General features: G+C 41.3%; 2 protein-coding genes across 3 annotated transcripts; both read right to left on the bottom strand.

Moving 5' to 3' along the window:
• Positions 1–2868: 2868 nt before the first annotated feature.
• Positions 2869–27633, bottom strand: BAALC (BAALC binder of MAP3K1 and KLF4). The gene is made up of 3 exons (XM_051612532.1): positions 27477–27633; positions 8166–8335; positions 2869–5400 (listed from the first exon to the last, which is right to left on the bottom strand). Exons 1-3 carry the CDS (start codon positions 27631–27633, stop codon positions 5296–5298), a joined length of 432 nt encoding a protein of 143 aa, XP_051468492.1. The 3' UTR covers positions 2869–5295.
• A 17843-nt stretch (positions 27634–45476) lies between these two features.
• On the bottom strand, positions 45477–69631 carry ATP6V1C1 (ATPase H+ transporting V1 subunit C1). 2 transcript variants are annotated; one of them, XM_051610677.1, is made up of 13 exons: positions 69551–69631; positions 63319–63501; positions 60673–60740; positions 59454–59539; positions 58385–58479; positions 53325–53416; positions 52198–52296; positions 50789–50857; positions 49342–49434; positions 49164–49257; positions 48576–48673; positions 47261–47387; positions 45477–46076 (listed from the first exon to the last, which is right to left on the bottom strand). In XM_051610677.1, the coding sequence occupies exons 2-13, from the start codon at positions 63448–63450 to the stop codon at positions 45981–45983; spliced, it is 1149 nt and encodes a 382-aa protein (XP_051466637.1). In that variant the 5' UTR covers positions 63451–63501; positions 69551–69631; the 3' UTR covers positions 45477–45980. The 2 variants fall into 2 exon arrangements, with proteins under 2 accessions (XP_051466637.1, XP_051466638.1); XM_051610678.1 differs by lacking the exon at positions 69551–69631 and adding an exon at positions 68928–69020.
• Between the last annotated feature and the right edge of the window lie 2458 nt (positions 69632–72089).

The following is a 72089-nucleotide window of genomic DNA, read 5'->3' as shown; positions in this document are numbered from 1 at the left end:
AAACAGACACTTTTAGAAAGTTCTTTATTTTCATTTTCACACACCAGAGGTCTGTGCTGCCACCCAGCATGACCTGGACAAGGTGGAGAGTTAGGCAAAAAGGAACTTAGTAAGATTTCACAAGAGCAAATGTAAGGTCCTGCACGTGGTGCAGAACAACCCCATGCATCAGGACACGTTAGGGGCTGACTTGCTGGAAAGTAGCTCCAAGAAGGATCTTAAGAGTCCTAGTAGACAATGAGCCAGAACAGTGCCCTTGTGGCCAAGAAGGCCAGTGGTACCTTGGGATGCATCAGGAAGAGTGTGGCTGGTAGGTCAAGGGAGGTTATCCTCCTCTTTATTCTGCCCTAGTGAGGCCACACCTGGAATAATGTGTTCAACTCTGGGCTCCCCAGTTCAATAGAGACAGGGAACTACTGGAGAGAGTCCAGCAGAGTGCAACAGAGATGACTGGGGGATTGGAGCATCTCCCTTACGAGGAAAGGCTGAGAGCTGGGACTCTAGCCTGGCGAAGAGAAGGCTGAGAGGAGACCTTATTAATGTCTGTAAATATCTAAAGGGTGAGCGTAAGAAGGATGGAGTCAGGCTCTATTCAGCAGTGCCCAGCAATAGGACAAGGGACAATGGGCACAAACTGGAACACAGGAAGTTCTATCTGAACATGAGGGAAAACTTTATGGTAGGGTGACAGAGCACTGGAGGGAGGTTGTGGAATCTCCTTCTCTGGAGATATTCAAAACCCAACTGGATGCAGCCCTGTGTAATGTGCTCTAGGGGATCCAGCTTTAGCAGGGGAATTGGGAATAAATGATCTCTAGAGGTCCCTTCCAACACCAATGAATCTGTGATTTCAAAGTTCTATCTTCAATAATGTGCAGATAAAATGAAGAGTACAAAAAAATGCTGCCTTTAGTCTAGTTTGAATTTGGAGAGATTATTCCTTACTTACAAATAAAATCAAACCTACTTTTTCAAACACCAGTTCTGCACACAAATTATATAGCCCATTCTTTTCATAAGGCGTGTAAATCCGATTTCAGTTCAAACATTAAAATATCTCATACTTGGGTGTCATAATTAAAAACACAACTGAAAGGTTCAGAAACCCCATGCCTGTACTGCAGAAGTACTCACTGAAGACAACACACTGTACACACACACAGACATGCGCATATTCATGTTTGTATATGAACATATCAGAGGATAAAAGATACTTGTTTTCTGGTTTCTATGGGACCATAGTCATTTAGCTAACAAGAATACGTTTAACCCAGTATTCATATATTGCATACACAATTATAGTTTCCTATTTTTTCAGTAAAAGATAGTTTCTGTCACACAGTAAAATTATGTTTCTTTCAGTCAAGGTTATACAGTCATGCCAAAGTCATGAAATACATGAAAGAAGCATAAGGGACAAGGTGAAGGAATACTGAAAGATAAAATTGCACTGAGTCATTGAAAAGATGAACTTTCCAAATTATGTCTATTAGTAACTAACCAGCTAAGAAATTCTTTTGTAACAATGTGCTGAGCAGAGGCATCTGATGGCTTGGGCCACTTACCTGAGGAAAGCCTCCAGTGCTGCACAGGGCATTGCAGGGTCTTTATCCAATGTCCACTTTCATGTGAGTGATACCATTTCTCAACATACTGGCAGATAATTTGTCTTATACATACATGCACATCAGAGGAAAATCCTATCTATGTGTTGTGTTGGAATTATGGAGTAAGTAAGTTTGTTTCTGTATAAAACCTGAACTCAGGTAAACCATAAAAACTCACCCAACGGCAGCAAATCATTTCAGCAGAAAGTGTGTTGCTTCAGTGTAGCTTTAGAAATCCTCCTGTGCAGCTAAGGGGTGTGGAACAAATCAGGTGGCATAGTATCTTTTTGGGGAAAATTCTATTTCAAAAATCCCATCATATAAGATGACAGAGATGTCTGCACATCTTTTATCTAAAAGTTTATGTCTTCTAACATGATTATTTTATTCCCTGTGTTTAAGCCATTTATGTTTGAAAGATGCTACACAAAGAACTGACCCTGTAAATAAGACTCTTCACTCCTAGGAAGGCCACCTGGAATGAAGATGTCCAGATGATTCTCTGAGCTTGCTTCTTCCACCAAAAACAGCACAGGAATCTATTTTTAGGACTTCAAATTGTCTTAAGCAGCACAGAGTAGATTCTGTCACCCTTAATTACAGAGAGTGGTATGTTATTTCATAAACAAATTAGTTGTTTCTACTGGTGGTTGTCTCTAGTAGAAGGCAAGTAAATAAAACATAAGTATAACCCTATCTATGCAAATAGGCAGGATCCACATCTCCACAACATGTTCTTAGTTTTATTAACACATCAAGAACTAAGAAGCCACCTACAATACAATGTTTTTTATTTTCAGTTACCATCTGATGAATAAGAACAGTAATGGGTGACATGAGCTTATGCAGTTGCTTGTAACTAGACAGTTTCTACCACAGAATTTGGATCCAGTCCTGAAGTGCCCTAAGGTTAATTTTCAGGATATAAACAGGTTTATGGGATCTTGAAGTAGCTCAGGAAAGTTATCATAAGCAGAGAGAGGAGTCACCCAGGTCAGTCAGCCTTCATGCCTCCACAGATGCCACCCTGACGGGGGATGCAGTCAACATAAGCATGTTCTGTGGTATTGCCCAGATCATCATGTACGAAGGCCATCTCCTGCTGACCAACCTGTCACACCTCACGCTCTGAGTGTGAGACTCAAAGCTGCCTCCCTGCTGACTGCCTGCATGCAGCTGGGGCTATTTCTCACAGCAATGCTCTGGGCAGCACTGCAAGCTTTCCTCTGTTGTGTGACTCAAGCCATCAGATGCATCTGCACACAATTGCAAAATAATTTCTTAGCTAGTAAATAATCTCACTGCCAGGACTCCTTTGTTCTTGCATCTACTCATCCTTATGTGATATCCACCCAAGGCAGCTATCTGTGAAACAGCTTCTTACACAATGAACCTTCCCTTCTGTCTTCCTTGAAGATCATAGAGTCATAGAATGGTTAAGGTCAGATGGGACCTTAAAGACCATCAGGTTCCAACCCCCCTGCTATGAGCAGGGACACCTCACCCTAGACCAAGCTGCACAAAGCCTCATCCAACCTGGCTTTAACCATCTCCAGGGAGGGGGTACAACAACCTCCCTAGGCAACCTATTCCAGCACCTTACTACCCTCACGGTGAAGAATTTCTTCCTGATGTCCAACTTAAATCTACCCTCTTTCAATTTAAAACCAGTACCCCTTGTCCTATCACTATCTTCTCTGATGAAAAGCCCCTCCCCAGCTTTCCTGTAGCCCCTTCAGGTACTGGAAGGTGCTATAAGGTCTCCCCAGAGTCTCCTCTTCTCCAGGCTGAACAGCCCCAACTCTCTCAGCCTGTCTTCATAGCAGAGGTGCTCCAGCCCTTTGATCATCTTCATGGCCCACAAGAGCATCATTAATAGCTTTCTGTAACATGCCTGTATCATATGGGTTTATACTGCACTCTCTGCCAGTAAACCGTTTGAAACAGAAGCAGGTTCATCTTCTGCTCTACAGAAATAATGCAGAATCCTGAATGTGTGCTTTTGATTAGGTCAGTACCCAGCCACCAGAAATGCCTATTTCTGAATTAATATTACTGAGCTGATACAGTTACTGTTTATTGTTAGAGTGAGTCAAGTCCTTTCCTGTACTATAATGTTGCCAGCAAGTTGGCAGAGAGCCACAACTTGGAAGGACATACACAGATTGCCATTGTCTAACCCATACAACATTATTTTTAGTATTTTTTAGTTTTCCAACGTAAACATGCAGCACAAGATCACTTACCAGTTAACACAATGACCTGCAGAAAGCTTAGTATAAGTTCTTTGCCCCTATTTAGGACATCTAAAAATAAGTATTTCTTATAAATATGCCACTGTATGCAAAAATCTCACACTGACTCTGGATTTCAGTTTGCCTTTGTGACAGGATAATTAATAAGCAATTCCCTATTGCATAGAGTTGTTGTGCTCCAAGGGAAGCATTAAGTTATCACACACCTAGCAGCAAGTTATTAAAATTATCCTAATATGGAACAAATTAGGATTCAGTCTCATCATGCTATTTATACTTATTTGCCTACATATAAAAAGGACTTCTTGCAGTTCATCTGTGGAGCTTCTCCCCAACACCACCTGTTTCCTGTGAACAACTCTTGAATAGTTATGGCCTTCTAACATTACTCATGTATCACTGATATGACCACTAAATTTACTTCTTTTATCTTCATAAATGTACAAACTCACAAAGAATATATATTATTATTACTATATTAAGAAGTACTATGCTGAATTAATTCCTGGGCTTTACTACACTGAACATTTCTATTACTTTTAGCTGTATAATTATGGTAAAGATGAAGTACTGTCATACAGGATGCTTACAATGCAATTGAGTAAGTTCTTCACAGCAAATCAATGATATCTGATCAAATAAAGTTAATTTTTGGAGCTGTCATTCAAATATGGTTTTAAGATTTGTGGTTATTTTCATGTAATGTTAATTATCACCTTTTTCCAAGTCAATCTGGGCCTCAACATAATTAAAGGGGCATGTATAAAATAACCAACTAGCCAGAACCTTACCTGCCAGCTAAGACCAGGAATTTTAAGTAAGACTGATCAATATGAAAGTTACTGGTTTTAAGATCTAAATTATGTCAACACAGAAAATAAATTAAAGCTAAGTGATTAAAAGATTGATATAAAAAAAGATTACTATATGACTTAACTTCATATAACCAATATAGGTAGTTCAAAAGAAATTTAGTGGAAGTCACCTATCTGTCTCTGAGACCTCTGGGTTTGAGTTTTATGAAAGGGAGTGCTTTAAAGGAACTCTGTGGGTTTGAATGCACACACTTGAAAGCACTTATAACTAAAAATTCAGATTCCTTTGTTAATTTCCTGTTTTAAATTGCAATGAACTGTACCTCTCATCACTCAGCCTCATCCTAATAGCAATGCAGAGCAGGGCATGCACAAGGAGATAACACACGACTTAGTAAAAACCAAATGGCTTCAATTTTGGCATACGAAAAATGGCATCTGAACATCCTACAGTGTCTGCAGCTGGTTTCTACAAGACATGTCTCTGAAGGCACTCAGCAGCAGCTCCCTGCTGTATTCAACATGGAATATTTGGAGATCTTCATATTTTCAGCAACTGATGGCATTTAAAGTGCAGTGAAGCATTATTAGGTCCATCCTCACTTGTGCTTTGCTTCATTAATTGACACAATTCTTTGTTTTCCTTCTGTCACTTTGTCTGATGCTTTTTGTAACATTAATAGTGACTTCTTTTGCAGACATTTTCTGTGTGTCCCATTTACTCTGTAAGAGTTTTAAACAGTACAGTGAGTTCCACACTGACAGCACAAAGAGTCATTGACAATTACCTCCTAACTTCTGAAAAGTTCTGCTTACTAAACAGAATGCCTCCAGCACTCATCACACAGTACTGCCATGTGGAGCAACTTCCTCATTCTGCATGGCTGCAAGCTTTTATAACCACTAAAAAGGTTCTGGATGTCAGTAGACTTTGGATCAACCCTCCTGGCCATCGTTATCATCTCTGCACGTGTGTGTTCCAAAAACAGAGCAAATAAATTTGGTTTCAGCCCAGAAGTGGAAATTAGATGCTCCTTTTGATGTCACTGGGAGTTGAGTGTGATGTCTGAGACAGAATTTTCTCTACTCTTTTATGTTTCTTACATGAAGATATAATTTCAAAATAACACTTAGTTCTGCCTGCAGTTAGGACGCGAGTTCAATATGTACCTGTCAGAGCTTCATCAGATTGCTTTCAAGTATTTAAAAAAGTCAGTCTGAGGTTTGCAAATACATCGCTCATTTAAATCGATCCTTCTCCATGTCCTAGTCTGTATCTTTGTTGGCATAACCATAGAATCATAGAACGCTAGGTTGGAAGGGACCTCAAGTATCATCTGGTCCAACCTTTCTAGGTAATAATATAGTCTATATGAGATGGCTCAGCACCCTGTCAAGCTCAGTTTTAAAACTGTCCAATGTAGGGGAATCCAACACTTCCCTTGGGGGATTATTCCAATGTCTAACTGTTCTCTTGCTCGTTAATGAAAAGGAATTTCACATAATTGCCAAAATGGAGTGAGAGGAGGCTGGCTTATATGACTGGAGCATTAAACCTGCTGACTACAACCTATGTAGGAACAGGAGTGTGTGCTCAAAAGCAAAGCTGAGTGGGAAGGAGACTCTGACCCATTTAGCTGTTAAATACAGGAATAAGCAACACACTATCCTGTTTAATAATACTAAACTGGCTGAGTCTAGCAAAGGACACTCAGAACTGGGCTGATAGAGACACAGAGCTGAGTTAGGTGGTTTTGATTATTCTATTTCCAGTGTTTCATGAAACAATTTTACAAGAAAAGAATGTCAGGTAAATTAGTCATTAATTACAAGGTAACAATGACAGGTGGAATAATGTCTGCTGAACTTCCCCTGACCTGAATAAAAGGTACATATTAATCAGAGGGCAAAAACTGGGGATCACATTTGCTGGTGTGTATTACTTCAGATTTCTGCAGCCTGAATACACCTGCTGCTCAGCTATCGATTCCCCTGATGCTCCTGTTCACACAAGGACTTTCCAAAGACTACACATATAATGAAAATCAAACCAGGGTATTGTTACTCGGTGACATAATCTGGATACTACCTTTGCTTTTGGGGTGCTTGACCATTATTTTGCCCTCACTGGTATTAGGACTCCTTTCATACTTTGAAGATGTCAGGAATCCACATTTCACTGATTAGTGCCATTACAGTCAACATTCACATTATTAATATGCTGTGGGAATTTTCCCATACTTCTGGGAAATCTAAACACAGAAGTAATTTTTCAATTGCTTACGACATTAGACAAGCAATTTTCTCCAACAATATGTCAGGTACACACTAGACTTCTCAAGTGTGGCCAAATCTCTTGCAAATTGGATTAATAGTTACGTTAGTTCTGTTCAAGCATATCCAACCTGACAAATTCATTCTTCTCTGTGAGCAAATGCTATGACAGGCATTTATTGAATGAACATTCACGCTGTTTTTCATTTACAGGAAAGCCATGGTTCTAGACGTCATGCTGATGTAAAATGTGTCCCTGTGGGTCTGGAGCTACAGTATATTGTGTGAAAATACAGCAGGATCCATGGCACTGGGAAATATTTCTGTGCTACAGAAGTGCCAAAATCAGTGTAGTGAAGGTATAAAATAAACACACATGTACCAACGTTTGTTTGTTAGCAAAGGCAAGGTGAAGTTCCCTTTTTTGTCTGCAATGGGTTTTTCAAAACTCCCTGGGTTTAATTTTGCCTCTCAGGGATGTGACTGCCATGAGGGGACAGCTTCTTATGGGGTAGGTGTAGTGGTTCCACCACATACCATGCTGAGACATCTTCCCATCTGAGAAACTGAGGAAGCAACTGTAGGTTTTGGGTTACTTTCCCCTGCAGCAGCTGCTACATAAACAGGGCAGCAAGTGGGAACCTGTGAAAGATGGGCAGCTAGGACAGAAGGAGTCTGGGCTTTGGTCTAGCCATAAAGCCTTGGGGTTTTGCACATTATTTTTACACTGGATGATCCTTCTGCAATGTAGGTGAGGGTCTGATCCAAAGCCTAGTGAAGTTATTTAAGACTCCCATTGATTTTTTCAGGCTTCGTATCCAGATCCAGCCTTGAATGAACTTGGGTTTGTGCAGTGCACATAATTTAAGCAAAGCAGCAATTAAGAAAAAACACGTTCCCCCTCAAATAATTAAACAGTTTGCACAACACATGCCACAGCTGGACTGAGCTGAAAAAAAATAAGTGTTGGGGTTTTTTGCTGTAACAAGTGTGTGTTACTCCAATCGCCAAATAAACCACTAGTTTTGTGGCCCTTCAGGCATGAGACGTTGTCAGAGGTGCTGGGCTCAAGCATGCTGTGGTTGTGGTGCTGCCGTTTTCTCTTAACTCAAGGCATTAAATACAGTTTGACTGCAGCGAGGAAGACTGTCACAAAAATAAGTCTGACCTGGTTGAAGCTAGGGCTGAGCGTCAGGGAATAATAGTACTCTTACCTCTGCTGCTTTGAAGCCATTCTGCCTCTGTGTTGTAGCTCCTGTGCCATGCACCATGGGGAATGCACACTGAGCACCACTGTTGCTTCTCTTCTCGGTGTTCAGCGATCCAGCTGTGGCTGATGCTGTAGCAACACTTGTCTGAACTGACTTTCCGTCCTCCAGAACACCTAGTAGGGACACATTAAATTGGGTGATTAATACAGAGGAGCAGCGTGTAACCAAAGCTCTGGCTTCCCTCTACTTCACTTTTTTGTGATAGCACAAGTCATGGAAGGTGCTGTACGGTACTACAGGGTGTGCAGTCTACCTCCTTTTGTCACCTTAATCCTCATACTTGCCATCATTTGGCCTTTCTCCTACAGTCCACTGCTCTTTGAAACGCTGGCTCAGAAAATGTGGACAACTGGTTAATAAGTGCAGCATATCAGTAGCCTTTTGGTCACCTGCAGATCTCCTCTGGCTTCTCCACACACACAGATGCTTGTATGACCAAAAGTTTAACTAAGGACCCAGAGGGGCTTCCCTTAAATCTGTCTCAGTTCTGGTAAACAAAGGGGTTAGATGCATGACAGATGACTGTGATATGGATGGAGAGATTGCTCTATTTATGGCTTGCACATTTTTTTTAAATCAGAAGTCAAGGAAAGAAATTCAGGAAAAATATATTTCATACTGTGTCGACTATCAGTAATCAAATACATGCTTCATTTGTTTTCTGCTCTAGCTGTGTGGATAAGGCATGCATTGTACAACATTATACTGGCCAGCCTAAAAAAAAATTCTCATCTTATTGTATTAACAAAAATCACTTGTCATTTATGGAGAGTGCAGAGCACTAACATCTGATTGCAACACTGGGTCTCAAATCCATATACAGAAAGAGCAAGTGGGATGAATGACTGTAGCTTTCAATTTTATTTTTGGCAGAGCTCATTTGTAACAAGTGCTCATGTTCAATTTGAGCTTTACGTTCAAATAGAAAATGGAAGATTTACTAAATGGCAACACAGGTATCGAAACTGGAGGAAGCAGCAAGGAGTCACAGGGAAAACTAAAGATGAGGAAATGACAATTCACTGCTACTCGAAGTGTGCATTGTGACATCCAAACATTCTGCCAGGTATCAGCTGGGAATTCAAGCACAGTTTCAAGTGTATTAAAAAGGAAGACAACTCCTTAATTCTTTCCCAGAAATCTGTAAGAGAGGCTGCTTTATCAGTAGAAAGCAACATCAGTAGAAGCTTGCAAAGGCAATGGCTGAAATCAATAAAGCTTCAACCAAGTATTTAAAGTCTTGGTATTTAAAATATCAAAAGTTGTCTAACACTGAAGTAGTCTAAGCACAAACCAGTCACTGCATTTCCCTGAGCAGTCAGAAGATGGTGGTAGAGTTTTCCCAAGACAGGGTACTTGCAGTGGTGGTCAGGAAGAAGAGTGCTAAATTATCCACTCTTTAGTAGGAAAAGGCTTGAGTTGTAATTTTAAATTATTACACTATGTTTTATTTTTAAAAAATAATAGAATCACAGAATGTCTTGGGTTGGAAGGGACCTCTAAAGGTCATCTAGTCCAAACTCCCTACATTAAGCAGGGACATCTCACACTAGAACAGATTGCTCAGAGCCCCATCAAGCCTGACCTTGAATGTCTCCAGGGATGGGGCCTCCACCAGCTCTCTAGGCAACCTGTTCCAGTGATCCACCACCCTCATATTAAATAACTTTTTCCTAATGTCCAACCTAAATCTATCCTTCTCTAGCTTGAAACCATAACCTCTTGTCCTATCTATGACAAGAGGACCTACCTGGTCTATAAGGGAAAGGCAATGGATGTTGTTTACATGGATTTCCATAAAGCCTTTGACACTGTCTCCCACAGCATTCTCATGAAAAATCTGGCTGCTCATGGCTTCGATGGGCACACGCTCTGCTAGGCAGAACACTGGCTGGATGGCCAGGCCCAGAGGGTGGTGGTGAATGGAGTTAAATCCAGCTGAAGGCTGGTCACAAGTGGGGTTCCTCAGGGCTCAGTATTGGGACCACTTAACATCTTTATCAATTATATTGACGAGGAGATAGAATGCACTTCAGTAAGTTTGCAGATGACATCAAGTTGGGAGGGACTGTTGATCTGCCTGAGAGTAGGGAGGCTCTACAGAGAGACTTGGACAGAACAGATTGATGGGCCAAGGTCAGCTGTATGAAGCTCAACAAGGTCAATTGCCAGGTCCTGCACCTGAGCCACAACACCATGCAATGCTACAGTCTTGGGGAGAGTGGCTGGAAAGCTGTCCAGCAGAAAGGGACCTGGGGCTCCTGAATGTGAGCCAGCTGAATATATAGACAGCTGAACATGAGCCAGCAGCGTGCCCAGGTGGCCAAGAAGGCCAATGGCACCATGGCCTGCATTAGAAATAGTGTGGCCAGCAGGACCAGGGAGGTAATTGTCCCTCTGTACTAGGCATTGGTGAGGTCACACCTCAAGTACTGTGTCCCGTTTTGGGCACCTCAATACAAGAAGGACATCAAGATGCTAGAGTGTGTCCAAAGGGCAACAAAACTGGTAAAGGGCCTTGAGAACAAGTCTTATGGGGAGCAGCTGAGGGAATTGGGGCTATTTAGCCTGAAGAAAAGGATGCTGAGAGGAAACCTCATCACTCTCTACAACTACCTCAAAGGCATTGTAAAGAAGTAGGTGCTGGTTTCTTCTCACAAGTAACTGATGATAGAACAAGAGGGAACGGCCTCAAGCTGCATCAAGGGAGGTTTAGACTCGACATTAGGAAGAACTTTTTCACTGAAAAGGTTGTCAGACATTGGAAAATACTGCCCAGGGAGGTAGTTGAGTCACCATCTCTGGATGTGTTTAGAGGCACATCTGGATGTGGCACTTGGAAATATGGCTTAGTGCTGGACTTGGTAGAGTAGGGTTAACAGTTGGATTCTATGATCTTGACCATCTTTTCCAACCCCAGACTTCTTATATGCCCCTTTCAGATACTGGAAGGTTGCTATAAGGTCCCCCCAGAGTCTCCTCTTCTTCAGAATGAATAACTCCAGCTCCCTCAGCCTGTCTTCATAAGAAAGGTGCTCCAGCCCTCTGATCATGTCCATTGCCCTCCTCTGGACATGCTACAATAGGTCCGTGTCCTTCTTGTGTTGGGGGCACCAGAGCTGGATGCAGTACTCCAGATGAGGTCTCACCAGGGCAGAGTAGAGGGGCAGAATCACCTCTCTCAATCTGCTGGCCACACTTCTTTTGATGCAGCCCAGGATGGAGTTGGCCTTCTGGGCTGCAACTGCACATTGGTGGCTCATGTCCAGCTTCTCATCCACGAGTACCCCCAGGTCTTTTTCTACAGGGCTACTCTCTAGCGTGTCTTCCCCCAGCCTGTACTGATATCATAATTCAGTCCTTGGAAGCTGCTTTGTCTGCTAGATACAAAAGCTAATGTTGTTCTCCCACCTAAATCTGCGGGCAACTTCACATGAGACAAGAGTAAACCTCATCTCTCCTGCATCTCCTCGAAGTTCAGACGTACTTGCGGTTTTGGTCTTCTCTCTTCCTGCCACTCCACAGTGCAAGATGAGAGGCAGAAAAATGACTTGGTGCAGAACAGTAAGTGGCACAGGCTGGTATCACAGACAAAATCAATAGCTAGGCAGGGAGATGGAGAGGCAACTAGCCATGTGTGAGTCAGGAGTCATGCTATAGTCTATTGCTTCACCTTGAAGTGGAGTTGTGAGAACAAGCTTGAGCACAGCCTTGAACATGCAGAGTGCTGGAGGCATTACATACTAATTCCATTAATTGACTCCTGGATGTTTCAAACATATACGAATGACGTGTTTTTCCTTCTGTGGAGTCATCCTACTAAATTACTTTCCACCATGTGTCCCTTTGGCCATCTGGCCTCAAAGCTGTCTGGAGAAGCATCTGTCAGCTGAAAAGCCACTTTGTTCAAGAACAATTGTTCATCTTGCATCTTTTGGCCTCTAACAGAAAAAAAAAATAATTCTTATATCAGTCCATTTCTGGAAGATGATGAGAAAAAACTCAATCCTGAACACAGTGTATTTGGTTCATTTTTTGTCTTCTGTTAGTTTGCAGCCTGAGCATCCTTGTTGCATCCTGCACTGCAGGGTTGAGACATTTTTTGCAACACTTGTCAGAAATGAACCAGGTATCAGCATCTGAGCCTTCACTCAATCACTACTACTACTTTTTTATATGTGTGACCTAGTGGTCACCAATACTAGGCTATCCTAGTAGTGCAAAAAGCTTTTCCACTTTATTCCAAAATATGTTTGCTACTCTTAAGAAACTTCTAGATTTCTTTTTCATTGACAAACAGGTGACTCAGAGAGTAGGCAACAGTTTAAATGCTTCAGAGACTTGCTCTTTTTGTACAAACAACTGAGCAGGAAACACAGTGAGGATGTCTTAGCAGTGGAAGTAAGGGCACAAGATTTGTTGGCAATTCATAAAATGACACCTGTTTTATAGACTCAATATATAACACAAAATTCTTATTTTAAAACACAGATGATGTTAAATAAAAGATTAGGAACATGTTTGCTTCTTAAATAGCAAATATTTTTAATTGTCATTTGGGGCTTGCCATAGTACACAGAAAGGTGAACTTTCTCCTGTTCAATCTAGAATTTGGAAGCTAGAAGGGTAGTAATGCTCAGGGTCTTGCCTCAGTGTCCTTTAAACCAAGCTAACTTTTGAGACATTTATATCATCCTAACAGCTTGGGCTTGGTAAATAACCTCCTCAGCCTTACACTGTAAAGCTTCAGTAGAAATTTACACAAATGGGTCCAGCAATGTTTTTTTCATTCTTACGTTCTTTGCCAGGTCAAACCCTGCCAAAAGTCTGTGGGCCTCCTGAGGCCAGGGAAAACAACAGATCTCCATCACAATGCTCTGTCAAGAGCCATGGATTTTATTTTTAAGTAAACCAGTAAGCCTAGAATATTCTTACAGCTCCATTCCCAAAACCTGAATTTCTGGGGGATCATCAAACCCCCACCAATATGATGATGACCTTTCCCTTGGGAATGGTAGTCAGGGCATGGGGGACTGGCAGGCTGTTCCCATTATGCTGAGGAACGGATGGCAAGAGGCAAGTAGTACATTGCATGTAATCAGGTTTATGTATAAAGAACATACACAACTCCTCTCTCAATGGATTCAAGAATACCCAAGCAGTGCCCCCACTTCTCACAAGTCCAAGTCTATCATTCCAGCAAGAAACGTGCTTAAAAGAATTTGCTCTCCCATGGAACTGCTTACTGTCGTCTTCCTTTTCACTAGCTTGCCAGGCTGCACAGACCAGCTGACTCTTTGAGTTTCTTACCAGCCCAATAGAAATCCTTTAGGCTGCAGTTTGACAAATGCCTTTTTCAGCAGCACCAGGGGAAAAAAAAAAAAAAAAAAGTTATTTTAAAATTAAATCAATGCCTAGACTTCATTCATCTCCCAGTGACACAGGCAGTTGGACTGGTACAGCTTGGGAGGCAGCCCAGGAATCAAAACAAGCAGCAGAAAGCAGCTTAGGTTGGTGTGCTACCCGGTAAAACCAGACCCCGTCCATCCAGCTACAGAATCACAGGATCTCAGGGGTTGGAAGGGACCTTGAAAGATCATCTAGTCCAACCCTCCTGCCAGAGCAAGATCACCTAGAGCACATCACACAGGAACGTGTCCAGGCGGGTTTTGAATGTCTCCAGCGAAGGAGACTCCACAACCTCTCTGGGCAGCCTGTCCCAGTGCTCTGTCACTCTCACAGGAAAGAAGTTCTTCCTGATATTCACATGGAACCTCCTATGCTCCAGTTTGCACCCATTGCCCGTACACTTGTTCTTCTCATTGAGTTTCCTTGCCGAGTGATCTAAATCCTCTGGAGGCAGATGCACATTTCATCCAACCACCCCTGTGTCAGGAGCCATACATTTGTTTCACCCACTTAGCCTGGATTCACTAAGGATTCCTGTTGCATTACAGGAAAAAACAGTATCTCAGAGGCTTCTGAAAATGGTGCTGTCCCAGAGCAAGATGTGATATGACTGACTGATTACAAATAAGCTATACAAAGAAACTTTATTTCTCAAATCTCTTCCACTAAGACATTTGATTATTTAGACCAAATTACGGCAGTGCATATAATCTTTCGTTTTATGCATTTTTAAATTCAAACTTTGAACAGATTTTGAAAAAAACAAATTTGCCCAAGTTTTTTCCCCCTAAAATACTGGCATTAAATTATTGCCCTTATTTTCAAAACTCCCAAATGCGTAAGTTTTGGGAAATCTTAATATGGACAGAAACCAGTTGTAGTTACTGAATTTTACAAATCAAAACTAAAAATCAGTCCCTAGGATACCTGGGCATGTTTCAGCTGTTACCCAATTTAAAAGAAGTGGTTTCAAGAATAGTTTTACAATTATATCAATATGTAAGGAACAGCAAGCTACCTAAAATGAGAGACATCTGAATATGAGGACAGGACAAATCTGTCTCAAATACACCTCCTATGTGGAGAACAACAGGCACATTAAAGGAAATATCAACTCCTAGAAAAGGACAAAGATAATAGAACATGAAAATTGTCACTACTAACAAAAAATAGAGGCACATAAACACAGTATAAATTAAATAAACTCTCCAAGAACTGCTGCTACTCATAACTAATGGTTTATTCTAACGTTGAATATACAGACTGCCAGTAGGACACCAAGTTTTTCCAGTCTTTCTGGGATAACCTCCTACTCTCTCTGCTGTAAATGTAATGAGAAATTCAGCATCTCCAAGCAAATGTCAAAAACAGCTTTTAGAAGGAAGACTCTCAACACATCGATGCTTCTGTTACCTTAATTCTATCCCTGCTTTAAAATTGTCTTAATTTATTAGCCATAGTTATTATCAGCATGATTCTTTGTGTTTCAGACTGTTAAGTCCTGTATTAATCACAGGAAGGACACATGCATTTTGTAAATAACAATTTACTTCATAATAGAATTATAAGCTGTAAATAAAGGCATATTTCAGTTCCCACATGTCACTTGGAAAGCTGATAAGAAATCCACCAATGCATTCAGAGAAATCCATGGCCTTTATTTTCTGCTGGCTGTAACATACTTATACCGTAATTTCTCTCTCTCAGCATCTCCCTCTCTCCAGTCCCATTTCCCACCATGTTCTGTGGGACTTACTTATACGTGCTGGCATGTGTTCTGTTGTCTACAATCCTCATAATTTTTAAATTTTGAATGAGTTTTCAGAAATTCCCAGACAGCATGTCTCAGGTTTTTTGTAATTTAGGAGACATAGACTTAAAATTGTACTCTGAAAAGTTGCTCACAGATTTGCAAGCTTATGTTAATTCAAAATAAAGCATGTCTAAATAATATTTCATGAATCTTAAAAAAAACCCCAACATTTAAATGAAGAGGGAGAAAGATTTTAGCTGTTGATTAGGATGCTAAATTTGTACCTTTGGAATTGACTATGAGCAAACCAGTAAGGTTCAATTTTCTTGTTCAGCAACACCCTTTTTTATTTATTGTGGCTGTTATCTCATGAATAACACATTAGATGCTGTTTTAGAAACTGCCTGCATAATAAGACACTGCACTAAAATGGACTCAGTGAGTCTTCTCAGTAAAGACAAATGAACAATTTCATCACAACATGCAGTTGCTTCCATACAAAATGTGCATTTGTTACCATCACTTTAATGCTTTTAAAGCTACAGAGTGATAATTAGTATAGAGAGCACTGAAATACCTGTTTTCTCTATCTGCTTTCCTGATTTGAAACTATTCATATTTGGGAAAAGAATGCATCTGCAGGCCTGAATGCTGGTATGTACTTCAGCTGCAGAAATACAAGACAGCACGGGTCCCATCAAAAATTAATGGAATGGAGGTTGTGACACAAGTAAAGTTTAAATAATTTCTTTCAAAGCAGAAGCCTTAGGAGTGAGGCCAGATGCTCAGGAAAATGGCAACGGCTTTTTTTCCTAACAAGGAAGAATACAGAAACTTTCAGACATAGCAGAGAATGGGTTTGTAAGGCAGGATGAAGGATTCAGATGATCTGCAGAGGGAGGACCTGCTGCAGCAAGAAAATGTCCACAGAAACAATGTTTTGTATTTATTGAGTCAGCAAATATAACACAATAAATTTACTGCCCAGACATTCAGAGAATCCAGAATTATTTGTCGGAACTCTAATTTAATACTAATTTTATATGGTGAAACAAAACAAACCAAATGTATTTGCATCTTCTAAACATTCTGTATCAGCCACCAAAATTTTGTGGCGTCTCTTCTTAGAGATGCCACAGAAGTGCCTCCCCCAAGGCTGGGGACAAGGCAGGGGAAGGAGATGTGTTCTTCTTATACGAAGCCCCCCATGCACAGCAGGTCCCTCCAAAGCTGACCTGACCCAGGCAGGGCTGAGCCATGCCCCAGCATGGTGCTCATGTCCAAGGGTGGCTGTGTGTCTGCCTCCCCACTTCCATGGGATGCTGATTTGAACTCAGCTCACCCTTGAGCACAAACAGCCTCTTCATTCTCAGTTCAGCAGGTTATCTCCTTTACTTTCAGCGCTAAGGGAAGTAGGTGATAAACAAGAGGACATTCTGTTTTTATGCAAGACAGTGGGGCTCATACACTAGCTAATTGCAGAAGGCAAATCCAGCTCTTAGATCCTGACCTGGCCATGGTTTTGTCATACACTCAGGAGCCTTATGGAATGATATTCTTTCGTAAGATTCTGGTATTACATTTCAAATTCAGTACAAAAAAGAACGGGCCCACAATTACTAGATTAAATGGTTTTAAATTATTTTAAGCACACTGTAGTCATGGCAAAACTGGGAGACCAAGCACTACTAAGGTTTGCTTATTTTCCTGCTTCCTGCTACTTAGTTTCTGAGCATCAAAAAAGAGTCTTACAGATTTGTGTATTTCAAAAATTCTTATACCATTGGTGTTTTGAAATGAGGTAAGAGGCTCTTCTTTGTTAGATAAAAGGAATTTCCAACATATTTTAAAACTGGAATTTCACATGCTTAAATAAGCATATAAGTAGTTCTGAAAGTCTCATCAGATTTACTGCTATAATATGAAGATTTCTACTGCAGCAGACAAGTAGAATTTTATAAAAAGGGCAGCATTGAGGCTGCAAACCTTGATATTTCTTACATGGCCTAATTTCCCAGGTACAGGCAGATGTTAAATCTTTGCACATTTCTGTATTTTGATTTCAAATTATGATACAGAATCATGGTACAACCATCTGGTGAACAAACTTAACAGTGCTGCAACCACACCTAAGAAATGAAAGGGGAATATAAAATTTATATTTATTCCAAACAGGAAAAGCACAACACAACACTCTTAACAATGTGCAGTCATGTCAAAGCTCAAGACCAAGTTCAGCACTTCGAAAATAGACTCCAGAAGCAGAAAAAGGGGGAATTGGTCTGACCATATGGGAAGGACAGGTAAGAACTTGAAAAAACTGTAATTAGGGTGCTAGGGAAGGACTCAATGGCAAAAAGACAAAAGTCTGATGGGTGAAGATACAAATTGTAATAATTGGAATAGGAAAGAACTGAATATTCCCTATATTTTGAAATAAGAATTGGCAACATTTTGGAAAAAGTTGAAGGCTGAGTACATTTTATGCCTGGGAAAATCACACGATGGAATGGACTGAGCAACTTACCAGTGCCACATGATGTGTCAGAAACAGATCCCTCATTCCTCCAAAGTGAAAAATTAACAGACAAAGAGCAAACCTCTGAAGTGTTGGGTTTTTTTATAATACTGCATTGTAGAAGGATAGGCAGTGCAGGGATCTGCTTCTCCACATGGAAAGATACAGGCTATTTTTCAGTACTGCCATGAAAAAGTCACCTTAGAAGCAATACCTTCCATGCACACTACCTCACATGGTAGTAACTGTCAAGTCAGCCTGTTTCCCAAAGGTGCCTGCTTTTGGCTCAGTTCCCATCTTACCCTTCTCCATTAGAGGAAAACACTGTGCAGGATTGCAAACAAGCAGCAGACTGCTGGCTGGCCCTCTCTCAACCGTTCTTCCCACAGATCTACCCACCCTGTTTGAGGACAGGTTCTGAACAGTGGTTTAGATTTCTAGACATTCACACGGTCTTTCCTTCTCAGAATCGCAGGATCATTCTGGTTGGAAAAGACCTTTCAGATAACCAAGTCCAACCATTAACCCAACCCCACCTACTCCAGGGCTTCCCCATGTCCCTCAGCACCACACCTACCAGGCTTTTACAAACCTCCAGGAGTGGGCACTCCACCACTGCCCTGGGCAGCCTGTTCCAGGGCCTGACAACCCTTTCCATGAAGAAATTGTTCCCAATATCCAATCTAAACCTCCCCTGGCACATCTTGAGCCCGTTTCCTCTTGTTCTATGACTTCTTTCTTGATAGAAGAGGCCAATCCCCCTCACTCCAACCTCAGGCAGTTGCAGAGAGTGCTAAGGTCTCCCCTCAGCCTCCTTTTCTCCAGACTGATCACCCCCAGTTCCCTCAGCTGCTCCTCATCAGACTTGTGCTCCAGACCCTTCAGGATGTGGTAATGAAACATCACTCATTATGTTTTAGACTAATTTCCAACACAGAAATTGAAGGTGTTATCACCATTCTCATCACCTAGCTAATCATGCATGGAATTTTAAGATGAGTAGATAGCATCATTTCAATCAAACATACTGAGGAGCAGCAAAAATATTTAGGCAGGCTGAACAGAAATCCTTACAAATAGCACCTACTTGTACATGGAACATGAGCTGAAATGACTCTTCAGTTTTGCTCACCAAGGTTCAGCAGCTGGAAACTGAAGCTAATTTTTTCAATTAAGACATTAGACGTATTTCAACAACGACTGATGAGCTATTGGCATAATTTACAAAGGCTTAGGCAAAATGTCAGCCACTGGAAAGCTGTAAATTAAGTCTAAACATCCCAAAGATATGCTCCATATGGGAATTAATTCAGGAAATGCTAGTGGGCTGTATGGCCAAGTGCCATTTCCAGCCTTAAAGTCCATGAATATATGAAAGGATACGGATGTCTTAAACTGGTTCACAGTATGACTGCAATCATAAAATGCCTTGGTTTAAGATAATCTGTATCAAGTGAAAAAATTATTAGTGTTCATCCTAAAATGAAGGCAGTAGCTGTGTTAAAACCTAACATTACCCGCTGTTAACAATCTACTAGATAAACCCATGAAACTTCTTTCATCTTTTCCACAGACAGTATAAACACCCAGAAAGCACCAGCCTTATGCAAGTGGCAGAAATTTGTTCTGTTAGCACTGCAAGTGCTAAAAACAACTTTGATGGCCCACCTGGGATATACTAGCAGTTCACCAGCGTGACAGTTGCAATGTGAGAGGAAACAAGGAGAGCACAGTATGCAGATGAAATATACAGAAACAGAAACATGACCATATGCATTGCTAGGAAACTGGCAGAAAAAAAAAAAAAATACATCAGTCAATCAATAGAAGGCTTGGGTGATTATTTTCTTCTTCAGCAGCCACCTCAACAGGCCAGCCTGAAACCATGCTCTTCCAGGAAGAATGAGAGGCTCAGTGTTACTTCTTTTTCATCAGCTGCTTAAAATACACACTCAGTCAAGCAAACACCAATGCAGAAACAATCTGGAGGGTCTGGGTGGATGCAGGAAAACCTTAAAATGGAAAATTCCACCTCACAGACTAAGGCTGCCCAAGCTAATCAGTAAAACATCACTCCTCCTTTCATCTGTTTGTTTTACTTTTAACCTGTGTTTTTCCTAAACAGAAAAGGCAGCATGACAGCCTAGGGAAGTAATTACACATCAGATAATAAAATTGATATAGGAATGCATTATTTATTTGCATACAGTAAAGGACCAGGCCACTTTTTTCATGCAAAGCCACTGCTAAGAAACACACACAATCACACAGCTTTCAAAATACTATCTGCAGGATCTAGAACAGAGTGGTGCTTTATGCCAGTCAAACAAAAAGCCTTACAATACACTAATGGCTTCCACCAGTTAGATTCTGTCTTAACTATTGCTGTATTTTGATTTAAGACAAAACCCAACTTTACATCTCTGATTTTTTAAATTGCAATTATTTATTCTTTAAACTGCAGAATACCTGAGAAAGAAGTGGGACTAGCAATATCAGTCCTATTTATATTAAAAAAACCATATTTCTGTACCTGACTACAGGTACAGAAAAGACAGATTTCTGTCCTTAAATGCTGGATTACAGCGACATGTGCTCAATGTGGAAATTTTGAGCAACCAGCAATGAGGTAAAGGACACTCTGATCTGTTTTCTGTATGAAATACACTACAGCTCTACTGTGACATTGGCTGCAGTCTTCACTTAAAGCCAATTCAATTTTTAAGTATTAGTTTTGAACTATACAATCCTAAACTGGAAAATACAGGATTGGAACTGGGCAGAAAGTGTAGTTTCATCCCTGATGAAAAGAAAAAATGTCCTGAAGCAGGGAAAAAATAAAAAGAGAGCTTTTTCTGTAAGAAGAAGGATTACAGAAGGATTCTGTAGAACAATTTCCTTCTGAGCATCCTGCAGGCAGGACCTGTCACTGGCAAACCCCACCATTCAGGCTTCCTGCTCAAAGCCGTTCAGACACTCACCTTCCCTCCCCATCCCTCCTCCCCCCACCACTGCTGCAGAGGCACAGGGCAACAGCTCTTCCTGTAGTTAATGACAGCTCTTTGGCTCGCAGGAACTAAGAATACTTTTCTCATGAAAGATTTCAATGCTGCAGGAAGGATTTATTTATTTATTTTTCCAGCTGGAAAATTACCCAGAGAAATGGTTCTAAATCGTCTCCTGCAAATCATCTCTATTGATGCTCAATGGCCTTTCTCCTTTCTTGTATCGTGACAGACAGGAAAGCCTTTCATGCAATTCAAGTACTTAGGCACGTCACCTTTCCAGGGTACTTACACTATCCACGGTTAAACGCCCAACCTGGGGTAAGCTGTGGGCATTCAAACCTAGCAGGTCTGCTTTAGACTGCAGGAGGGATTTAGCAAGATGCGTGGCCATTAGTTAAATGGCAATTAATCACACACTAAGAGACCTAATGAAAAAATTATCATTGTATATTTTAAATATTTTTTTTAACAATTTTGGCAGTGCTTGGAGAGAATCCTAGAAGCAGAAAGTGCAATGAAGAGGCTGCTGAGGAAGGAGAAGGCAGCTGGAGAGCCTCTCCCAGACCTGCCCTCCCCTCCTGCCTAGGGCAGCTGCTCCTGCCTGAGACAGCACAACCTGTCAGGAGGCTCCCTGCAATCAGTAGTCACCCAAATGTCACTCACCACCTACCATTAAGCAAGGCCAAAGTTATTTCAGCAACTGAATCCAATACATCTCACAAAACAGCAAGCTGAAGGCTCATAATAGAAGCAATTTTCTGATCTCCCACTTATTCCTGATAATTTTGCTGAATTTCTGCTTGCTTCCTTTTTATGTAGTAGTTGATATTATATTAATATTCATTTAAAAATGTTTTTAGAGGTGGTGGGTGGAGGAAGGTTGCTTAGTATGTTCTCATGGGCAAAATAATTATCAGTAATATTTTTTTACTGAATGAACAGAATAAAATACATGCAACACTCACAAATCATATAATTATTCAGAATGGCCATAGTGCAAAACAGCATTTAATTCTGTTATTTTCCTTTGTTATTATCTAGGGTTCTTTGTAAATCCTTCACCTATAGACTGATGCAAAAATGTATTTTTTTTACTGGTGAAAATTGTTATTTTTCCATTTTCAGCAGCCCATCTGTGTTATTTCCTTCTATCCTGCAACAGTCCCCACTCCTCTCCTGCAGACATGCTGTGAAAAGTTTGACTAGAAGTCCCTAAAGCAAACAGGAGTGGTTAACTCTTCTGAAGCTGCAGGGTCTTTGGGCTCTTCCATTGCTTCTGCTTACCTCCATGTTTGGTGGAAGAACAGCCTTTGAAGAATAGCCCTACCAAATCATGCTTTTAAGAAAGTGATCTTCAGAGGGCTTTGAACTCAGTCTTCCTCTTGTGCAGATAAAAGCAACTACACAAACCCTACAGAGGGACATTTCTTACATAAAAAGTCTGTCACCCATCCATATAAATGTCAATACACAAAGTTGATGTACAAAGTTGAGCAGACATTTAGGAACCTGCTTTCTGAAAGCTAGATGGTAAAAAATAGGTTCAAAAGCTTTCTCTCCCTTCTCTATGAAACACCCCATCTCAAATTTATTCTCCTTTTTGTGAGATTTAGGAAGGTTTCCTCAGCACCACACTCCCTGCAGAGGCTAGACACAACTGAAATGGCAGAGGTCATATAATTAAAATCCAGAAACAGTATTAAAATGGGATCCTTTAGCAAATACCATATAATTATACCCAAGGTCTGGACTGAGATGGAATAGGGAATTACTGTAATATGTCTATAGTCCAGGAAAAGGCTGTATTTATTCACTTTTACTGTAAAACTGTAATAAGATTATCCCCTGAAAAGATCACGTCACAATCGCTGCTATAATTGTTTCTTGAACATACCAGCCCATTAATAAAAGAACAGTAGTACATGGGCATAAGAGCATGAAGAGATACTGATGCTCCCATAGCAAAACTGATGCTTTTCTGGCTCTCAACCTAAACCAGGTTTTTTATTAAACAGTTCTCTGCAGTCCAATTTACAAGAAACTATCTGCTTCACAAAATAAGTTCTTCATTTACAAACCTGGTATTTGCTTATGAATTTCTGTTGAGCTTTTAACTTGCTGCATACCTGGTAAATGTAAGAGCTGAAGACTGCAGCTGTGGTCCAAGCCAGCACCAGTCCCTGTTGTTATGGCAACTGGTGCTCACACAGCCCTGCTTTAGCCTCTCCTACTGTAAAGGATGGGAAAGCAATTTTCAAAAACTTCTTAGTCTTGACCAGAGGCTAACTGCAAAGATGAACCTGGTCTATAAAACTTCCCACAGTTGTCAGAGATCACAAAACAGCAGAGCAGCTGCACGAACCAGTCATTTAAGGCAAGAATTACTCATAAATATACAACTACATTAAAGGTAATTATATAAGGTAAACTGTTAGCTGGCCAGATTGCTACATACTGATAAAATTTCTCCTCTGATTTTTTAAATTTATTTTACAAAGGACTTGATTCCACTCCCATTTAACAGCTGTTGCAAACGTCTTCACCAGGGAATGAACCGATCCTGAACCGCAGCTCTCATTCCTGGCAGACCACAGGCTGCACATATGTTTGCTTAAGCCATGAGCAAGTTTTTCTTCCAAGTGCATCCAGTGAGTCTGTGCGAAATGTGGATAATGTTTTTCTTTAATATGCTTCAGGAGAAAAGACTTTGTTAAAGCAACAGTGCAAAGTACAAAGAATGAAAACCAACTGACTTTGTTCACAAAGCCTTAGTCAATATTGTGAGTCAAGTAATGATAAAAAAATAAGCAAAGGTTTCATTAGTTGAGTCCTTAGGCAATTGATACTCAGCTTTTCAGATCTGACGCAAGAAAAATATTTTTTCCTTGGTTGCTATTTTATTTAAAAATTAATTATTTTAAATTGCATTTCAGTAACAATCTCCAGCCAAGACTGGGGTCTTACTGTGCTGGTTGCTGCTGGAAAACAGTAGGGACAGGTCCTGTCCCAAGGAGTTTGCAGCCCACCAGGTAAATCACGATTGTAAGGTGTCTGACCTTACAGCAGCATGAGCAGCTGCAACATGCTGCTTTATACACTTTGAGGACCTTTCAAGTGTAACACAGAAAAATAAATGAATACAGCAGCTAACTTAAGTCACTGAAAAATGGAAATAAATAGAAATAAGATTACTTAAAGCCTGCTTTATACAAAAATATTAATTTTTGTTATAGTTGCTACTGAATAGGTTTGTAAAGCACTTTTACAGGACTGGTTTTCGACAGGAAATTGTGCATTAAGCTACTAGCTTACACAGATCCACCTATCAGCAAGTTATCCCAATGTAACACAACAGAATATGCAAATGTGTTCCAAAATACTTTACCATTTTTGTGCAGGTTTTTGTTAACTCAACCTTCTTCCTGCAGTTTGCTTGTAACTCATGGTGACTGCCCTGGGGACCTGCCAACTCCTGCAAATTCTTACTTACCCAGAAAGTCATTACTTGTGCTAACACTTCCACTTAGCTGAATCAGACCCTCGAAAAGAGAAGGCAATTTGTGCAGAGGGTTGCAAGGATCAAGGAACAGCTACTAAGCAGAAAGGTAGTCTATTATTTTCCCAGCTATAGCCTACGCAGTAGCTGATCCCTACGAAAAGTTCTTTGCTTACATAGCAATGAATGATCTTCTGAGAAACTGTGCTATTGCAGGGGCTCACTATGGGTCTTTCCTTTTTTCCTCCCTCCTAGAAGCCACTCACCCTGTGAACAGTAGGTACACTTATCTTCTAGAAGATATCCTTCAATTTCACCACCTGCAGTGCTTCATGAAGTTATTGATTACTTTTCTACCCCTCTTCAGCCATATCAATTTACCTGTTCATTATTGTCAAAGGCTCAGCAGTGGACTGTAACAAGTTGCTATGACCATATTCATGGCTGTTAAGAGACTTTTCATGAACCTAGGAACTCGTCTGTCTTGCTTTAGCTATATTATAACAACTGATACTCTCCTAATTGTCCTCCCGTAAAAAATAGGGAGATTGCAATAGGTTTTATTAAAATTGATGTAATATTCTAAGAATGGATAGGAAGGGAAAAATTAAAAACCTCATTGCATCCTTTTTAATATTTTAGCTTTCAAAATGCTTTAGTAAAGATACAAACATTTGGCTACACAAATGCTTACAGTTCCAATGTCAGCAGACACAAAAAGCTAAATATGCTGGCTAGCAAAAAGAGAAGGATATAATGAAATTCTGGGATGGGATGAGATTACTACAATTAATATATGGTAGTTACTAACCGTTTCCTCATTATACCCTTGCTGATCTTTTATACTCTATGTTCTTTCATCCCTGAGTGATGTACCTCTCTTTCAATTTTTATGTCCAATGTCTAGTGCTGGTTTTTTGTATTTCATTGCACCGTGTTGATAAACATAGCCACCATTTACTGCTTTTGGCTTTTTCCTGAAATCTTTCCTTCATCCCACCTCCACTTTCTCTCTTCACAAAATTTCACCAAATTATTCTAAGTGAAAAATGACAAAGAACAACTTCACCCTCTTCTCCCCAGCTGCCTTTGGCTGGTCCTCCCTTCCCCAGTTGCCTCCTCCTTTTCTGTGCCCCAGTTGCAGAAGTTTCCTACTTGCACTTAACGCCAGTGTCACATTCCACCTCCTCTTCTTCCCCATCCTGCTCTTACCACCTTCCTTACTCTTGCTCTTTGTTTCTCGTTCCTAGGTACCTTTTCAGTTCTCACAATAAAGGCATGTTTTCCTATTCACATCTTAAACCCATACTTGATCTCATTTGCCCCTCCAATTGCTGCTTCCTCTCCCCTTCTTCTGTAAGTTCAGTGAGCCTGCTGTTTCTAGTCCCTGAAGTACCACTCCTTATTCCTTTCCTCCCTCAAGCCTGACCCTATCACAGCTCTGAGTTAAGTACTTTATGGCTTTCAAGGCACTAATCCGGACCAGTGTGCACTCCTCACGTTCCTTAAGCAGCTGCTACCACCACGGCTGTGTTGAAAGGTGAATCTTACCCTTCCTGATGTCCTGCTAGTCCTTCGTTTCTCCTAGTCTGTCCTCTCCTCATTCTCTTCCTCTCTGACCTCTTCTGCAAGGTTTTCTTGTAAAACAATTTTCTTACCCTAATGACTCTCTTCTGAACTTAAGTATTTTCCTCTTATTTCTGGTATCCTCATTTGTAAACACAAACTCAATTATCTCATATTTCTAGGAAGCATACTTACTGATTCATCTCTTTATGACCTGGTATTCAATTTCAAATCTTGGATTATCTGGCTTCTGTTTATGATGTTAAGGCACCGACTCAAAGTAAATCTGGCTAAGATAATGCTAAACTGGGTATAGAGGTAATCCTTGCTGTGTTTAGCCTTCGTTGCTGGAGACAAGACTGTCACCATTCAAGCTTAATGGTCAGTGTCATCTTGAATCTTTTTAAATTTCTTATATGATCTTGTTTAATGCAGCATTTCATATTCCAACTCAACTTCGAATTCTCATAATTTCACATGTGATTGCTACAAAGTCTTTCTCTAGCCTTCAGGAGCACAAGACAAGCCCGTTCTGCCTTCTCCCTCCCTGTCATATTTCAGTCAGCACAGGCACCAGCTCCCCATTCCAACTGACCTGTGATGCCCACCTTTGTGAATTTTCACTCCTGCACTTCATTATTTCTTCCTGGTGCTTTGCAGCTTACTATAAAAGTCTGCAAAACTTCTTTTCCTTTAAAGCTGCCTATACACATTTACTGCTTTATATGCAGATTATAATCTGTCTGGAGCAGCAACCATTTTCATGTTGTATTTATACAACATCTAGCACACTGTATTTCTGGACCTAGCCTGAGATTTCCTGATCCCGCTGCAATACATAATAATTCCAAAAGCATTTTAAAGCCCCTATCAGATCAGAGCTCCTCATTCCCTTTCCCACCTCTGTCCCTGCTCTAATTCCTCAGGTGCACAACTAAGAATGTGCCACACGCCGACAAGAACTGGGAAAACCAGACTTCTCTGTCAGCTCCTGTCAGCCCGCATCCGACCAGTTTCCTGCGTGTCATCCCAGCATGAGGCAGCGTGGACGAAGGCTGCCATACCGCTACCGCTTCCTTATTTTAAACCAATTTCCTAAATTAGTGGATTTCCCCGTGTATTTCACAGCAAGAACCTCCAAGACCAAGTTCTCTTCCCTTCTGCTGACGTTAGTGCACAGTTGGTGGCATTTACAGGCTCTCTCCCATAACCAAGCAGCACCGCGAAGGTCCCTCCGTGCTGGACCAGCTCCCTCGCCAAGCGCGGGCCGCGGGGGCTGCGGGGCGCGGCGGGGGCTGCCGTGCTGAACCCGCACAACGTTCAAGCACAGACTTCGGCGCCTACGTTCCTCGGCGAGGGCAGAATAAGGTGGTCTCCGGAAAGCAGGTGAAGCGGTCAGGCAGGTGGCTGTACCCAGCTGCGTGCACCACAGGGCTGCACCGCGGGTCCGTCCGCCCCCGCCTCGCCCGCTCCCCGCCGCGCCCGCCGGACCCCGCACACTCACCGGGCCACGGGCCGCCCTGCTCCCGGCAGCCGGGCTCGCCCTCCTGCGGCGGGCTCTCGGAGTCGGTGTTGGTCAGCCAGGTGGACTCGGTCTCCCGCGTCCAGCTCTCGTAGTAGCGGGGCTCGATGGCGTCGGCGCGGCTGCCCCCGCAGCCCATGGCGGCTCCCCGCTCACTGCCGCTGCTCGGGCACCATCGCCCCGCCACCGGGCACGGCTCCGCCACCGGGCACGGCCCCGCCGCCCCCTCAGGCCCTCCGCCTCATCCTAGCTCTCCCGGCTCCCCCCGGCTTCACTCGCCCGCCTGCCCCTGCTCCCCGGCTTTATTACCTCCACTAGCTCCCCCTCCCTCCTGCCTGTCCCCTCCCCTTCTCCCACCCTTACCCCCTTCCCTTCCCTCCCGCTGCTCTTCTCTCTCCTGTCCCACCGTCCAGCAGCCGTTCCGCGGCCGCCCCGCATCCCCAGCCGCCCCGCATCCCCAGCCGCCCCGCACAGCCCCCTCCGGCGGGAGGGCGGGGGCGGCGGCAACAGACAAACGCCTGGGGCTGGCGGGATTTCCCTGTGCCCTGGGTCAGGGGTACGTACGTCTAGGATTTGTCCATGCAGGCTATGCCATAGCCAACAATCCACAGCAGTCCTTCTGGCCTGGTTTTGCACCCCATTTAGGTGACCCCCAACTGGGTCTTGTGTCCCCTTTCGTACAGCTGTCTGCCCCTTCCTTGATTCGGGCAGGAGAGCTTGCCTCCCACCTTTGGCATAGCTCCCTGGCTGCTGTGTTACTGGGAAATGAAGGTGCCATGCTGACTGCTCAACTCCAGAGAAAATCCCACCCTTTCCTCTTGGATACACGCTTAGGGAAGCAATGGAGAACTTGAAATTCCTGCAAGACAGACTATCACTTATTCTGCTGCAGGTCACGTAAACAACAGATATGGAGGTTTTAGACTGTTTTGAGTCACATTGGCAGGTCGTTACAGTTTGTATTGCAGTAGCTACTTCTCCAGGCCCCGATGGAGGATGGAGCAAGCACCCTGACCACTGCCACTGTGGGATCATGTCACAAGAGGGAGACTTCATCCTGAATCAATGTTTCTCTCCTGTAATCACTTTATAGTAGAGTAGCAGGTATGACTTTTTCCCGTAAGAACTTACAGTGATACAGAATACATCAGTGAATCCTGGAGAAACTCAGCTGCCCTGTGCTATTAGGGTTACAAGTAGAAAAACAAGCTCTTTGGAGCTAAAAGCTGTTGCTTCTAAAAGCTCGTAGAAGATCTTTAAGAGAATCCAACAGGCCTTAGCTTTGAATTCCTCCCAGTATGTCCCACCTTCTGGTTCCAAAGTGGTTCAGGTTGGAAAGTGCTGCTGAATAACCATTACACTTTCCAGTGCAGGTTGGTGTTGAGATATTTGTAAGCAGCTTCTCAGCCAAACACTGACTCACAAGGAACTTGCTTTCCTGCTGCGATCTGCTGAGATCCCTCACAACATGGGATTGCTGCAGACACTGATAGCCCATGTACTTGTGCTACCAAGGTCCCAGGACCAGTGTGGCAGCGATCTGAGAGGAAGGAGATCTCATCAGCTCATCACTGTGATCACTTTTTTGTGGATTAATTTTTTTTTTTTAAATTATAAAATGAGTGTTCCAGTTGAGATTTTATTTCAAACAGACTGCCCAGTGGATAGTCCCCAGTGCCATGGAATATAGGGATGTCAGAAGCCTAACTAACACACATCCCACTTCCCAGGAACTGTATGTGCCCTGGGTGGGCAGAGGACATAGCCCAGAAAAAAATGCCAGACATGCTTGAGTCTCCAAATGGAAACCTGAACAACACAGTCCATGTCTCAGACTATAATTGTGGGAAGCATCTCCCTAGACTTAGAGCACTAAACAATGTACACAGTGGAACAGAATCTCAGGGGAGTCTTCTTATTTTGTTTCATTTTGACTTAAAACCTGGAAGGGCTCTGACAGGATGCCATCTCCTTGCATGTGTACTTTTGCATCACTTTGATTTCAGTTCTAGCTGCAGGAACTTCGAATTCTGACATATTTTTTTTTCCAGCACAGTTTTCAAACCCTTGACAAGCCACTGGCAAAAGAACATCAAAAGCCTTCACTTTCTTTTCTGCTGTTACTAGCACCAGCAGAGAGGAATTAAGCCATAAATGTAAAGCAGGTTCCTAAAGCATTATTTTTAACCACCTTAATTTTCCTCAAGCCCTGCAGATTGCCTGCTTTGCCATTTTACTTTGCATCAGATTTCAAAATTCCACTTTTTGTGGAAAGTAAAGCAAATTACTGCAGAAAAGTAATAATAAAAGTATTACTGCTTTCATATTTAAGCAGCTGGGGTAATTTTTGATCAGTTTATTAAATTAATTGGACAACAGTAAGACCTGATAATTTTCAGTCTTTTACTAAGATTTTACAAGGTTCAAGTGAATATTAAAAATCCTTCAAAATAAAAATGTTTACAAGACTAACACAAATAAAACACATTTGTTAGCTCTAGTAAGTAAAAGTTTTAATTTTCATTTCATCAATTCCAAGTGGAACCAATTTTGAAACTGCATTTTCTTTCCACAGCTAAAAGAATTTTTATTCTTCAGGGTCTTTTGAATTAATTTAAGAGACTAAGATAAAACCCGCTTTGTTTCTTTTGTTAAAAGGATCAAATACAATCAATCACAGGTACTTTTAAATCAAAATTCAGTCTGATTAATTAAGAAAATTACTTCTCACTGGCAAGTGTGCTGGGCACAGTGTCCATGTATCTGCACCCTTCTGATTCACTGCTGAGCTAACGAGCAAACCCCAGGTAGGTAGGGGTTGTATGAGTGGGCCTGTGCTGTAGCTGTGAAGTACCACAACCTATGGCAATGAAATGCATGCCAGGAGATGATTAAGGCAGTAAAATGTGACCCTGTTCCATTAGTGATTAGCAAAACTATGGTCTCCCTGAGATCCTACTAGTGGAGCTTGGATTACTTTAGCTGCTCTGGTCTTGTGCTGCCTGATGCACACCCTGCAGTGAGGCTTCTCCTTCGCACACTGACAGCAATGTCTGCCCTGTAAATGCAGGTTCCAAAATACACTACTTAAAACATGGGTGTAGGAATTAAAAGGACAGGATGGGCAGGGAATGAGCAAGGGAAGGCACTCTATGGGATTTTACATTCATAATTTTTCTAAGGTGGTTTTAAAACAAATTAAAATACACTTGTCCTCATAAAATCCATACGGAATTATGGTAGGATGCATTTTTAATTTTCCCCTCCAAATTACTGGGCCAAATTATTTCTTAGTAGCTGTATGTTAGCTTTTGTATTTGTTTTCAGTGTTAAGTGCAGAAGCAGCATTAGGTTTAGGCAAAAGATGTCGTGCTTGTCTTCAGCTTTGTCTTTAGCTTTGTCTTTCAGCTTGTTCTGTGAGATGGTGTTTAGCAAGTACAACAATTAAATCTAGTTTTAGGTCCCAGCTTTTCTCATAAACGTTTTTGCTTCATGCCAGAAAGCAGATAGGAGGCCAGTTTACTCACTTACCCCAGGTGCGCTGCATTCAGGGGCATCATAGTGGAGGAGAGAGGAGTTTGTATTTATTATTCTACTTATTTTTTCTAGTGAGACATTGTCTGTATCTGAGGAGAAATAAAATTAATTATCTTTGTTATGTCCATTTGACATCATCACTCCAAGGTTGCAATGTGCCTGGGAGCAAGATTGCCCCCAAAGCTTTCACACTTTCTATTTGAGTCAACTTTCCTCCTGATATTTGCTTCAAGGAAATGATAAAGCATTCATCTTCACTGTTGTGAGTACTTGGAAAATAATTTTCTTGGCTTGATTGCTCAAATATTTTCCTCTCAGTTTTCAAGTGTATACTATATTATTTCCACACTGCTCTTCATTTTCCTTCAACAAGGAAACAATAGCATTCATTTACATCATATCATCATTTAAACCAAGACAGTTTTCAATTCATTATTCACATGCATAGAGTATATTCAATATCAGGTACAGCTGAAGGTTTGGTAAGATGTCTCCAAACAGCTCATAAATAGGAAGAAGTTAATTGACTCACTCTTCTACTGCATCTTTTTCATGTTTGAAGATGATTTGGAGAGAACCTCAAATCCCAACATCCAGGCAGTCAGAGAGCAAGGTTTTATTCTGAGACTGTCAATGTAGTTTTAAATCAGATTAACCCCAGCCCCAAAGAATAATTTTCTAGATTCCTAATTGTGAATAACTGTGCCCCAACAGCACAGAAATCTCCCCTGATAGTGCGCTATCATGGAAATGTAATGGTCCTTTCAGCTTTCTAGCTTTCTCAGTCCTTCCTCTGAACTACAGCTGGACTCTTAACACTGACCTGTCTTTCTCAACAGTGCAGTCTCCTTCCCTGCATCTTAAGCAAATGTTTCCCAGTGAACCCACTGCACATTTTGCATAAAGAGGAGGTTTAGGATCAGAACAAACATATTCACTTTCCCAGCAAGTAGCAGAAAACTATTACGTATCAGGCATCAAAGAGTCCTCACTGTGTGGTATCTCATTGATATTTTATGACTGAAAATGGGGCGAGATGTACATGCTCGCTCAGTGTCCATTGTGCTTTTTCACTGTGCTTTGTGCAAAGAATTCTTCAATATCAGTATGTGGAAAGACAAAGTCTTAGACCTCCCTCTGTCTGATTTCTAAAACACTGGAAGTTCAAATATTTTAAAGTTACACCAGAATATTTGCTTAGTTTGGGAAGCGAGGATCAGCACCTTTTGCTGCACTCAGAATACAGTGTCACCCCGTTTGCAGTCACAGAATGGAAAGTAGATTGCAACCACTCAACAGCAGCAGAGATAGAACATAAAATCGTAGAATCATAGAATGGTTTGAGTTGAAAAGGACCTTACAGACCATCTTGTTACAACCCCCTGGCCATGGGCAGGGACACATGCCACTGGATGAGGTTGCTCAAAGCCCCATCCAACCTGGCCTTGAACAGTTCCAGATGTGGTGTTGTGTGATGGTGCATACTGGGTTTTCAGGAAAGCAGGATGCCACAGGGCTAGCATGCTTGCTGATGGCTAGGCATATTTGCCCTCAGGGAAAATATCTTCTCAAATACTTTCCTGTGAATTAAAATAGTTTGAAGGGATTGGAGGAGGAGGAGGTATGAATATGAGCACAATAAAGAAGGTTTGGCTGTCTTACTTTATAACACCAAGAGCTGCTGGTTGTTCTAAATAGCCGCTCACTTCACTGGGGTGTTGAAAGGGCATAATAACCACACCTGGAAACACATTCTACAAAGCATTGCTAGGCTTTGACAGCCAAGCTGAGATCTCCTTCTTAAAGAAGGCAGGTCTTCCTCTGGTACCTTTCAGTGCCCCAGACCTCTCTGAATAAACTGGCACTAGTGAAATAAAATTATTTTACAGGAAAAAAATTGTCAGCTGCGTGCCAGGCTTTCTTTGAGAGTGTTTAAATTGGCTAAGGAGCCTGACTAGAGCAAATCAAGTGTAATATCCAGCAAGGATATTAAATATAAGTGCAGCAAGGTTAATACAGAGAGAGGCTCAAAATTGTGCACACAGGAAATATGCGGGTGGCACTCCCCAGGGAAAAGAGCTCTTGAGTTTATCACTAAGAGGCTGCAAATCAACTATAAGAGTGCAAATCATCTTGCAGAAGCTGGCATTGGCACCAACAGCAAAGTTGCTGGAAATCTCAGACTGTAAACGGAGTAGTAGCATCGTGCAGTGATGGATTTATTTTCATTTACCCAACTCTCTGCAGAGCTCCTCCACATAAAATCTCTTTACTTTGTACTCTGTTCTAAAGCTACACTTTGTCACTAGTTAAGAAGGTAAATCATAAAATCTAGTTATGAAATCAGTATTTCATGTAACTAAGTATCATACTGGGTAAACATTTATCACTGAAGATACTCCTGGTGGAATGAGTCTGAAATTTTATGGCCGTAATACCTAAATCTTAATTAAAATAGCTTTGACTTTTTCCTTCAGATGCACTCTGCTCTCTGTGGATATTACAAGATTTAGCAGATACTTCTACGTGTTGATTGTTTACAGGTAAATAATGTGTTTTATTATAGACTAGATGCTCTAACAGCCTAAAGCAACAATGCAGGGAAATCTAAATGCAATTAAAAAGGAAGTAGGCAGACATTCCCTTAGCCATGTACTGCATTAGGAAAGATCTGTGAGTTGAGGAATTGCTAATTCTATACATACAGAGTCCATTCAGTCAACTATAAACCTGACAAAATACAAAACTATCTCTCTTCTTAGGGTCTGTTTTCATTTCCTACAGTGCGAAGAGGATGGAAAATAAGGAGAGGGGAAGTGGCAAGGTTTGGTCATTTTTGGCAAGGTTTTGGCCATTTCGGTGAAGCCGCTGAAGTGAGGGACACCAGAGCGAGGGATGTGCTGGTGGAGCCTTTCTGTGCCAGTGGAGCCCTTCTGCAGCGGCTAAACCACAAGGAAACCCTCGGCAAAACTGAGGAAGAGAAGGCGAGAGAGAGAAACGGAGAGAGGGGGCAGGAGTCAGCCCCAGCCCCTGTCCCTGGGCGGGGAGCGAGGGCTGCTGGGGAGCAGCAGCTCTGACCCACCGTGTGCGGAGGCAAAGGGATGGCAGCCTGACCCCCCTCAGGTAGAAGAGCAGCCCCTGGGGAGCACGGCGACCAGGAGCAGGGAAACAGGAGCAGGGAAACAGGAGCAGGGAAACCAGGGCTGGCGCAGCAGATCGCGCAGGCAGGGCGCGGGCCCCCTCTTGGCTCAAGGTAACCACTGGGCTGCTGATCATCCCCACCCCAAAGAGGACCTAGCCATGGTATCCACTTGGGCAAAAACCATTGCCAGGAGGACAGTGGCAACCCAGACAGAGGTGCCTCTCAAGAATGCAGCTGTCCAGCTCTCTGGCTGCACAGAATGTCTCAGCCTGTCAGTTGTATCGGAGGAGAGCAGAGAGAGCACCTGCGTGTGCTGTGACCAGGGGAATGACTCACTCAGCCCAGTGGCTGAGCTGAAAGAGGAGGTGAAAGATTACGGAGTACCTGGGATTGTGAAAGAGAAATGGATTGGTGGAGTAATACCCTACTATCCTTGAGACAAAACCTTAAGGTGGAGGCTTCACGAGAGGTAGAGGATCTTCTGCCTTCCTGTCACCTGGCAGAGGCAGGGGACCTGAGAGAAGAGGGGAACTGGAAGCGGGTCCCTGCTCAAGGCAACAGGCAAACCTGCTCCCTCACCTTCATGTGCCTTTACCTGCCCTTACAGAACAGGGATATGGCCCTGGATCAGGAAAATGAGGTAACTGAGGTTACTGACAAAGGTGTGTCCAGGCAGCTGCCGAGGCACCCTGCCCCATGCATTAGAACTGCCTCTGCTAAGAACAAGAGGAAGGTAATTGTTGTAGAAGATTCTCTTTTGAGGAGAACCGAGGGCCCTGTATGCCAGCCAGACACAACCCCCAGGGAGGTCTGCAGCCTCTCTGGGGCCCGGGTTAGGGATGTTACTGAGAAACTGCCAGGGCTGGTGCAGCCCTCTGGTCACTACCCACTAGTGGTCATGCAGGTGGGCACTGATGAGGTTGCCAAGGCAAGTCCCAGGGTGATGAAAAGGGATTTCAGAGAACCAGGCCGAATGCTTGTGGGATCAGGAGCACAGGAGGTCTTTTCCTCAGTTCCTTCAATGGCAGGAAAAGCCAAAATGACTAGGAAAACACAACTGATTAATGAATGGTTTAGAGGCTGGTGCTGTTGGATGAATTTTGGTTTTTTTGATCATGGAGATGTTTACAGGGCATCAGGTATGCTAGCAAACAGTGGCATAGAGCTATCAACAAGGGGGAGAAGGATTCTTGGCCAGGCGTTAGCAGGGCTCATTGAGAGAGCTTTAAACTAGACTTGAAGGGAGTAGGGGACAAAACTCCTGGATGGGTTGATTTCCAGGACACCGGGCCTGCTGGCATTGGATGGGAAGATCCTGTCCCTCAGGGGACAAAGGGTCCTAGGGCAGGAGTTAGCGGGGCTCATTCACAGAGCTTTAAACTAGATTTGAAGTGGGAGGGGGTTGCAGCTGGGTTTGAACTAGTCGGGCATTGTTCTAGTATTAATGAAGACCAGAAGGCCTCCTGCCTCTGTCTAGAGCAGCTGCTTCCTAACACACCTTCAAAGTTTTGACTCCCTGGCTGAGGTGGTCAGTCCCAGGGGAAACCGAAACAGTGGTACAACACCAGTGCCCACTCCCAATGCCTTTTTACAGTGAAATGTGAAATGCAACTATAAATATTTTGAGGTTTCAGCCCTTTTGCATTGCTACACAGCATCTGACTCACTGGCTGCTGCACAGTGCCTGTTTGCTGTTGTGTGTCAGTGTGAGGGGAGAAAGCAGATACTGTTATTATGCAAAATCACTTCCACCCACCCTAGTGACTCACCAGCACGTCACCCAACAGGATTTTCATCAGTTTCAAAATATATCTCCATAATCCATTCCCCTCTCAGCAGATTATTTATTTCTTCCTTCCACTCCTCTGGATGACGACAACATTGCTACACGTTTTCCTCTCGGAAGCGGAGCTGGGCTGGCAGCTGCTCCTGGCCTGCTCAGCTCGTCTCCTGCTTCCCCACGGAGCAGGAATGCCATCTCGCAAGGGCTGCACCTTCCCTCTCTGTGGAATGACTGAGCCCTTTTCCTGGCATGGAGGTTTTCTTTTTGAGCTGAGCTTTTTTGCCTCTAGTAAGGACAAGTCCATTTGCTTGTATCTTAAAGAGTTGACTCACCTGTGAGTTAAGGTGCAGAAGTGCTGATCTCTGCTCATGGTGATGTCCCAGTCTGTAAATGATGGTGACTCAAGGGCTGCTTAACTTAGGGCAGACTCATTTGCCTCAGCTTTAATTTGCTTCTGTTTATAACAAAGTCAAACAAACTGCAGTGGGAAGTTAGTTCAGGAGAGGAAAATGAAGATAATCTCTTTTAGAATACTTACAAAAAATGTATCTCAGCCATAATTGTGAGGTTACCCTGAGTCAGCAAGGAAGCAGAGGTTAGTTATTTTTGTGAAAAATCAGCCTTCTCCAGATGTCACCTAGTGCAGACAAAGTCTGCTCATTCATGACAAGAACATTCCCTAATTTTGGAGTTACTAAGCTGCTGTTTTCAGGAGCTGTGCTACAGACCAAAACACTGCTGGAGGGCACTGCCTAGCTTGGCTGTTACATCTATCCAGGACATCCCTTCAGCACATGGATTATTTGTCCACAGTTTCACTCTGCACCTGGGAGGCCTTAGTGTGTGCCACAGGTTTATTGTACTACACCTGGGCAAGCAGAGCAGCCTGAAGCAGCTGGCCTCAGAGGATGGCAGACCCACAGCTGCAGGTGCCTTGGTTGTTGTTGGCCATCCCTAGGGTTGCAACAAAGCCATGAGCCTGAACCCCCTGTTGCTGACCACAGCTGTACCACTGACTGACAGGGTACCAGTGCCTTCAGCTGTGTTCACACACAACACCTTGTAGGACCTTGGTTTCATGCTCCATGTGTATCTCAACTGCCTTATGGTGTGTGAAGTGGCAGTTGGACCACCTCTGTTCACACAGCTGTAACCAACTACATCTCAGGTTGTCTCTGGTGAGAGATTAGACATCCAGCTTAAAAGCAGGCAACATGATTTTTCCTGTCTAGAGCTGAATCTCACACCTTGTTTTACTTGGTTAAGCTGTCTTCTGCCTGCTAACTCTGCTCCTTCCATTCCTTCATGGAAGATGCTTGTGCATCCTGATTCCTTTGCCATGTTGTGCACAAAGTTTGGATACTTCAAAATACATTGCTTTTAAATATTATAATTTGCAACATTTTACCTCAGATATAGCAAGATGTTAGTAATTCCATAAAAAAATTTAATAGTTAGTACTGTAAAGTAGCTGACCTGCTTTTAAAGGTTGTTGTGAAATTCACAATTACCTTCTTCTAATACTCAAATTTCACATTTGTGGGGTTTTTTTGTTGTGGTTTTTTTTTGTGGTTTGATTTGATTTTTTTGGTCTTTAAATTAGTAAATAGTTCAAGAAAAACAACATTCCCATGTAGCTTTTTTAACCATAAATGGATTTGGTAGTATTGTTCAGGTTTGACTATTCATTTCTTTGGGGCTGGTTACATGAGAGCCAATGTGCAATACAAAGGCCTGAATGAGAAACCTGAACTGTCTTCCAGCAAAGGAAAGCAACAGGAAAATTACAGGTTTGATTCAGAATTTTGAGTGTAATCCTAGCCCAATGGAAACAAGTGGCAACACCATCATTAACTGAAATGGGGACAGTATTTAACTCATTCACTTTTGCTTTTCCAGTGTTGAAGCTCTAAGCTTGTATATTTAAATAAGAAAAGTATTTTTATTACTACAACAGATTTTTTCACATAAACACAAAAGAATCCTTTCCTTCCTTTCCTAAGAAATACCTTTGCAGAAGTTCAGTTAAAGTATTTAATCAACCTAAAGATTTTTTTTAAGAATATAGAGTTGTTTTGAAGCTCTACCTAAATAATTATCTTAATATATTTTTTCTCAGAAAAATATAAGGATTAGAAACAGTTACTTTAAAGTACCAACCACATTATTAGAAAGATACCAAGATGCATGTACCCATTCTGTTACCAGCAATAGTATAATTATAAATTTTCCACAGAGTTTGGTTCCAGTTGAAAACAGAGTAATGGGTTTGAAATAGTTGTATGTATTAATTGTGACTAATGCAGCAATCATACTGTTGAACACTGTGACAGTAACTGTCTGCACAGCATCTGAAACAACTGCTGCAGCAGGCTACCTGTGCAGGGGTTTCAAGATGGCTTTAGTGCTCATGTCCCAGAGACACAATTCTGAAAGGTTTGGTTCTCCTTTCACTTATCTGAAAAAAATAAGGCACCATTTATATTGCCTTTGGACCACCTTATATCTTCAGAGGTTTGTTGGTGTATCCACTTGGAAAAAAAGAGTCAGTCAGTACATTCTCTACCACAGATGAAGAAAGAAGCTTGTTGTAAGTTGCAGATTTCCACAAGCTGAGAAGTGAAAATTGGATCAAATGCACCTTCACCTGGCAACAAAATTTCTTGTAAGAAGTTTGTCACTACAGGTGGATCACTTACACATTTTTAGAAACCAACCATTTTGGACAGTTCAAGTGAAGTTTGGTATTTGGGATGAAAGCTTCTATTTCATTCTGCTGAAGTAAAATCAAGTTCAATTATATTATTCAAAGTATGTACTCCAGTTAAAAATGTGACTAATTTAATATTAAGCACAGAATTGCTTATCAAAATGAATTTCAGAGTTTGTTGCCACCAGGAATTAAATCTGGTTTTGTATTGTTTCTGTGTAAGAACAGCTACATGGATCAGCCTTAAAATATTCTGTTGAAATTGGTGTGAATACTTGTGCAGACATGATGCACCAGTACAGCAATGGTGTCAGAACTAATCCTTTTCACAAATGGAAATAAACCCAGTAAGTATTACTACAGCATATTAAGGCAGATCCCACCATTTCACACCAGTGTAGCCAAAGCATCCCAGGTTGTGTGCAGGTCAGAATGGTGGCAGAGTAACTGCATCCCACTTGTTCAACATTAATTCATTTTAATGGGAAATTATCTGCTGGGGGTAGAAAGAAGCCCCAAAGATTTGTTAGTTTACAGCAAGTGACAGTAAAGACTCCCTACACTGTGGAGCTCTGCATCATGGCCATTTCTCTCTGTGCAAAGATTACTCATCATGGACTGAAAAAATAAATTTAAATTCAGGCCTTAGATGGTCTCTAAATGTGCTGAGCATTTCTAAGCAGTCTCAATGTCCAATATAAAAATGATAGCCTGATAAAGCCTGTGGCTCCATATTGGCTCTAACGTCTGTCCCCAGACACTCCCAGCACCAGTCCATGTCTGTTACTTTATGATGAACCTCTCCTCGGTTGCCCTTGTCTTGTACTTCCCATTGCATTCACCTAAGCTGTGTAAGCAGCAGCTCATGCTGCTTGTTTTCATGTTCTTTCCTGGCACCTATTTACTAGTGGTAAACCTTAGCCTTGAACTGAGCTATGAAAACAGTCAGACTGACACAGGCAATTCTGATCCACAGTTTGCAAGGGGCGGTTGGAATTCAGAGCACAATTTTGCTTCAGTAGCTGGTCAAAACTGTCTTTTCCTCTTGCCCCTTCAAGTGTTTGCTGTACCCTCAGTAACTGAGAAATCCATATATAATTGAATTTTTCCAGTCCCTTCATCAATGGAGCATAATTACTAGATTGCTCAAATAATTTGTCAGTGTACGCTTTATCTTATGATGTTTTGGAGCACTCATTATTGCTGTAGCATTAACAGGCCTCAAGTGATGTGCTCCAACACCTGGTCCAGGACAGAGAAGCACCTACAAGCAAGTTACAAGCCTCTTGTAACAACACAGTCAACAAGTACATTGTGAAATATAACCAATTCTGAAAAACTATGGTACAATAAATAGTTTTCCTAATGTCTACAAACTTTCATATGGGTCAGTTTGGTAAGTTAGTTTGTAGTTTAGCTATGGGAGATGCAGACAAGGATGCATCTGAATTTAGGGCAGCCAAGAGGAGGGAGATTGCAAATACTGAATACTTCTTAAAAACCACACTGCTGAGAACAGAGGAAGAATATAACTTAGTATCATGAAACCATTCAGAACTGCAGCCTTGACAGAGTGGCAGTTTGCAAATCCAAGAGGAAAAAGGGAAGGGAGCAGCAGAAGAGTATAAAACTGAGAGCAAGGGGAAGACAGGAAAGTCAGAGTAGTAGGGAAAAGAACGAAGAGATTCAGTAAGGAACGTGCAATGACAGAATGATGCAACCAGGGTGATATGACTTCCTAGAACAGGACTGGGGAGCAAGCAGGGCTAAGGCATTGCCCTCTCCTGCTCCAGGGAGGAGAGCAGGTCCCTACCGAGTGAGAGTGTTCCATGTATCCCAGAGCGACTTTTGTTCTTAGGGTTGCTTTCTCCATCATGTTTACAGGTGAAGTTAAGCTGGAAACAGTGTTTCTGTTCTGCTAGCTCAAGCAGGTGACCAGTACATGAGAAAGCAGGTGGGTTTCAGCTGGATCAGCTGGCAGATCTACCTTGGACTGATGCTGTTACTGACTCAAGGTACAGAATGGCAAAAGACGTATATGCAAGAATAAAATAACCATGAACTGATGTCTACAGTGCCTCTATCCCCAGAGACCAGGAATTTCTTCTTCAGATTCTGGAAGAAAAAGGCAAGCCTCTGCCAGGCTCTATTAGAAGTTATCAAAACACTGTTATTTAACTTAACCTCTGAGTTTGTTGTGGAAGAAAAGCTTGATAGCTCAGGAAATACAGCAATATTTTCACACATCAAAAGAATTCAGAAGTCTATTTAAATAAGAAAAAAAAGGTTAAAAGGCTTGTGACAATGTTTTAGAGCCTTCAGCTGCAGGATCTTTTCCCTGTATTGTCATGGGTATGAGGGAGGGTTGCATATTGCAGAAGGACATGGCACAGAAGGTTGAAAGTTGAAGACTTTTGCTTTGATGGAAAAAGCACGATTCCCAGTTGTCTCTTCATTCAGTATTTGGTAAAATCAATGTAAATAGTAAATAGAGTAGTCAAAGAAACCATTGTTAAAATATTTAAATCCATAATGTACCTGAACTTAGACATGTAAATTTTTAGGCAGCAATTCCGAGACCACCAGAACTCTGTTCCACTGTCAGGATGTGTTCATCTCTTCAGTGAGAGGTGGAATACCTGTGTGGCACCGTGTGGATCTCTATGGGGCATGGGGAGACAAAGTACAATATCATCGACTATAGTAAAAATTTCTTCGGCGTAAGGAAACCACGAGATAAAATAATTAAAAGACGAGACACTTCAGTTCTGACCCAAATGGTTCAGCTGAGGCTTCGTGAGTTTTATCCCGGCAGCTTTTGGAAAGTAGCTCGAGCTCGCCCTCTAGAGGTGAAAGCCGAAGATTTCATTTCTGAAGACCATTAAGTCACTTACAGCCAACACAGAGATATTTAGTAAGACAGGAGCGGTTATTAAAAGGAGAAAAGCATAGGAGAAAAGCTAAAACCACCACGTTTTTTAGAAGAGCAACAACGGGGCCAATAAGTACTGAGCAGCCCGACGACACTGTGCACAGCCACACCTCCTTCTGTAATGCTTTAATGTGAAAGTGCAGTTGTCTATTCAAAGCTGGCTGTCCAGCATCCACTTTTGCCTAGTTTAGCTTTCCCTGTAGTTTTCCCATCGGGTCTGTCCACTGCCAGGCTCTCCACATCCGCAGCCACAGCTTCTCAGCTCCCACCAGCATCAACCTCTAGCCCCAAAGTCTCTGGGAAATGTGGGGTTGCAATGGTCTGCTTATGGACTCAAATGAACATCAAGAAAATTGTGTTTAATTCAAGGAAGTTGCAGGAATTCAAATATTACACGTTTCCCCTGACCCTACAGAATATACGTTTCTTGGTGATACACAAACCCCAGACCTTTGCAAGACAAAGTATTCCTGATTTACTTTATCCATGATTCTTGCAGTTAATACCACAGTACTGAAAGTGACACATTTCATTTGTTTATACTGAAACATGATTAAAAGACCCCAGGTGGGGGGATCTCATCCCCACACACTGAAGGGTGATGCCATTTGCTTATGACTCATCTCATATATTGTGCTTTCAAAGATATCTAAGTCAGTATAAGATAAACTATACACTGTGTGCCTGGAGACAAACACTAACCTGCTGGCAAATGTTAGTGTTTTTCACTCTACAAATCCAGTTCCAGTTGGGTGGAAGACAAACGCTGTATTTGTTGACCTAAGTGGTAGAACAAAATTTAAACATCCCCTCTTGGTGTAAAGAAGAGGGAGCCCAGCTTTTCTGAGTGGTGCCCATGGGGCACAAACTGAGCCATGGCATATTCTATCTAAACCTAGGAGAGCAGTTTTACTGCATGGGTGTCTGAACATTGGAGAAGGCTGCCAAGAGACATTGTGGTTTCCAGTCTTGGAGATTTTCAACACCTTACTGGACAGTCCTGAGCAATCTGTTCTAGCTCAGCTTGCTCGAGCCAGGGGAGGTGGACTAGTTGATCTTCAGTGGTGCCTGCCAACCTGAACTACTGTCATGTGGTGTGGTCTCTTCAGTGCTGAGTTGAGGAGACTAATCACCCTTCTCGACCCACTGGCACTGCCCTTCCTAAGGCATGCTGTTGGTGTTCTCTGCTGCAAGGGCACACTGCTGCCTCATGCTCCGCTTCCTTACCAAAAGGAGCCCAGGACCTTTTACTGCAAAATTGCTTCCCAGCAGCTGGCCACCACTCTGTGTTGGTACTTGGGGTTATCCTTCCCCATATGTGGAAGTTCACATTTCCCACCGTTGAGCTTGAGGTTCCTGTCTGCCAGTTTCTCCAGTGCAGTGAGGGCCCTCTGAACAGGGGCAATCTAGTTTATGAGCCACTCCTCCCAGTTCTGTATCACCAGAAAACTTAGTGAGGGCATACTCTGTCCCCTCATCCAGGTCATTGGGTGCACTGTGTTCCCTCATCCAGGTCATTAATAAAAATGCTAAACATAAATGGAATAAAGGAGTGAAGTTAAGCCTCAGATAAAAAGAAGGGGGATAAGGTGTTTTGGTTTTTGCCTGCTTCTCATCACCCATATCTATTTTAACTGGCAATAAACTAAATCTTCCCCAAGTCTGTTTTGCCTGTGACAGTAATTGGTAAGCAATATCCCTGTCTTTATGTCAGCCCATAAGCTTTTTCTTCCCCTCTCCCAAAGAATAGTGAGGGAGCAGCTGGGTGGGTCTCTGGCAGCCAGCCAAAGTTAACCCATCAAAGTGTCTAATGAGAATTTCCCATGTTCAAACTTGTGTCCTCTGCTTCTCATCTTATCACCATGTACCTCTGAGAAGTGCTCAGGCATAACAGAAGGCTCCATATTCTCTTTACCCTCTATTCAGGCAGTTATAATTCTCAGTAACAACTATCCTTTGCACTCTCTCTCTTCCCCAGTACTAAGAGACACCATTCTCCCAGTATGTCATGGTGTCACATGCTCCAACCCCCTGACAAGCCTGGGTAGCCTCCACTGGACTGCCTCCATGGTGATACTCCATTTAGTGTACTAAAGAGCCCAGACATGACCTCACAAGTGTCAAATACCAGGAAAGGAAGGCTATCCTCTTACTAACATCACTGGTGCAACATGTCTTCCACAAGCAGTCCCAGGTCCTTTTCTGCAGAGCTGCTTCCTGGCTAGTCAGCCTGCAGCTGGTACTGGTGCACAAAGTTATTCCTCCTCAGACACTGGACTTTGCAATTCTCTTTGCTTAAGTTCATGCAGTGCCTCTCAGCCCGTTTCTCCAGCACACCCACATCCCACATCTCAGCAGCAAACCTCTTTCAGCATAGTGACAGCTTCCCTCCCCTTGGGTGGTGTTATCATTCTGTTCTCCAGTGTCTCTTGCTTCCGTTAATTTTAGAAGAATCTAGTCCTGATTTATCAGGCAGTAGGTACCTTGAACAGGGCCAAGTACCCAGCAAAAGTGTGCACAGCACTGACTGCAGTCCTGAGCCTTCACACTGCACTTGTTTGTAGGAAGGCTTTGAAAACAAAACCAAATAGAACTAAGATAAAAAACAGAGACAACCATTTAGCCCAATTCCTAAGGTGATCAGGGAAGCAGGGTTAAGTGCTTCCAGTGGACCAAAATACCCCTTATTCACCCCTGAGTAGTTAATCCCAGTTACACTGGGCTCTGACCCTAAGCAGTTAATCCCAGTTACAGTGGGCTCAGAACCAAGACAACTAACTTTGTAGGTGGTAGTAACAAAAGCCAGTAGACGTAGCAGCACTGGGTGATAAAGGGGAAAATCCCTTCCCTTGCTCACACTGTAGCTACCTGCTCAACACAGTAGGCAGCTGTTCCCTTCTGTAAGCAAGTGAGAGAAAGCACAGCAGCATGAGCACAACTAACGCTTGATCTCACTCCTTCCCCTTTTATCTATAAAAAAATAGCAAGAAAAGCAAATATAATTTTACACAGTAAATATTCGTTTAGAGTTAAAATCCTATTTCATTATCAGTACCTAGAGGCAACTCTTGCATTCAAAAGCCAGCCCTCTCTTTTAATAATTAGAGAGCTTAACGTTGGCTTATCAAAGATGGCAAATTCCTCAAAAGTGCTGCTGGTACATGATTAGGAATTCCATAGCTAAAAGCTCTATACTGCTTAGATTTGTAGTACCAGTGTTCTCAGTCAGGAACCAAATTAGAAAAAATCCAGTAGTTACAGTACTTCCCACACTACTTTTGACAAATCAGTGCTCGTCTAGTCTCATTGTTAATTCAAATACATTTTAAAAGGCACTGCAGCTACTAATGCCTATTTAGCAACTGGAATATGTAAAACATTTGTGATAACTGTTGTAACTGCTATCAAAATAAACAACCTGTCTCTATACACATAAAAGGAAGCTGCCATATTCCCTGTATGGTAGAAAGGATGCTGCCAAAAAAAGCCAAAAAAACCCCACTAAACCCCCAAGCATCTAACAGTACAGTATCCAAAGCGAAAAAAAAGAACTATAACAAAATCCCAGATCAGCCTAGCTTGTTAGCATCCCAATCTACTCCCATCTTCCCAATAATAATCTTGTATCTTTTCTTTAGAATCATGAAGATATAAACATGAAAAACATTCATACATTGGTTTGGTGGCCAAACAACATACTTGAGCATTTCTGCACAAAGCAAAAGAAATAGCTGCAGCTCTTAAAAGAATCTGTGCCAATGTCTGTTGCATTGCTGTTCCACTGCATGCAGGATGCAGCACTGGTTTTAAGATTTAACACATTGCTTCCGTTTAAAAACAGGTATCTGCAGTTAGATGTGGTACAAGAAAATGACACATTTGCACAGGTATGTTTATTTTTTCCTGTGTTTACAGTGCTTTGTAATTTTAAACCATTCAGAAAGCACAATTTTATACCAATTTTACATACTTTACATCACAGTTCAACAACATGAACACAGTTGTATCTATTAAATCAAATTAAGAAAATGGCCATAAACATTTACACTATTCTTCTGTAAACAAGGGTTTTTTTAATAAACATGGTAAATGGAATTAACACAGACCACCATATGAAAGAGGAATGAGCTTTTCCTTAAATAAATCACTCTGTTTATAAATACTTCAATTCTCTCTCAATACACATTTACATACATGATTGATTAAAAGCAGATCACCTACACTGTTCTTGGAAAAGAAAATGTCTAGAGATGGACCACTGTGTGTTAAGTTCACCTAACATAAGAAGCAAGCATACGATTAGTAGAGTGTTGAAAGTATTACTGGACTTCACTTCTGTTTGTTTACATCAACACTGAGAAGATTGTCACGTTAGGGAACTTTTACTTGAATTCCAGCAAATTACAGTCAATCTTGTAGTACACATATGGGTAGTACTCCTGCTGACTGAGGTTTAAGCCTGGAATATCCATAGTTGCCTGCAAATAAAGTTTTGAAATAAGTTATACTCTTACAATTCAGACTCCTATTCAGGAGTAGATGAAACATTCATGAGTTCCAGAAGCAAACAGGCCAGGCAAGACTTCAGGCCTTACATGTTGATGTTCAAGTGACTGTTTAAGCACAAAGTCAGAACTTTGACAAATTAATAACAGTATTTTCCTAAATTAAATACAAGTGCTTTTTAAAAAGTCTAAATGATTTTTTATCAATAATTCATATCTATTACTATAGTTAAAACCCTGCCACTAAACGGAAGGAGAAGTACTGCAATTATGTTTCACTGCTTCTAAACACAGACACAGTTTTAGAATATTATAGGTGCTGAATGATCTGGGAAGTTACATGAAGTTCAGCTTCCTAAGTTTCACTTAATTGCCTCACATCCTGTTTCCTCAAAAAAGACTGGAAATACTTTGGAAAAACATTACATTAAATAGAGTATTAAGACAGATTTTTTTCAAACTTTTTATATTCAGCTAAACTCCTGGCCTGGTCTATCTTTAGTCAACTTTTAACTATGAAAAGCACTGCTTTTCAATACAAATTATAATAAGCCTTCCAGCAAACCAGTTTTTAACATGAAAATGAGACCTCTACAGATGGAAAGGATGACTCCATCTTGACATCAATTCAGCCTCCTTCAGAAAAAAAGGACAATTATGTTAACTGAAAAACCAAGACAGCAATGTAACAACAGAAGAAAAAAAAAAATAGTTCTTTCAGTATTAAAGCCACTGTTACTGTAGCCTGTGGAGAGTCTGTGTGTTCCTTCTGGGTTCAAAAAGAGTAAGAAATGTGTTCAAGTTCCTTAAGCCTTGTTTCAGTTTACTACAATTGAATTCCATGAAGATATATGTGTGTATATACTCTGTAAGGTATCGTTCCTTCAGCTGTAGGAAAGAATGCAGTATGACCAAGGTACATGTGACTTTTATACCAAACAGCTCCTGAAATGCCTTGGCTGCAAATAAATACCGTGTGCTTTGCAAAACTATAAAATAGAAGTAGCATTTTTATAAAGGGACATAACTTTCTGTACTGTGAGAGAGTGTTGGAGAATACGAAGATGTGCAGCTTTTTAATAAAGCCAACAGACTTGTTTTATTGCTTCAATAGGCTGTGCCTGATATTGAAGGGGAGTAGCAGTTAGAATACTTACATCAATGATAGCTGCTGCACTGCTGTCAAGGTGTTTGTACAAGTCATACAGAACCTCCCTCAGTTTCTTCATTGTTTTCTTATTAGGCTGAAGCAGCATTGCCTGGAAGTTAACTGGCAAACCATACCTGAGGAAGTCAAGCAGAAAAACTATTTAAAAAATGCTGAAGTAAGCCTTCTTTTATATTTCAAAGCCGAGTTTTATTTTGAGAAAGAATCCTATTGCTGAAAAAGAAATTCTGCTAATTTTCATTTCTGCAAGACCACTCTGTTTCTCCAATTCATAAGGCATCAATAAAGTAGAACTTTTTTCTTCAAGTTTAAGAATAACAAAACAGAAGTCTAAATGCTTTAAAAATAATTTTAAATCCTTCAGTACTTAGCACAATTCTCAAAGTTAAGTGAAGTTTCAGATTAAATTTTTAACGTTTCAATGAGTTTACTTGCAAGACTTTGCTTATACCACTAGGTGGAGAACCTAGTCTCCACCCAATCCTCCTTTCTAGATATGTGGGAATATTTATCAATATTCAAATTGAGTTTGGCCTTCTTCCCTACTCAAGTTTGGCTGCAAAATAACGCCATAGCCAGCAGACTAGAATGTAAATTAATGGGATTTTTTTTCCCTTTCTCCTCTTGCTGTTGCCTTTATGATAACTTATCAAAAGCACTAAAAAAAACTTTCCACTTTCTGACAGACAAAAGGCAGAAGTCCTTTCAACTCTAAAAAAACTCAGGTCCTTTCTTCACAGAAAAACTACAGCTGTTCTTATGTCAACTTACTAGCTAAAATTCTGGATAGGTATGAAGAAAAAAATCAGATAAATTTTAGTAAGAATGCTGAACAGTTTAATATTGAAAAGTTTAAACTTCACATTCTTAGAAAGGCATGTTTTAAAAAAAACAACAACATACATTTCAAGATTTGAAGCTGTATTTCTCAAAGCCTGAATATTTTTTATCCTGAACTATTCACGTTTCCCACTGAACTAGAAGAGACATAGTAAGTTCTTTTTACAAGCAGCTCACAAAGTTGAGAATCAGCAGAAATGCCTTGCTGCAACTTACAGAGTACCTGTAATTCCATAAATGCTGGTGGGAAGACTGTCCAAGGGACAAGATACACAGCTATCTATCTCAAATACTCCACAACTGGCAACAAGAGCTATTGCCATCAGCCACACTTACTGTGCAACTTCTTGTTTTCTCCTTCCCAGAAGAGTGGCATTCACACACCTCAGTCTGGTAAACCTGAACTAGATGTCAATTCTTACAAAGTCCAGGAAGAAAAGGACTATTCAGGTCTGGCACATTACCTTAAAACTGATTCAACAAAAACTCGTAGTGCTTTCACATGAATCCATGCAATGAAAGCTTCACTGAAATTAACTTTCAGCCACCGAACCAGAGGCCCCTGTGACAAGGAAGAGGAAAAAAAAATATATTATTCAAACTTCAGAAAAAGATTCAGACCATTAAGCAAGTTTGAACAGATACTCAGTATCTGTACCATGACAATAAAGACAACAAGGGTGTTTTGATCCAAAGTAAAAAGAAATATAATGAGACTTCTGTTGTCTCTTCAGTACATCATATCAGCTGTCGTGGGCTAAATATATGAAGGACCACTTTAGTAGTACCTGATTAGTTTGTTCAAATACTTGTTCATTGTTAAACTTATTACTAGCTGCAATATCAGCACTTGGCTCAATGCAGTGAGGAGCATTTGTGCTACAGTGAAGTCAGTTATCCCTCAGCAGATGAGCTGGGTGGCACATTGACTACATCATCATCATCATCCTTGCAATGATTTCTCGGAATCACAAGTTCATGAAATTGTTATGTAGCAACCACGAGTCTTAGATGTCTCATGTTTCTATAATAACTAGTTTATACACTCTTACAAACTGTTTCTTCTTGTCAGTTGACAGTCTATTCATTTCTTCTTTATCTGCTTTCATCTCTTCTTCATTATACTGGAAGTCACGGACCAAAAATCTGCATTTGGAAGTGAATAAAATTGAAAGTGGTTATCTAGAGATCCTTCAAAGTATGAGAGAACATACACAAAATAAGCCTTACTTGTATTCTCTGGCTTTATGCTTGAAGTCATCCACTGCCTTCCTGAACAAGGTGACGTTACAAAGGTAACTATCTTGATCCTCAAAGAGTACACTACAAAGAAAAAAAATGTCAGAATTAAGAAGGTTCAAGTCACCACAGATCTGATATACAGTGGCTTTAGTAGCACTTCAGTACTTTATTGCTGCTAGACAAGAACATAAATGCAGATGATCACATGGGATTAGTTCCCAAATTAAACACCTTATACAGAAAGTAACTGGAAATTTAACAACTGCTCTTATTGCTCCCTTTGTAAAGGATTACAGGCTCCATTTCACAGAGACTTCACCACTTAGAAACACTTCATATGTATCTGGATCTTTGTTCAAGTTACAGTTATTTTATAGAAAAAGGAATTAAAGTTCATTTAATACCAAAAAGCTTGGACTACAGAATTCTTAGAAATGCATGTTTTAAAGAGGGAAATCAATTTAAAATAGAAAATAATATAAATTAAAAAGACATAGCTTAGTTGTAAAGTGTTTCTTAGGCTGTGCAGATGACCCCTGGATTTACTGTTTTATAATTCAAGACAATACTGCTTATTTTGAGATTTCACCTTAGGAAAAAAGCTTGAAGAGATTTAGACTTTAGTGTCATCCAGTCTTCAAACATCATCCAACAATTTAACAAGTCACTTCTTCTTAAGCTATCCCTAGATCATGGTTTCCCAGTAATTAAATAAGAATCATCAGCAGATCTCTCAGTGGTCTTTAAGTGGAACCACTTTGAATGCGAAGTTAGCCAGAGCAAGTTCAGATTTTATAACTGGCCTAGAGCTGGTAATATCAGATCTCTCTGATGAAAACCTCAGCCTGTCAGTTAAAATTAACAACAAAGCAATGCTTTGTGCTGCATGTTGACTTTCTTTTCAATGTGGTTACAAGACTGCTGAAGTTGCTTAACAGTATGATCAAACCCTGGCCTCAGTCTTGCCCATCACAGACAACAAGCACCAGCTTGGTACCAAGGACCTTTGGTAGCCCAAAAGAGACAAGCTGCTTTTCTTTGCACACAAGAAAACTTTCTACACTTGTGGTTCTTCATTCTCCAGCAGCTCTTAAAGACCATATGTAACTTGTTTTGAGTCCTCTGAATGCAGGCATAAATATCACAGGCTTACAGGCTAAATCCCATCAGGCACTAGCTCAAAGCTGAATGTGCCTGACCTGAGCTAGATCAACTTTTCAATTTTTTTACTCTTCCTACATAAGTCAGCTTGGTTACCTCATTAACCCTAGAGCTAGAAATCCTTTGAACTTTTCCTCAACTACAACATAATCAAGCTTGATCAAATAAAAAATTAAAAATAGACATTTTCACCAGTTTTTGACCAACCTTTATAATTTAAAGTCTTATAAAATATAGCACATGCAAATATGAGATTTAGCATTTAACAACTTACTTGCTGGAACGTGGTACGACCATCTCTGCTAGTGTTTCATACTGCTTAACCCAGTCATTATAATTTGACCTAGAAAATACACAGGTTATGGTTAGACTTTTAGTATTGTAGTACGAAATCTTCAGATTAATGGATCAATTTTTCCCAAAATAATATTAAAAATATTTAATCATTACATCTTTCAACCCAGGTGCAAGTTGTCAGAAATACACAAGATATCAAGGACAGCCCTCCTCAAGCTGTTTTTTAAGATTATTGCTAAATAAACTATAACGATAGCAAAAGTAACATTTTATCTTCAGTCTTTGCGTAAGTTTACAAGGGTAAGATTTTTTTAAATCAAAGAACTATGAAATTAGTCATCATTAAGTACAAATCTCAAATGGACTTAACTGTCAAAGTTTATCAGAACCTCCTTATGTAACTCTGGTCTTCTGAGTTACTGAGACCATAGGAGTACTTTTTCCACATTAACAAATGGGTTCCCCAGAGTCCTGCACTCTTAGGACCACTGAGAATGCTGGAAGCCCTGCCTTTCTGTAGCTGGTTATAAAGAGGTTCCACACTTCTGACACCAAAAACAAAATAAAAGAATAATAAGAGTTGAGATACACGAACCACTGGTTTACTGCTAAAGCCACTGCCAAACTGTTCTGCATTCACCCGACTTTTACATGTGACAGAAACTACTGCTTCATGTGATGGTCTACTGGCCATATTTTCAAGTTAGCAGCTCTCCTTTGGTCCCAGCTCCAGAAAAGCAGTCCAGTGTAATTTTCTCATTTTACAAGAGTCTTAAGGACATCTGTGTCACCACTTTCCTTGGCCAGGAAAAAAAAGGTGTGGTTTTTGTTGTTTAAACATTTCAGACAGGAACAATCTGTTCCCAGCAAACCTTTGACAAAACGTAAGCAGTGTTCCATTAGTAGAGACTTAGATAAGTAAAAAACCCCCAACATTTTGGCAGAAAAAGTGCAGAGCAAAGAAGTGAAGAGTTCACTCTGCTCACTACATACTGAAAAGCAGCACAGTCCTAACCAGTATATTTCAATCATTAAGCCTTCAATATAAAACAAGTAATGTTTTTACTCAGTACTTACTGTTTTCGTAAGGGTACCTTCTGTCTAGCCATGGTTAGTATTAGTTAAGAGGTGTAAGTCTAATCTCCAGTTTCTTAAAGAAATGCGCAAGCATTCAGCATTCCTTATGTTGAGTACTTGTAAACAATGGAACACAGGTACACAAGCTTATTTGCCTCTACTAAGCATCCAAGAGTTTGTGTTTGTTCATGCAGAAAACCCCCAGACAAATTCAAATGTCCCTTCTTACAGTATTATAGGGTTGTGGGATCTGATATTTGTTTTAAATTTCTTATTTTATTTTGCTCTTGGGTCAAACAGTAAACTTACTTTGGTACAATCACTAATAACGTGACCAAATATTCTGAATCGAGTACAAAGTCCTCTTTCTTCACAATATCAGCAAGACTCCTGGTTAACAAGCTTCCCCTGCAGAGAAACAAAAATAGTCAGAATAAATACATGTTTAAGAATCAAATTTGTTTGGACAACAGTTTCTAGTGCTTGATAGTAGAATGTTTTTGAAAAATGTATTTTACTTAAGCATTCACTATTAGCAGAGCAAACAAAACGTCCTTAAATGCATTTTATATCTTCCTGTCTAAAGTCACTGAACGTTTTTATCAGTAGCTCCACTGCTGTGCGTCATTTCCATACTCCAAATACCTCACACACTTAAAATGCCAAGTTCTCTTTTAAAAAGTGATTTAGAAACAGGAACCATTGAAGTTGGTAATTCTGATGTCCAGCATACGGAGCCTCAGATTTACAACTAACGCAACAAAAAAACCAGCATATTGCCTCATATTCACAAAAGCCTAAGAACATAAATTTGTCAGCTTAGCCTCATCAAATCACCAGGGCTTAAGATGGAACTTAAGGCTCACTCAAAATCCTATCCCTCGTATGATCCATGGTTCTGACTTTTGCCATTAACTGTAATGGTAGGTTTGGGTCAAATTAATCACCCAGATTTGCACAGAACTACTGCACCTCAACTGTATTTCAGATAATCATCACACGTACATGACAAGACAACACACAGTGTTGAGTTTATCATTTTCATGTATGTAACAGCTGTCTCTCTGCTGGTTAATTGTGAGGAAAGAAACCCAGTAATATGGTATGCTCAAAGCATACATGGCAGTGAAGGGACAGAGTTCCTTGTTTAGACAGACACCCACATAGCAGTGTTACACACAACTTCAAAAGCAAACTTCTCTGAAAAGCTCCAGCAATTGATACTACTCGTACATACATCTCGGATTTGTGCTTTTCAATCACAAGTGAGATATTACCAGCAAGTCAGCTGGTAATATATGTCCTTTTATGACAGCTGCTATTCAAGATACACACCTCAAAAATACATTAAGCTTAGAGCCTATGCCCCTTCACATGTTACTAACTTTTCATGATTAGGTAACTTTCCTGTGCTACATTAGAAAAAAGTGACTTACGCATTCTTTCTTTCCAAATTCTGAAGGTTCCCTTTCAGGTTATTGTATGCTGAGGCTCTGGCTTTCAGATCATTGTCAATCTGGTTTACTCCCTTAAAGATACAAAGAAAAGGAACAGTGTCTAAAGCACTATAATTGTTTTAAAATTATTTCATAATTTCAAAGCTTAGAACTGCCAACAAGAACTTACTGACAAATACACAAGATAAAATACTTATTTCCCTAGTGCTTCATAAACTTCACTCAAAACCGAGAGAACTCTAATATAGAATTTGTTTGAAGAAAAAACAACCAATAATAGAAGTTACACATCCTCTTCCAGTAACAACAGGACATGCCGCTGCACCCAGCTGCTCCTTACTCCATCACCTTAAGGCTACCACACATTGTCTCAGCTGACAGGAGAGATCATTTGAAGTTTACCTTCCTACTTTGATACAAGTACACCTGTGAACAGTGGGCAGCACTTCCTCCAGCTGTGACCTCACTTCTCATTACACTTTTCCCTCATTAGAGTTTCAGTGACAAGAATGGTGGTAGTTTTATGAGTAGCAAATCAATAAGTAACCCAAAGCATTATTGATTTGAATCATCTATAACAAAAGAGGAGACACTGTTGCCCTGTATCTGCCTAATGCAATTTACACCTTTCCTTGAGTTAACAGCCTTGGTCACTCAAAGACAGAATAACAACTAAGCACGACATCTGTCCAATTCCAAATGGCTGTTACTGTTTGCAGTTCTAAATATGATCATAAATCTTCTATGCCTTTTTTCCCCAAACAGAGCTATTTCCCATTTTGTATATTTGAAAAGGAAAACACAATAAATTGTATCACCATCTCCCTTCATAAAGCCATCTTTTACTTGCTGATTTACATTGGCAGTGGCTTTCAACTATGAATAAAAATCTGTTTTATAGATACCTCCTTCATTTAATAAAAAAACTGAGATATTGTGAAGTGTCTCAAGTTGCACAAGGCCAATTCCAGGGTAGATGGATAAACAGCATTTTGGATTTGAATGCAATTTATTTCAGACAATAAATACATACATTGTCTGATCAAGCAAAGGCAGCATTCTATATTTAATGTCCCTGGCAGTCTTCATCTTTCAAACCTTCATACTAAAGTTGCAACTGTTTTACTGTTTTGACTCGGACTCTCACATTTAGCTTGCCACTGCTGCTCAAATAAGTCATCTTTCTCAAATCCATCACCCAGGATTAATTGGAATGATAACAAAAAATTACTCATTTCCAGCTAGATAACTTGGCAGCAAGTGGAAGAACATAAAATAAATTAAGCAATTAGTACGTCTTAAACATCCAGTCATATGCCTATACAAGGAAATATTTAAAATCAATATACTTAGTAACAGCTGGAAAACTGAAAGAACGTGACATCCTCATGCTGCCTGCTCTCTCCTCCACTGCCTCCTCAGTGTGAGATGTAGGTACAAATATATAAACATTCCCAGCAACAAGAATGTGCACATAGTCAAGGGACCCTCCGTTTATCTGGGCTTACACTGTTGACAAAATATTGTTTGCATACAACACTTCAGCCTGGGAATCCAGATTTTACTTTATTTCCACAAAATAGATCTCTCTTAAAAGGAAATTCACTTATTTATATAGTGGCCTTGTTTATGGTAACACATAAGTACACTTGTCTGTAGCAGAAAGAAGTATTAAAAGCCTGAACATTCTGGCAGTTTCATTTGGAAACATGTTAAGGGCGTGCACCTTTTCAAATGCATCAATGCTTCAGACAAAATGCTCTGAAAAAAAGAGTTTACTTTTTAAACAGATGAATATTTAAGGTTTAATTCTTAATTGCTGTAACCTTCAGCAAAGCATGTGGAATACTTCAGCAGACAGCACAAAGCACACATCTTCATGAAAACATTTTTCTCCTAAAAGAGATGGCACCAACATTTTTTTTTTTTTTTTTTTTTTTTACAGCTGGAAGACAGGGTTAGGGGGAAAATTAATCAGAAGTTACTAAGCTAGAACTTTTGCGCATTTGGACATTTTCCCAGACCGATAACCTTCCCCTCCACTTTTTCCAAGGATCAAAAATTCCAACAACAGTTAATGACAAAAAAGCAAAAACCACTGATACCAAGCACCGCCTTTCTGAACCAGTTCCATCTATCATTCCCTAATTGTCAAGACTCAAATTAATCTCATTTGTAAAGTCAGCAGCTGTTTAAAAGATGACTGCTTAGACAAAAGTTTGTTACTGCTGCACTGTTTGGAGTCTGCTGTAAATCAGAATCAGCTTTGCTTCCTATTAAAGTGTAAGGGAATGTAGAACCACCAACTTCAATGCCACAGCAGAGCTCTCAAAAATATTTTTATAAAGCTGCCACATTAAGTGACAGTACAAGCTTCCTTTTGGTAGCAGAATTGGTGGATAACTCAGAAATGTCAGTGAAAAATGAGGCAGACTCATGATATCACTAACAAAAGTAACAATCTAACATAGTGGACATATTTCTACACACAGCAAAATCCAGATATTTAAAACACTCACATAGTTATCGGCAATACATAAGTGTCTTCTTGTAACTATACAACTAAGCTGTCATATTTCAGTAGATATGTGGGTTGCTGAAAATGCTAGGTTAGGGCACTGTGGCTATTGAGGTTGTCTCCATGCAGAACAGTGTTACGACCGTTATTTCAAAAACAATTACTAGGTTGATAGCTCTAACAGATACCATCTTCAAAGTCTTCAGAATTGACACTGGGGTTCGCAATACTTTTCAAAGTTTAAGGCTGAAAAAACTTGAGGGATAGTTTCAATAGTTTCCTTTTACTTTAAATGTTCCCAACACTGCTATAATTCTGCCTCAACTGCAAAACTCCCCACTGCAGTTGTCATTATTTACTCTGGCAGACATCAGAATCTGCTGCCATAGTGAGTGAGGGAGATATAAAACCATACAGAAAGAGTAGCATCACTTGAAAAGCTTGTTGAATCATGTTACTTTAACATCAACATGTCAAAAGGTCTCACAGATTTTAATTGATGTAGCTCTATCAATTTTCCTATATTTCAATGTTAATCATATGCCAAATTGAAGATTTTAACTATATAAGGGACAAAACTGTCCTGTGGCATTATCTCCTAGGTGTCTCTGCTACAACAATGCAAGGCATTTCAGTCATCTTCCTTCTTTTTTCCATATTATGGAGATACATCTGTGGCCCACAATCAAAAACCTTTTTAAATTATTTGAAATTAGATTCAGTATACAGGTGTCCTTGAAGTGTCCTTATAGAAGATAAGTACACATGCAGTAAACATGCAGAGAATGTAAACCCTCAACAGGATGATACATGCTGAAATCCACCAGATCTGCTTCTCTGCATTTAGTATCCAGCTTAATAACTCAATGAGTTCCTAAATTAGGTGGAGAAGAATGTAAGCCAGTTATTTAATTTGAAGTTCAGGTTCTGGAATACAACTTTGCTGCAAGCATATGATTCATTTAGCAAACTCCAGGACACAGGATAACATGCACTGAATCCTTGCTAGTACTTCAATAAAGGGCACATCCCTTCATGTTCTTTGTTGCTTTTTCAACAAACTTAATTGCTATAAAAACAGTTCTGTACTATGGGAACAGGTAAGTTCCAAAAATGAAACAAAACGCAGCTGAAGACTTTTTTTTCCTTCCTTTTTTAATTAAGTAACTTTCACTCCTATTCTAAGGCCAAATGAAAGAAAAGGAACTTTTTCAAGAATGGTTTCCTTGATAAGAGCATAGAAACTGCTTCACCCTGCCTACTTACGTTCTCTCTATCCCTTTTTCCCTAGCAAGTTCTTCTCCTCCCAGCTTAAACTTCATGCCTATACCTGTCAAGTAGTTGCTCTAAACAGCTGAATGCTTCTTTCTGATACCTTCTGAAGAAGCAAAAGCTTATGTACCTAAGTATGATCAGATATTAAGATTATTATTTTATATCTGTGGGATATTTTCATGAGCAAATTTTAAGAGTCAGTCAGTCTTCCTCCAACAAAACTCCACACTGCAGATGTTTTCCAGGAATAGTTACTGAATGGAATTTGTGGACTAAATTAAAGTAGATTCAAGCTATCTCCAAAGACATTATCAAAATAAAAAGGTTATTTGCATTCTCAGTCAGCTGTGTGCCATATATTACAATTTCATAATCAGCAAAAAGTTTAAACTAATAGATTCAAGAAAGAAACATGAAGAGAACCTGCAGTTATTGCAAGGCACGAATATACCAGCACTGACCCTTCTCTTCACCCTCGCTATGGTTCCTACATGTCCATCACTAAAGACTATCTCTGTATGTACCTGGAGCACCTGCTTTTTTCTAGGTTATTCTTTTTTCTAGGTATTCTATTGACAAAGATAATTTCAAGAGCCAGTTTGCAGATCACAGAAGAGGAAAAAAACAAACACATGAAAAAGCTGGGAAGATACTAAAGCAAGGGTAGCTTACAGAGAACTCTTTCACTGTTTGAACACAGTAAGTCACTGCTAAGGACCTTACCAGTGCTCACAGCAAGTACTAACCAAATGAAGTCCCCAAAGCATGAAAAACTTTCCCAAGGTAAGGACAGGGTGAAAACCCATTACAACAATCAAGTGAGCTTTCCTTACACCTAACATTGAAGGCTTTTTTTCCCCCTCACAACTAAACGCCACAGCTTTCAGAAGGTAAGTTCACTGCCAGGTTCACTGCTAACAGCCCACAAAGCCTGAGAACATCAGATAAAAAAAAATTAAGCATAAATGACATAATTTGTTAGCTATGTATTTGTAAACTCAGTGATCTTAGGAAACTAAAGTCAGCAAAGACAACATGACGGCATCCAGGCAGTACTCTTCAAATCCTTTCTCCATCCTAACATACTTCTTTGGTTACTAAAACAGATACTGCTACCAGACTCACTACTGTTGTTATTGAAGTTACTTGAAGCTAACAAAAACAGACAAATAGCTTTGAGTACCAACTTTTGCACATAAATATCTCAAGTTCAAGTAGAGAAGTTTTATAAAACAAATTACCTTACCTTTCCAATAATTTCTGAAATATTCTTCAAGGATTGCTTGATTGGGTATTTGGCCATATCCCACTGAAACCTTGTTATATAGGTGACCAAGTCAACTAAAATTTTAAAGAACTTTGTTAAGACAGACACTAAAAAGAATTATATATTATATTCCATATAGGATTGCTGTAACAGAAGAGTACTGTAACCAAGTGTTTGTGGACCTTATTGCTTAAGGAATTTGAAAATAAGCAATCAAATTGTAAGTTATTCATGACCTCTGCCTTCAGATAGTGGCTTCTCCATCTCTGTAGACCCTAAATGCTATTTACTAAGTCAGGGATGGCTGGGGAAGTACGGACAAGACCCACTATCTTTTGCTTTGTGTGAGAAACAGGTGGGAAGAAGAGAGACTTATGATACAAAAAAGGGAAAGATTATGGTTCCTTCCAACCTTAACCACCTTACGATTTTATGTGGCTCAGCTGAAGCAACAGTTTTGTAAAACTATGAGACAAACTACTCCAAGTCCCTATTCCAGAGTAACTATGTTAATTAGGACCATTGCACTTCGTCTCCCCCTCAAAAGAGCCTCTTTTGCATCAATACAATCTATGTTAAATTTTATGAAATGGCTTTCAAAACAAAATATTGACTTAGAGACTACTGTAACTCCTTACTATCATGAAACGGGCAAATATTTCAATGAGACAACTAGTTTTATAAATGCATTTGGGAAAAACTGAGTATAGCTCTTATAAAATCACACCTATTCAGATGACAGACTCATAGAAAGAATGTTTACAGTGATCAGTCACAGTAATTTTTGCTTCACCAAAGACCAGTGATGACAAAACACAGCCCTAAAGGATCAAAAGGCTTCTGTAAATGAGTATTTAACATGTAGATTAATTTACTGCCATTCTGGATCCTCTAACTTATTTCAGGCCAAGTGACTCATCAAAAAAAGTACTTCCATGTCTAAACTAGGATACCCGAGGGTCATACAGAGAAGAAGCATCCAATATGTTTCAGGATTATTGCCTTCCCTATCACTTTTAGGATGCACATATTGTGGTTAACACTTTACCTCCATTGGCCAGAAGATTCTCCTGAACTTTATCTTTACTGTCTTCTAGAACATCAGCCATATACTGGGCCACTTTCTTTACAACACTGAAAAATTAAAGATAAAGATATGGAAAACAAAACAACCATATTGAGAAATAGCATTCATGAAACTCATCAGAAATTTCCTGGGAAAAGAATGAAGAGACTGGATCAAAAATCAAGAGGTGATTGCTTTGCATAAGCTTTCCAAGAGCACAAACTGGCCTCAGTATCTGAAGGCGACCAACTTCTCAGATACATGCCAAAACTTGATTTAAATCCTTCTGTAGTGTTGCTACTCATCTGTTCTCAACAAGGTGATGCTATTTCCCTTGCCTCCAGATAACAGGAGTTGACTTCAGGAGTAATTCCACTATACTCTAACCTTCTTTTGAAGTCTGTGAAACTTTCAAAATCCTAACACCTTTCTAAAAATAAATGGTGAGGTAGAAATAATCAATAATCCAAATTAAACACAAGGCAACTGTGACAATGAAACAACAGAGATAACTGAAGGGCTATGGAAAGCCCTAAACCCTCATGAAATCTATCACACACCTGACTTCCTCACTAGAAAGGCTATGTTTAGTATTACTCACATGTGCCATGCCCAATAATTCCCTTTTCTATTTAAAAACAACTATTTAAAACTTCTCTCTTTTAAACAGAAAATGGCTCCACATGTTCTGGTGACGTGAAGTTTTGTTACATTTGTTCAAAATCACTTCCAAAGGACCATTAACTTCTTCAAAATTAACAGCTTTTGCATTTTAATACTAATGCTGTTTCACCATCTCTGTGGATTAGCAAACTACATAGTCATACCTCCTCAAAGTCTACAAATAGTAGTCTAACTTGCTAAAAGAACAGTTTATACTCCATTTCATCACCACTTCCTGCAGCTCTCAGGCTCAATTCTTAACAGTTCTCAGGATCCAACAGCACACACCGATACTGTAGGGAGAACTATCCTTCATTGATGCAAAACGTCCCACTTTCCCACAAGAAGCACAGAATTATTTATTTTTTCAAGTGCAGATACTAGGAAAAGGAGCAGCTTAGCTTGCTGACTACCTGCACAGGACCACTATGAAACAAACAAAAAAATAAGCTGGAAATAACCTGTGTATTATTAGGACCCAGCAAATCATCACATCATTATTCCAGTATTTTGCATGCTAGTAAAAACAAACTGCTACCTCTCCACAAATGCATCCAGTTTGGCCAGCTCATCTGACAATCCGACCAAAACATCCAGTGTGCCAACCTAGAAAGAAAGATCAAAATGTATTAGCAATTGTATAAACACAGAAAAAAAACAACTAAAAAGCTCAATATCCTGAACAGGTTTCTTTGCAGAGCTACATAAAATACTGTACTCTAAGCTTTCAGACTTGTTGCTGTAACAAAGTCACACTGTGTTTCATTTGCTGAAGATACCCTACAGCACCACTGTATTAGATCTAACTTGCTCTAGTTTGGCGCACAGTTTTCACCCTGCTTTCCACCTACCCAGAAGATGTTTTTTAAAAAGTTTACATTATGAATTGGCTACATTTCCCACAAGTCACTTGCATCTGCATTTGATGTACTACTTTAGATTAAATCTGAAATTTCTGTAATCAGGTATCTCTGTGCTGGAGGCATATCAGGACATTGAAAACCTTCAATATACAACAGTATCACAGCTCTCAGACCAACATGAGCCTGGACTTTTTGCATCTGAAGTAATGGAATATCTAGCTTGTCTGCAAGTTTTGTTGTATTTTTTTTCTTCCCTTCTAATTTCATGTAATAATCTAAAATAATATGTGCTCTATGGAGCCAGGGATAACACTTAACCATGTTGGACTCTGCATAATTCAAACATGAGAATTACAGCAGAGTAAAATATTCTGCTTAGATTTTCCATAAACAAGTCTTAAATGGGTCTATGACATTGAAGCATGAAAACAGTACAGCTATGCTGAAGCTAAACAGCCAAAAGGTGATTATTTTTAAATAGGTCATATAATAGTGTTTCTTCGGATCTCTGCAAGTCCTTACATATTTGTTCATTCTGTTCAATGAAAGTAGGAGATACCTCCAAAAAGATTACTCTTCTCATCTCTAGTATTTTAGCTACAAGTTTATATTTCTTGATAAAATACTATTATGTATAAGTGAATCTTATCTAGTCAAGATGTTATTAATGTTATTTTTAGTCTAGCATCTTTGTTCTATATATTTGACCACTCAACCTTGCATGATTCCTGTTCTCTTTAGCCTTGATGCAGAAAGGAGCACAATTCCTTCTGTAGCAACACAACCAAATCGCTTTCACACCCCTCCTCTTTCTGAGCTACATGAAGAATAAGGAAGCCAATGATTTGACAAGTCAGTCTTTAATAATGCTGCTCTTCAATAGAGACTAAATCACTTTTCACCGACTAAAGGATCTCAGTTCTTAAACAGTTTTACCAGGCCCACAGAAGCCAGACTATTTCCTATTATATAATTTTTTTTTCAGCTTCTGTCCCTCTTAGGGTGTAGAAACAAAGCCAATCGTTTATAAGCCTAGGGGGCCACGGAATTGTTCAGTGTTAACTTTTCTAAATGTTGTAGGCACCCTACAGTTTGAAAGCCATCCTGACTCATGTTCAAGGATCTCCTGAGAGAAGACAGACATTTGTTGTAGTCCCTGTTCTTACCTCCACTAGTACACCACTTGAAATAACTCAAGACAGTCAAAATGTGAATGTAAGTTATGGGAGTTGGAAGATCCTCTTAAAGGACACACTGAAGCACTTTGTGCGCTGGGCCCATTCCTCAGTAGAGAAAGAAACAGAGCATCAAGCCACCTGAACTTGATCCATTCTGTAGACAGAGGCTGATGGTATTTTTTCCTCTTCATACTGATCTGCTTTGATGAACCTTCACTCAGTTAAACTGAGCTTGAAGTTCTCCTTGTCCAAGAAAAATTTAGGTGTCAGGATAGACCTTTTCCTAATGAATATGCTGGCTCATAATTTTTACATACCCTTATAGCTGTATTTAACCAAGAGAAACTGCTTTCAGATTTTGTTTCTTTGCTTCTCACTAATTCAAACAGTAAGTTCAGACAGTTTTTTTGCCATTTTCTATAACACACACCAGCAGGTCACACTGAAATGCTCAGAGACAACTACTCTAACAGAAGAACGTTACTTCTGCACAAAGAAAACGCAGGAGCTGTTTGATTAACTCCTGTATTTTAAATCAAGCCTTTTCACTGCATCTCAGGCAGAAAAGGATAAGCAGACAATTCAGAAGTGAAAAACAAAACAACCTCCCTCCCAAAAAAAAAAATCACCAATAAAACAAAAACCCAACACAAACCAAACAAAAAAACTCCACAAAACCCAACAGCAGAAAAAAAAAAAAAACACAAATAAAAAAACCAAATCAAAACAAGCAAACAAAAAACAAACCAAATAAAAAACAAACAAAAGCCCCAGCAAACAAAAACCAAAGGAAACTGTATCATCTGAATACTCGTGTCACAAGTGTCCATTTTTCTTTTAATTTTCCTCTCCAGCTAACTGCTTGCAGTATGAGGTCAAGACTGGAAAAACTGCTGTATTACCTGAAAAAACACAGCTTGCTGAATCTTTAAACTATACAGAGTGAAGAATTTTTAACTTAGAATTTCAGAAGAAGATAATTGTTGTCTAAATTATTTTTCAGATCCACACATTATGATCAAAAGAAGTCAGCTGCTCTCTCTAAAAATCCACAAGTATTTCCCATCTACAGCTCTAGTCTGAAGAAACAAAGATGATGCAAACCAAACATAGTACTTAGGACATGACACGGGTCTTACAAACCTTCAAGTCCGGAATATTGAACTTGGAATTAGTAGAAAGATTGTTATGTTTTGTAGTTGCTGCATGTAGTTTCTCCCATGTCTGTTGACAGGTTTTTTCCCCAGGAGCAGAAATCAGCCAAAACTCAGTCATTTTTGTCTCTTTATCTTGACGCTTTGTGCGTCGGAAGATCGAGGCAAGATGCTAGTAGAAGGTAAAAGGGGAGACCAGGGAGGGAGGAGAAAGAATATCTGACATTAGTTTAGGATTCAATGCTTCGCCCGAAGACAAGTATCTCGTTCCATGTTACTGAAGTGCAGCTCTAGCCTCTGGAAGAGATTTTTACCAGGAGTATCACATGGCACCAAATTATTTTTTTCCTATCTTCCAAATCACATTTTCACAGTTGGAAAGTCTTTTTAAACTGCCCATCCTGCTAGTTGAAGTGAGCTGAATTTGCAACATTAGCATCTTTCAACTGCAATGCAAAAAAAGATTATGAGCAAACCATCTAACTGAAAATAAATCCAATAAAACAGAACTCAAATCATATTTTCACAGCTGCATATTTTTCCCCAACATCTGTACAACAGTCAACTTTTTTATGAACCCATAAGAGAAAAAACAAACAAATTGCAACTCTGTCATTATAGCTTTTCCCATTACATTTCAGATTAGGATGGTGTTTTAAAGTGACTAAATGTCTAAAGACTATTAAAATCTGATAAACTTCAGTTCATCATTTCAAGCAAAGAAGGTTCTCCTGGCAGCTAAAAATTTCAACAAGAACACCAACACTTTTTAGTCCTGGTATCTTTCTTGTCACCACAGACCTTCAATAACATCAAACATACTGACTGAGAATTGGTACTAAATACAAATTATGTTGTGCCACTTTGCAAATTAACTCCAGCACTTAAGAGAACATACACTCTTCTGTCACTAAGAAACAGAATAAGCTGGTTGAGAGTTACCGGATTTTTTTAGTAAGGGAGTGAAGAACAAAATCAAAGCATACCTTGACAGAATCTAAATGTCAAAATTTGATATTTACAACGTCTTCTGCAGCAGCTTTGGAAGAGCAGAGACTAACCTACATTTCATAATGAGCACAGACTACAGCACTCAATTTTTCTGAGACAGAATCAAATATTGTAAGAATTAATAAACAATAGCAAAATTTGTCCAGAACAGCACATTGAGGTTCCTCATCTGTGACTCTAGGGTCAACAAGTTACTGTGGGTATTGAAGTTAGAGATAAGCTATAAAAAAGCCTCTTAGCTGATTCTTTTGTTCAGCTACTCAGGAAGACAAAAGCTGAAGGAATTATACCAACTGTTAAATTAATATGATGAAGTACATCTTGTCACTAGGATAACAGCCACCCTCCTTCAGTTAAGGGGCCTTGTTTATACCAAGAGATGGTGACATCCAGTTATTGAAGCTCTTGATACAGCACACTCCCTGATGTCTGACATTCCGTTACCAGGAAGTAGCGCAGCAGTGCTATTAAATACAGATGATGCCAAAGTGGCTGCAGATACTTGAGAAATCAGAATATTCCCAAGAGTAGACACTTGTTCCACGCTCACACAAGTTTGGCTGGCTGACCCAGCCCAGTTCTGGGCATTCTCCTGTGCTGGGGCTTACACCTGCACTTCTGGTTCTACTGAACAGCAAAAAGTCAAGGACCCAGAAGTTACCTGTGCTCTCCTAACTGGCAGTACTCTCCTCCCCTATCACATTGCCAAAGCAGATTGAAGGAGAAGAGATAAGAAGTTTTGTGTTCCTGAGAATACTGTGGGTGAGAAAAGGGGTTCTGTCTCTGAGTAGGGTCAATGAAAAGACTGGGCCTACTTCCTCTACCATGTTGTGGCCTTGACTGTCGGGGAAAGGTCCTGAGAGCAGAATCAGAGGGGGGTGAAATCCATACCAATGACCCTCACAATCAAAAACACGTACTGTAACAAACCTTACTCATACACCATACTGATGATTTTGGTATCAGAAGGTATCATGAAAAATTAAAAGAACACCAGTCATCACCAATATAACACAGTAAGCAATGGGGCTTCTTTGTTCAGGGAAGGACTAACCAGATTATTTCACTTAACAGCTCTCCATGGGAGGTCGGCTAATTATCAACAATTTGAAATGAGACAAAATTTCCTCTTGTTCAGACTACTCTGATGCATTATCTTTCTTAACATATGTCAAACTACGTGAATCCACTGCACATGATGTTTTCCTACAGTTCACTGAACCCTGGCCCTGTAAAAGACATGGCCAAGTTTACTGTAAACTTCACCCAGGCAGGGAGACACCACTATAACTGACACACATACTCAAAGTGTTTAAGCTTTAAATTGTTTTTTGTTTGCATTTTACTACACTAGGACTAGAAGAGGCTTTGGAATGAATGTTGGATAAATAAGAGGAACTATTTCAGGCAGGAGCAGCACACAAGTAGCCAAGCAAAAGACAGAAGAGTCACAGCATAGAAATCCAGGCTCCTATTCAGTAAAACAGATTGAGCATTGTATTCTCATGTTTTCCACTAACACGTAAACAACGCTTAAAGAATATATATAAAGTTTCCAGAGATTATACCATCTAAGGAAAGAACTACATGTTTACAATGACACAGTCTCATTCCCTACATTATGAATTTGGAAAATCAGCTCACCATTTTAAGTCTAAGTATCTTTTTCCAGGGGAAAAAAGAATAATAGACCCATTGCAAAGAATAATTGCTTTCAATGAGCAAAGTTTTCCAATCTTTCTAACTTAGTTTTCAAAAACCGACTGTTGAGACTTCATATTATGACTGCAAGGCTACCATAAGCAAGCCTGAAGTTACAAATACCTGACAGACTTGCAGCAAACCTTTTACATGGTTAAAAACCAATGAACTAGAGCACTTCACGATTCCTTAATATCACAGGCAAAAACAGATTGTTCAACTGGATAACCGAGGTCTTTCTCTACTGCTCAAAGTGCAGAGAAACAGGTTGTAGCTCCCAGGACTCATTACCCTAGAGGATTTCTCTTCCCCTCCTCCCTCATCATTGTTGTCTGTGTGGTTGGTTTTCCTGAAGCTCTGTTCCATCTAAAATGGGAAGTAAGATGATTCCTCATTTCAATTCAATTGAGGTATTTTTAAATACATACAAGGAAATAAATCTTGGTAGAAGAGTTTTAAATGTTTGTTTGTATGTCCACTTTATGTGAGGGGGGATGGAGTCTGAAATCAGAACTGTGGGGAATACGAAAACGAGAAGTAGAGAAAGGAGAAGTGCTACAGAACGGTAAGAAAAACAGAAACCAATGTTAGTCAGCCAAAAAATACACGCTGACTCACTGTAAAATTAAAGCCATAAAATTTAAAGAGAAGGACCATGGAATAAAGCAGGAAATAACAGGTGTTCAAATCTTGTGAGTAGATTGACAAATATTTTTTAGTAACCTAGTATTTTATTCCTTTTGATCTGCAAATAATGGTATATAGTCTGCCTTGAGATTCACTGCTGTGATGAATCTGTTCTTTCTCTAGGTCAACAGGTACTTGTGAATTGGCAAGCTTTGGCGTCTCAGCTGCCTGCAAAACTACCACCAGTCTCCTTTTTGTCTTAATATTAGAATATCAGTTAAACTGATACTATCATTTATTAGCTGCACTCTGCCTTGAAAAGACCAAATTATACTTTTGGCAGTATTTTAGAACTACTCTATTGCATGTAAGTGATCACCCAAAAATTCTAGTTTAATGCAGACTGGGACTTCACTGTACTAAGCACTGTCTGTATAAGGATACAGCCCTAACTTAAACATCTGCAGTCTGAAGTATTGTACTTGAAACTTAAGTTACAGAAGTAGAAACAAACAGGTTACAGTAAGAATGCAGGCAGAAGCAAGTCTCATTTTGCTTCTAGTCATCTCATAGCTCAAGACAACCCAAAAAGCACAGTGTAATTTTTTAAGTACTTGGCTACCAACCCAACAACTAAACTTCTCTCATTTCTCTACTTTGCTTATGACTGCAACTGAAAACATGAATCAAAGGTGAGTATCTAAAGCCAAAGCAGGAAGGATAACCCCAACAAAAAGCTGCCTATCAGCCATCATCTTGCCTTCCTCACTCCCCAAGACCATTAGCTGCATCATCCTGGTCAAATTTTCTCAGACTTCCCTGCTTTTAGGTTTCTGGACAACAAAAAAAAGGGAGTAACAAAAAAAGGTACAACATATAAAACCTTGAATAAGCAACAAGAAGGGACAAGTGAACTATCATTTACACTGTGCATGTACCTCTATGACCAGCACTTTTTTTGTAATGTACTCTTGATAATTTCACCTAATCACTGCTAACTGGTTTTAGCTATTTCATTTGTTTCCGGTGTACACTCATTAGAAGAAATACCCGTAAATGGATACCAGCATACATAAATGGAATTATCTATAAGATATAAATCTATCCATTGAAAAACATTCAATACTATAGCACAAGTGTAGTTTATCAAACTAACATTTTCAAGGTGGTGTTTTTTCCCCAAAACATTACCCATTTGGTACCCTACCACACTCTACTGAGTAGAAACTACGGTCCTAGTTCTGAATATGGGTAAAACATGCTAAGACGTTGAACTGTTTCTGAGATGCCACTGTAAGTACTTTCTGGACAACTTCAGCAAAAAGTGTTTGCTACAACTGAAGAAAAAAATTAAGTTGGGAAAATGAGAAACAACGTTTATACCAGACTCTCTCTAGAGCCCATGCTGCAGCAGGTTTTGGAATTCCAACTTTGTATACAGCACTATAGCTACCTTGATAATTACAATCCCACAGGTCATGACGCTACTGGTTTAGAACTGAGCGACTGAACCATCCATAACTCAAAATTGAAATAAATTAACCTTGCAAAACCAGCAATGACCCATCTTTATCTTGTTCAGTATTCACAAAATAATGCAAGTTCTCATTCATTAGGGCTTAATTCTAGAAATTCATTAGAACACACTTGTTTTAAATTCAACAACTGGGCAGCATCCCACTGAGTTTTCCCTGCCAGCTTCTCATAAGCACAGTCAGGACATAACTTTAAAGTAGGAATCTTCCATGTGCTGTTACAAACAGATGTAAGCAAAAAACAGATTGCAAAGTTGTTCAAGCACAGCTCATCTTGAAATATTTAATCCCTTAAAGCTTTCTTTGAAGCTAACTTCATTCTGAACCCTAACTACTCTTAATGCCCAAAGTCTGATGTATTGTTTAAAACATATTTTGCATCACTACCCATAATTATATTGCTCAATTTCCATGTTATCGGGAGAGTGGGCAGTTAGAGGAACATTGATTTCCAAAGAAAAATCTTGCATGCAGTAGACTACAATCTAAGCAATACAGCTATTAAACAGTTATTTCAATGCTGTACCTGGAAACACATATTGCAACACCAGAGCAGAATCTTAGCTAAGACACTTTATGTTGCCTTTTCAAAAACAACAAGGCTAGAGGGAGGGAACAAAACTTTCCTATTTGGCTCAAGAGGAAAGACCAATTTACTAATATGACTCGCAAGTCTCCAAAAACCCAGCAGTAAACAGCCGGGATGTTACTTCTTCCAACTCACACTCAGAAGTCACTTATGACGTCCACTGCCTCCACACCCGATAAACAGAAGCGTCCACTGTGAGGAAGCCAGAGCTACTCCCGGGGACACTTCACACCGGGAGCTCACACGCCCTGTCCAGGGGCTGCCCGGGGCTGCCACACGGGACGGGGGGGCCTGGGTTTTCTCTCCTCAGAGCCGCTGATCGGGATCACAGGGATTAGACGGCAGTTCCCAACACCCGGACAAGCGGCAGGTGCCCCGGCAGCCACCGGCGCAGGCTGCGGGGTCTGCGCTTTCCCTTGGCCCTCCGCAAGGCAAAAACCCCACAGGGGCTACCTCGCTCCGGCGCGGAGGCTCGACAGAGCGGCGCCAGGACAGCCCCGCCGCCCGGCAGCCTCCGCCGCGGCGCCCAGGCCGGCCAGAGCCGCAGAGAGACGCGGCCGCGGCGGGCGGGCCCCTGCGGTACCGCCGGGCCCGGACGGCGCTGCTCTTCACGCCAGGCCCCGCGCGGCCCGCCGTCCGGGGACGCCGAAACGCCGCGCTGGGCGCTCGGGGCGGGACGCGGCCGGTGGGGCCCGGTGGGGCCCGGCCGGACCCCCCTCCCGCCGGACCCTCCTCCCGCCGCCCCCAACGGCCTTTACCGGTCACTGCTCCATCCCCCGCCGCGCGCCCGCCGCGGTCACGTGAGGCGGCGGGTCAGCTGACGCCGCCGCAGAGCTGGTCACGAGGCGGCGGGCGGGGCTGCGCGTGGCGCGCGGGGGTGCGCGTTGTGCGCGTTGTGCGGGGCGGGTTGTGCGGGGCGGCGCGTTGTGCGGGGCTGCGCGTTGTGCGCGTTGTGCGGGGCTGCGCGTTGTGCGCGTTGTGCGGGGCGCGTTGTGCGGCGCGGCGCGTTGTGCGGAGCTGCGGGTTGTGCGCGTTGTGCGGGTTGTGCGGGGCTGCGCGTTGTGCGCGTTGTGCGGAGCTGCGGGTTGTGCGCGTTGTGCGGGGCTGCGCGTTGTGCGGAGCTGCGGGTTGTGCGCGTTGTGCGGGGCTGCGCGTTGTGCGCGTTGTGCGGGGCTGCGCGTTGTGCGGAGCTGCGGGTTGTGCGGGTTGTGCGGGGCTGCGCGTTGTGCGCGTTGTGCGGAGCTGCGGGTTGTGCGCGTTGTGCGGGGCTGCGGGTTGTGCGGGGCTGTGCGTTGCGCGGGGCTGCGCGTTGTGCGCGTTGCGCGGGGCGGCGCGTTGTGCGGCGGGGCGGGCTGTGCGGGGGTGCGCTTTGTGCGGGGCGGCGCGTTGTGCGGCGGTGCGGGTTGTGCGGGGCAGCGCGTTGTGCGGGGCGGCGCGTTGTGCGGGGCTGCGGGTTGTGCGCGTTGTGCGGGGCTGCGCGTTGTGCGCGTTGTGCGGAGCTGCGGGTTGTGCGCGTTGTGCGGGGCTGCGGGTTGTGCGGGGCTGTGCGTTGCGCGGGGCGGCGCGGGCAGCGCTGCCAGCCCCTCCCCCGGCCCTGCCGCCTCTCAGCGCCGCGTCTGGGCCTCTTGTCAGCACCTCCAGACGCGGTGACTCAACCACCACCCTGGGCCGGCTGTGCCGGGGCGTGATAACCCGCTCAGTGAAGAAGTTGTTCCCAGTACCCGATCGGAATGTCCGCCGGCACAACCTGAGGGCTTTCCCTCTTGTCCTGTCGCTTGTTAACTGGGAGAAAAGGCCAAGACCCGCCTCGCTCCGGCCTCAGGTCAGGCAGCTGCAGAGAGCCACGGGGTGAACGAGGCCAGTTCCCTCAGCTGCTCCTGCGAAGACTTGTGCCCGGGACCCTTCACACCTTCGTTACCCTTCTCTGGACACACTCCAGTACCTCATTCTCCTTGTAGTGAGGGGCCCAGAACCGAACACACTGCTTGAGCGTGGCCTCACCAGTGCCGAGTACAGGGCGACAATCGCTTCCCTACTCCTGCTGGCCACACTATTCCTGACGGGCCAGGATGCTGTTGGTGTCCGTGAATACCCGGGCACACTGCAGGCTCATGTTCAGCCGGTTATTGACCAGCACACCCAGGTCCTTTTCCTCTGGGCAGCTTTCCAGCCACTCTCCCCGAGTCTGTAGCATTGCCTGGGGCTGTTGTGACTCAAATGCAGGACCCAGTACTGAGCCCTGTTGAATCTTAAAACAATTGCCCATCAATCCAGCCTGTTCAGGTCCCTCTGCAGAGCCTTTCTACCCTCAAGCAATCAACACACCCTCCAAACTCGGTGTCATCTGCAAACGTATTGTGGCTGCCCTCGATTCCCTCAACCAGAATGTTGACAAAAATACTAAACAGAACTGGCCCCAAAATGAGGCCCAGTGAGCAGCGGCTGCTAAATGGATTTAACTCTGTCCATCACAACTCTTTGGGACCAGCCATCCAGCCAGCGTTTTACCCAGGGAAGCGTACACCCATCCAAGCCTTGAGCAGCCAGTTTCTCCAGGAGAATGCTGTGGAAACCGCATCAAAGGCTTTACTAAAGGCTAGGCAGGCAACATCCACCCCTTTCCCTCATCCACTAGGAGGCACACCTTGTCCTAGAGGGAGATCAGGTTCGTCAAGCAGGACCTGCTTTTTATAAACCCATGTTGATTGGGCCTGATGGGTTGTGCTGCATGTGCCACGCGATGGCACTGATGATGATCTGCTCCATAGCCTTCCCTGACACCGAGGTCAGACTGACAGGCCTGTAGTTCCTCAGCTCCTCCCTCAGGCCTCCTTCCTGTAGGTGGGCATCACATTCACTAACTTCCAGTCAACTGGGACCCCCCAGGTTAGCCAAGACTGCTGTTGGATTATGGAAGGTGGCTTGGTGAGCACTTCCACCAGCTCCCTCTTTACCCTTGGGTGGATACCATCTGGCCCCATAGACTAATGGGTGTCTTAAGTGGTGTAGCAGGTCACTAACCATTTCCTTTTGGATTATGGGGGCTTCATTCTGCTCCTCATCCCTGACTTCCTGATCAGGGGCCTGGGTACCCAGAGAACGGCTGGTCCTGCAAGACTGAGGCAAAGAAGGCATTAAGTACCTCAGCCTTTTACTCAGCCTTTGTCACTACATTTCCCCCCACATCCAATAAAGGATGGAAATTCTCCTCAGCCCTTCTTTTGTTGTGAATATATTTATAGAAACATTTTAAATTGCCTTTTACAGCAGTAGCAAGATTAAGTTCTAGCTGGCCTT

This window comes from Apus apus, chromosome 2, assembly GCF_020740795.1.
Source record: "Apus apus isolate bApuApu2 chromosome 2, bApuApu2.pri.cur, whole genome shotgun sequence".
NCBI lineage: Eukaryota > Metazoa > Chordata > Aves > Apodiformes > Apodidae > Apus > Apus apus.
This window is presented reverse-complemented; position numbering and strand designations above follow the sequence as displayed.

Excerpts from the sequence above, each read along its gene's own strand:
- ATP6V1C1 (XM_051610677.1), bottom strand. The coding sequence starts at position 63,450 with ATGACTGAGTTTTGGCTGATTTCTGCTCCTGGGGAAAAAACCTGTCAA. Across the intron at positions 49,435-50,788 it reads GTCGTACCACGTTCCAGCAA|TGTACTCTTTGAGGATCAAG; the intron begins GTAAGTTGTTAA and ends TTTTCTTTGTAG. Across the intron at positions 47,388-48,575 it reads TTTGTTGAATCAGTTTTAAG|GTATGGTTTGCCAGTTAACT; the intron begins GTAATGTGCCAG and ends TGACTTCCTCAG.
- BAALC (XM_051612532.1), bottom strand. The coding sequence starts at position 27,633 with ATGGGCTGCGGGGGCAGCCGCGCCGACGCCATCGAGCCCCGCTACTAC. Across the intron at positions 8,336-27,476 it reads GCAGGGCGGCCCGTGGCCCG|GTGTTCTGGAGGACGGAAAG; the intron begins GTGAGTGTGCGG and ends TGTCCCTACTAG. Across the intron at positions 5,401-8,165 it reads ATGGCTTCAAAGCAGCAGAG|AGTAAATGGGACACACAGAA; the intron begins GTAAGAGTACTA and ends AAACTCTTACAG.